At 39.8% G+C, this 70913-nt stretch overlaps 4 protein-coding genes across 12 annotated transcripts; 3 read left to right on the top strand and 1 right to left on the bottom strand.

Moving 5' to 3' along the window:
- The first annotated feature begins 23869 nt into the window (after nt 1–23869).
- LOC115749295 (receptor-like protein EIX2) lies at nt 23870–31546 on the top strand. Its single transcript, XM_048271346.1, has 4 exons — nt 23870–25488; nt 25561–25676; nt 25890–27208; nt 31509–31546. Exons 1-4 carry the CDS (start codon nt 23941–23943, stop codon nt 31544–31546), a joined length of 3021 nt encoding a protein of 1006 aa, XP_048127303.1. The 5' UTR covers nt 23870–23940.
- Nucleotides 31547–38401: 6855 nt separating this feature from the next.
- On the top strand, nt 38402–42062 carry LOC115749274 (macrophage migration inhibitory factor homolog). Of its 2 annotated transcripts, none has more exons than XM_030686013.2 (3): nt 38402–38432; nt 41152–41293; nt 41635–42062. In XM_030686013.2, exons 2-3 carry the CDS (start codon nt 41183–41185, stop codon nt 41857–41859), a joined length of 336 nt encoding a protein of 111 aa, XP_030541873.1. In that variant the 5' UTR covers nt 38402–38432; nt 41152–41182; the 3' UTR covers nt 41860–42062. The 2 variants fall into 2 exon arrangements, with proteins under 2 accessions (XP_030541873.1, XP_030541874.1); XM_030686014.2 differs by lacking the exon at nt 38402–38432 and adding an exon at nt 39927–39931.
- Nucleotides 40885–48110, top strand: LOC115749273. Of its 8 annotated transcripts, none has more exons than XR_007196750.1 (4): nt 40885–40925; nt 44722–45672; nt 45962–46103; nt 47795–48110. XR_007196750.1 is itself a non-coding variant. In XM_048271559.1 (4 exons), exons 2-3 carry the CDS (start codon nt 44737–44739, stop codon nt 46101–46103), a joined length of 999 nt encoding a protein of 332 aa, XP_048127516.1. In that variant the 5' UTR covers nt 40885–40925; nt 44722–44736; the 3' UTR covers nt 47795–48110. The 8 variants fall into 8 exon arrangements, 3 of the variants coding, with proteins under 3 accessions (XP_048127516.1, XP_048127515.1, XP_048127513.1); XR_007196749.1 differs by having other exon boundaries at nt 45962–46105; nt 47775–48110; XR_007196746.1 differs by having other exon boundaries at nt 45962–46105; nt 47772–48110.
- Nucleotides 48111–48911: 801 nt separating this feature from the next.
- LOC115749282 (protein DETOXIFICATION 44, chloroplastic) lies at nt 48912–55586 on the bottom strand. The gene is made up of 14 exons (XM_030686025.2): nt 55122–55586; nt 54916–55037; nt 54406–54564; nt 54163–54305; nt 53543–53678; nt 52384–52480; nt 52150–52250; nt 51638–51801; nt 51133–51204; nt 50894–51010; nt 50162–50257; nt 49958–50079; nt 49307–49631; nt 48912–49264 (listed from the first exon to the last, which is right to left on the bottom strand). The coding sequence occupies exons 1-13, from the start codon at nt 55394–55396 to the stop codon at nt 49568–49570; spliced, it is 1668 nt and encodes a 555-aa protein (XP_030541885.1). The 5' UTR covers nt 55397–55586; the 3' UTR covers nt 48912–49264; nt 49307–49567.
- Between the last annotated feature and the right edge of the window lie 15327 nt (nt 55587–70913).

Below are 70913 nucleotides of genomic sequence, written 5' to 3'. Positions count from 1 at the left end.
AATAAAATAGCGGGAGAAAACTATCTTATTTCCGCGAACCAGAGATTTTGAATTCGGGGATTTGGTTACGCTAGATTACTCTAATGCCCTTTCGGTACCATTTTCATGAAAAATATTTGATTTGGCAATTTTGATGGATTTTACTTGAAATTCAAAGATGCAATTTTTTTGGTTTTTTCTTCTTTTTTATGGGGATGTAAAACATTGAACTTTGTACGATATACACCATGGGTGATTTAGAAAGAAAGAAAACGCAGCCGATCACGAGTATTTATAAAAATAAATTAACATGTAATAACGCTAAAATTTGGAACACGTGGCATGTCTAAAATAAACAAACAAATGTTCAAACCAAACGATTACATTTTTGTAGATCGAGATGGAAAGGATTACCTTCTATTACACAAAATCTTACTCACATACACGTTATAGTTCCCTTCAAGATCTCGGAGCTGGAAGAACGCGGCTGTCGTCGAAAATGGCAAGCAATGGCATTGTTGGGTGGCGAGAGGCGAAATATGTATCGGGACTCGTCGAAGATGATGCTCGACTAAAACTCTTTTCTTCACTCTCGAATTTTCTCTTCTAATTTTTCTCAAGAACTCTCTTTTTCCTCTCTAAAAATTCCTCTCAAAAACTCTCTCAAAACTCTCTCAATTCTCTTCCACTCCCCCCCTCAAACTCTCTCAATTCTCCTCCTCTTTTATAGGCAAAGTTCTCCATCCTTCATTCTTCATCTTCACTTCTTCACCTTCCATTTTCATCTTCTCTTCTTCATCTTCATTTCTTCACCTTCCATTTTCATCTTCCCTTTTTCATATTCATCTTCTATTCTTCATCTTCCCTTCACCATCTTCCTTTCATTATCTTCTCTTCTTTATCTTCTCTTCACCATCTTCCTTTCATTATCTTCTCTTCACCATCTTCCTTTCTCCATCTTCTTTTGGTATTTGCAATGCAGTCCCCGAAGTTTCAAGTATTTGCAATACAGTCCCTGAAGTTTCAAATCTTCTCGGTGTATTTTTCCATCCCGTGCCTAGTCTAGATGCATGCTAAATTAAGTGTTCTGCTTGCCCAATTATATGCCAATGCAATGTACGCTAAAAATAAATATGTGAGATGATTTTTTATAATTTTTATGCAAAAAATAGATTAGCCAAAATTTAGGCGTCAACAGCTGCCCCTCTTTGAGTGGAGGCTCGTAGAGGTTCCGCTCAAAGACAAAATTGAATCCTAAATTTTGACAGTGCAAATTATGGATGAACTTTTTGGCGGGAGTTTTAATCCCATTTTGTATGTAATGAAGTGATGCATGATATGCAAGACAGTAAATAACATGTGTCATAATTTCTCTTTTTCATGTTAGAGAAACCCGCACATGGATCGCATACAAGAATACCTGTTTTACGAAATTTCTCGTAAGCTAATGGTTCTCTTAATTTCCAAGCTTCTTTTTGCAGATGCAAGGATTTTAAGGTATCGGTGCCTTATCCGTTATCAGAGACTTCTCCCTAATGCGAGACAGGGCAAGATATGTGTGTCCTTCGAGATCACAAGAGCTACGTCATTGTGAGTCAAAAGAAGTGGGATCAAGTTCACAAGAGCTACGTCGTTGTGAGTTGATTAAATGTTGAAATCGCCAGTGCATATGTCTTCATGATTCGACAAAGGGGAATCAAAATCATAAGAGCTACGTCATTATGATTTGGTTTGGATCAAAACCATGGGTGCTTATGTCTTCATGATTTGATGAAGGAGCCGAAAATCATAAGAGCTATGTCATTATGAGCCGACTAAAGGTCAAGATCACCAGTGCATACGTCTTCGTGATTCGAGACCGAAATCATAAGAGCTACGTCGTTATGATTCGATAAGATGTCAAGATCGCTAGTGCATATGTCTTCACGACCTGACGGAAGAGGCATATTGCCCGAATTGAACAATATTTGATAGGAGTACCATCGAATGGAATCGATAAGTACGAAAGGGGCATATTGCCTGAATTGAATCATAACAACTATCATCAGAAGAGTTGTTAATTTGAAAAGGGGTTCAGAAAACTTACCCGGGTTCTCCAAACGATTAATCAAGGAACGAAACAGATTGCTCGTATCGTACCTGGTAGGCATTTGCTAGCAAAACTTGCTCATTCAATAATCCTTGGATGAATTTCGAGACCTTGGAAGGGAACTCGAACATCGGGAATGTATTACCTATCATAGAATGTCAGAGGTAACACACACAAACATATTCAACAATGAGTATAATGCAATTACTCATACTATGGTTCATGCATAACCATTCAGTCAATTTTGCATTACCAATTTTGTCCAGGGAGGTTCTCACATTACGAATACCTCGAATGTGAGCTGAATGGGGGGACTTCAGTCCGAAAGGGCTTTCTCTCACTCTCGAGAAAAGCTATTTATCCCGTATGCGGGATTCAAGAGAAATCACTCAATCTTTCCATCATCGCATTCGATAAGGATCCAAGTAATCTCGCAATTGATACGACCGAGCCGATCCGGAGGTCTTGATTAGGACCGTAATGAGGGCTGGGTCAAAGGTTTACAAAGGGGACTCTAATTGAGTCAAGGCTGCTGAAATGAATTTCTTCATCATCTGCTCCGGATTTACAAGTCAAGAATCTTGCAAAAATGAGAGAGAAATAATCTTACTCGAACTTCTTCGAGTGATGCTTAAAATCATTTAACTCTACGTTAACTCAAGTGTCCTAATCAGAAGAGACTTTGGAGGATTATAACGTAGGCTAGGATTGAGGACCGAGGAACGAAAAGGCTCGTTTTGGCTCAGAAATTAAATGAGAAGGGGCTTGACGTTGGTGATCATCGTCGACTAGTCACCGATCTTGGTCTTCCGGAAATGTCTTCAGAAAGAATTGAATGAGGGATGGTAGTTTTCTACTGAAAATTGCACTTTGCAAACCGACTTCTTGGGGAGTCTTCTTCACAACAAGTGTCTGTCGAGGATTTGCAAGAGACACAATGCAAACATGTACATGGAATTTACAACTTAACATGCAAAAATGTACATTCAAAATTCAGAAATACTTTACAAATGAATGTGCATTGGCCTTACTTTTGGTAGGCACTTTGCTTTTCCTATGCTTGAAATTTTCATATGAGATCAGCCTTTGCTTTTCTTACTCCCGACTCTCATTTTTCTTTTTTTTTTCTTTTTTTCGAGAAGAGATTTCTTTTCCTTTTTCTTTGAGAGCTCTTCGACATCTCTTTATTTTGCGCTTTTTTTTTTTCGAGAGCGGGCCCTTCTCCTTTAAGCTGAGTTTGCCTCTCCTTTTTTTTTTACAATCCCATGATTTTGAACCAGGAATTACAACAAACATAAACATTTACAAAGAAAAATTATGTAAACATAAAAAATCTAGCATACAAGAAATGAGTCCATTCGGGAATTCTCTGTTGACCCGACCATCTCCAATTCTAATCCTTGGGAAAATGCTATCTTCGTCTTTGGAATGAGCAAATGATCACCAATAGGGGTTTAAGAAATGAATTTGCAGGCTCAAGTGGGCTATGCAAAGAATGAAGTGTATAGGATAGAGAAATGAATGCTCTTCATCATCCTAAGGCACTTGAATTAAAATTCGAGTAAAAATGCAAAGAAACACCCGAAGATTAATGTTAGTACGAGCAAGAAAATTTCTAACCATTTACCTTGTGTTGCTGCTGGAATTAACTCGTCCGGATCCCAATGTGGGGTGGTTCTTGACAGGGGTAAAGAAATGAAACCACCGCTCAAAAGGGGTAATCAATAGATCACCCGTAGTGTTTGAGATAGAGAACTGAATGCCTCTGTCATTTCGGTTATCGTACCTTTTGCGAGAAAACCTTTTACCTTGTGAAATGCGGAACTTAGCCACCGTTCAACTCTCTTGAAAAAATGGGACGTGTTTGGGAAATGATTGCCTTTCATCATCCCGCCCTGCCCCATTCCATACATTCGATGTATCTTAACAGGGAACTTACGCATTTGATAAGAGAGGAGGAAATTCGCCCTTTAACTCTGGATTAATTCTAGACACCTCTTCTACTGGCCACTCCAATGATTGACTGATTTTGTCTTGGATCAGACACCAACGATCGTTGTTTGAGGATCTATAATCACTTGCTTCGGATCACAACTCGGGAGGTCCTTCAGCTCCGAACTAGCTGATCAAGGTGGTGAGCTCATCATCAAAGTAATCTTCTGATTTTTCGAGCAATTGATACTCGAATTGGGCATTGTTACTTGCTAACATTGACGACATATTTCCCACTTTGTTTTCGCCATGAGCAGTCTGACTCCTTGAGCTTGAGCTTTCACCGTTGCCCACCATTATCTTAGCCACCAAAAGAGAAGTGGTTGACATTTCGGGAACCGGCGAAGGACTTTCCGGTGATGCATGAATGGTGTGTACTATCTCAAAAGCGTGGTAGCAATCTTCTTCATCATGAGCCGGCTCGATGTAAGGGATGACCGTTTCATTGAAAATCCGGTGATCTTCCTTTCCATGGACAATCACCAACTTCTGTTCGACCACGAACTTAATTTCTCCGATGAAGGCTTAATGGGACAGCTCCAGCATTATGAATCCAAGGTCGGCCTAGGAGAAGGTTAAAGGCCGAAGGAATATCCAGTACTTGGAAGAGAATGTCAAACAAAGAAGGCTCGATCTGAATCTCCAAGTTGATCTGCCCCAAGACATCCTTCTTTACGCCATCAAATGAGTGGACAGAAGTCTTGGCCGTTTGCAACCTATCCAGGTCGATTCCAAGACGATTCAATGTGGCTAATGGGCAAATATTCGGTGCCAACCCGTTGTCAATGAGTACTCGAGCTACGTGAGTATGCTTATGTTTGACCGTTATGTGCAAAGCTTTATTATGACCTCGCCCTTCGAGCGGAATCTCATCGTCGGCATAGCTTGAGACAGTATACGTAAGGAAGGAATTTCCACTTCAATCGGTAGAACAGCCTCCGCTCCATATACAAGAGAATACGGGGTTGCCCCAGTAGATGTCCGGATCGAGGTTCAATACGCCATAAGTGCAAATGGCAACCTCTCATGCCAATCGCGATAATTTTCAGCCGTCTTCGTTAAGATTTTCTTAATGTTCTTATTGGCGGCTTCTCTTGCTCCATTCATCCGAGGACGATATGGGGAAGAGTTCAGATGCTTGATCTTGAATTCCTTGAACAATTCGTCCATTAGCTTGTTGTTCAAGTTTGAGCCATTGTCAGTGATTATGGCTTCAGGTGAATCGTATCGAGCAATGATATCCCGACGGATAAATTTCACGATATTTCGTGCTGTGATCGCTAAATAGGATGTGGCTTCGATCCACTTAGAGAAATTGTCAATTGCTACTAAGATGAATCAATGCCCATTGGATGCTTTAGGGTTGATGGGGCCGATAACATCAATGCCCCACATAGAAAACGGCCATGGTTCGGATAATCGATGCAACTCATTTGGAGGGACATTAATCTTGTCACCATGAATCTGACATTTGTGACAACTCCGGACATGCTGAATACAATCTCTTTCGAGCGTGAGCCAATAATAACCCAATCTCATAATCTTCTTAGCTAACAAGTGGCCATTCATGTGTGGACCACAGATCCCTTCATGCACTTCCATCATCAGACGAACCGCTTCGGTTGAATCAATGCATCTTAGCGGGACGTAATCGAATGACCGCTTGTACAAATTCTCTCCGTTCAAGAAGAACTTCGAGGCCATCTTCCTTATGTACTTTTGGTCAGATACGGTATTTTTTGAGGAACTCCCGCTTCTGAATTTAAGTCTTGATGTCATGGTACCACGGCTTACCATCGGGTTCATCGATTACGGCCATACAATATGCCGTCTTTTTTAATACCTCGATCTTCGGTGGGTCAACCTCAAGTCCATTGGCAACTTGTAACATTGAAGACAAGGTAGCCAATGCATCGGCGAATCGATTATGAGTCCCGGACAGATACTCAAATGAGATATCCTCAAATTCCTCCACCAGTTCATCCAGATACTTATGGTAGGACAGCAATTTAGCATCTCTCGTCTTCCACTTTCCTTACCGCAAACCTCTTAGTCGTCGTGGCGATATTACCGTACCAACCTTTCTTCATGCCGTCCTCGATTTCTTCAGCCATTGTGATGAGATGGCTGAATGACGTAGCGGCGGATCCTAAAATTCGAGTTCTCATAACGGGTGGCAGGGTGGAAACAAACAATTTCATGAGTTCCCTTTTGGGAGGGACTGGTTTCACCTGAGATGCCACGTTCCTCCACCTGGTGGCATACCGCTTGATTGTTTCTCCCTTCAAGCTGTTCAAGGTCTTCTTTAGTGGTGAGCACGTCCAAGTTAAAGCTAAAATGTTTGATGAAAGCATTAGCTGCCTTTTCCCAATCATCCATCCGGTAGATCTCGTAGTCCGTATACCATCTCATGGCAGCTTCTTTTAAACTAGCCTGGAAGGTCTGGACCATTAGGGGGCCGTTGATCGCATACTTGTTCTTTCTTGCCCGGTACATCTGGACGTGCTGAACCGGGTTGGAAGTTCCATCATACTTCTCAAAGTCGGGCATCTTGAACTTCTCCGGCACCGTGACCTTTGAAAATACAGATAGGTCAATCTGGGGTATGTTGTGAGTCCCCTTGACCTCTCGGATCCTCTGTTCCATTTGGGCCAACCGCTTGGCCGCATCACCATTCAATCCGGGGGTCACGGGGCTGGCCTTAGGGATTGGGACAACGGGTGGCGTGCTCGAGCTCATGCTTGTGATGATCACATCTTCTAGCGGCATTATCCGATAGGGAGCAGCTTCCAAGGCTTTACCGGAGTTATCCGCAGGAGGAATTCGAGCAGGAATGATTAGCAGCGGGCTGGAGGTGGATGATTGCAGTTTGGTGGTGAAGGCGGCCATCATTTCCTCCATCTTTCGAGACATCATCCCTTCAAAGCGATCGGTCAATGAGTTAAGTTTCTCGTCCGGGGCAGCACCGATAGTGGCGTTAATGTCGGCCATCCTCTTTGCAACCGATCGAGTAATATGTGGAGGATCCGTGATAAATTACCTGTACACAGTAACAAACCCAAAATTAGTACAGGGAGCAAGAATAGCGAGCCGGCCCATGGCATCCCTCTAGACTCAAATGAACAAAGTGATTATGACCAAAGGATTGAAACATGTAATTTTCAGTTTGTCCGCTTTTACGAAAAAATTTGTATTAATTCGCACGTTGATCAAAATATGTCCAAATTTTACGAACTTATAGTTAAGAAGGTGATGAACAACTTTTATGTTGGCCAATCATACTAGAAATGCACGGATCAAATCAGTTTAATGTGTCTTTCCAAAAAAATCACGTTCAGAAAACTGTTATAACCGCATGTTGTTGAAAAAACGAAGGGCCATCTTAAATTATGAATTTAATTCTGGAATTTTGTAAGATATTAGTTGAAATATAGGTCTACAACTTTCGTGTTTGGCACTTACTCAAAGCTCGATCGTAGAATTTAGTAAAAATCGCACAACAGGAATAAGCCAAATCAGAATTGAGGACAACCGATGAAATTGTAAAAGCTACGGAAGCAAAGTGCGAAATTGGAAATAAGACAATGAAACTTCTAAACAATCAACCTAAACCATGGACCGGCCCAAAATAAAAATGAGATAACAGGGTACAAGAGATAAGAAATTACCTCTCATACGAAGAAAATGCCAATCACAAAGACATGCGCATGAATTGTGAGTTTAAATCTTATTCTATCTATCCAAAAGGCTTTTGCAAAGTGAAATGATGAACGAAACGACATGTCGCAGCCTTGCGCACAGTCATCATGACTAGTCGCAACCTCGCGTACAATAGTCATGACTAGTCGGGTCCAATCACTTCGGCTTGTTTCGGTCGACAAGGGCAATTCTCATGTATCGTAGCCTCACGTGTATGAGAACGACCCTTGAGCCATTTTTTGGAAAAATTTTTGGGATTCAAATGGGATAACCTTTAGCGAAACCTTACCGCCAAGGTTAAAGAACCATCTAAATACCATCTTAAAACTATTAGTGTGACCCAGGTCCGGTCACGGGTTGTGTGCAATGTAGTGCAAATACGATAAATCATGCACAACAATTAAAGGCAAACACCGCTTCAATGATTCAAAAGTTAAATCACAATTCCAATTCACCAAGCCTGCAAAACAAATGGTTAGCCGATCACTCATCCCCTTATAACTCCCAATTTGCAAAAACATTTAACACATAAGAATGAGAATTCAACCAAAGTTTACCAAATCAAGTGATTTCTTTTTCATGAAATTATCTGGCCTAAGTCCTCTTTGGATCCCCAGTGGAGTCGCCAAGCTGTCGCGACCTAGAAAAATAAACAAGTTAATTTTCGGGTTAATGGATTATCAGGTTAATTAATTAACTAACCTAACTCGAACTCTCCCAAGTCCATACCAAATCGCAACTTAAGGTTCAAATAATTAACATGCAACGTGTTTTGAATTTGGAGTCGCCACTAATCATTTTCGGTAGGTTGATTAGAAACCTAAATAAAATAGCGGGAGAAAACTATCTTATTTCCGCGAACCGGAGATTTTGAATTCGGGAATTTGGTTACGCTAGATTACTCTAATGCCCTTTCGGTACCATTTTCATGAAAAATATTTGATTTGGCAATTTTGAGGGATTTTACTTGAAATTCAAAGATGCAATTTTTTTGGTTTTTTCTTCTTTTTTATGGGGATGTAAAACATTGAACTTTGTACGATATACACCATGGGTGATTTAGAAAGAAAGAAAACGCAGCCAGTCACGAGTATTTATAAAAATAAATTAACATGTAATAATGCTAAAATTTGGAACACGTGGCATGTCTAAAATAAACAAACAAATGTTCAAACCAAACGATTACATTTTTGTAGATCGAGATGGAAAGGATTACCTTCTATTACACAAAATCTTACTCACATACACATTATAGTTCCCTTCAAGATCTCGGAGCTGGAAGAACGCGGCTGTCGTCGAAAATGGCAAGCAATGGCGTTGTTGGGTGGCGAGAGGCGAAATATGTATCGGGACTCGTCGAAGATGATGCTCGACTAAAACTCTTTTCTTCACTCTCGAATTTTCTCTTCTAATTTTTCTCAAGAACTCTCTTTTTCCTCTCTAAAAATTCCTCTCAAAAACTCTCTCAAAACTCTCTCAATTCTCTTCCACTCCCCCCCCTCAAACTCTCTCAATTCTCCTCCTCTTTTATAGGCAAAGTTCTCCATCCTTCATTCTTCATCTTCACTTCTTCACCTTCCATTTTCATCTTCTCTTCTTTATCTTCATTTCTTCACCTTCCATTTTCATCTTCCCTTCTTCATATTCATCTTCTATTCTTCATCTTCCCTTCACCATCTTCCTTTAATTATCTTCTCTTCTTTATCTTCTCTTCACCATCTTCCTTTCATTATCTTCTCTTCACCATCTTCCTTTCTCCATCTTCTTTTGGTATTTGCAATGCAGTCCCTGAAGTTTCAAGTATTTGCAATACAGTCCCTGAAGTTTCAAATCTTCTCGGTGTATTTTTCCATCCCGTGCCTAGTCTAGACGCATGCTAAATTAAGTGTTCTGCTTGCCCAATTATATGCCAATGCAATGTACGCTAAAAATAAATATGTGAGATGATTTTTTATAATTTTTATGCAAAAAATAGATTAGTCAAAATTTAGGTGTCAACAAGCGCTCTAGGGCTCGACGACATAACGGGTAGAGAGGATCAGTTGCCATCTTTCTTCTATAGAGGTTTTCTTTGGTCGGCAGAGCATTGTTGCACACACTCCATAAGAAAAATCGAACCTTTGGGTAGACTTGGAGCTGCCATATTTTAGTCCCTAGGTTCTTGGGGGGCTGGTACAATGAAGATGCCTGACTCCAGTTTTTCTTCTTCTCCTAAGAGCGTCATCTGTTGTAACCACCCTTTTACCGAATAGGACCCATCTCTATTTCCTGTCCGCGCCAGTTTGTCCTCCGTAGGATATTAGCTAAGCGGGATTGTCATGATCTCTTGCAACACGTTCTCTTCAAAGAGTTCGGCAAGCAACTTGTCCTCTCTGATTTTCATCCCATTGCCGTCAATAAACTCTACCACGCCCAGAATTCTCCGCACGGGTAGTATTCTCCTTTCAATACTTGACTCCATAGAGCATTTGGTGCTTGTATAGGACGCCAAGCCTATCTCCCTAACATTGCCTAATTAATAATGGCAATTGGGTCCTTGAAGCCTAAACCGCCTGAATCTTTCCTGCGTTTCAATAACTCCAATGAATTCCTGCTTTGTCTACCCTTTGCTTCCACCAAGAGGAAAGCAATCTTCTATTCAATCGCTTTGCAAATCGGAGCGGGTAGTTTGAAAATGGGCATTGCATACGGTGGCAGCGCTTGTAGGTCTGTTTCTATAAGAACCTCCTTACGCGCTACCCTTCCAACTTCATATTGACCCTCGCTAGCACCTAGGTAAACACTTGTTTCTTTAATTGCCCCCAGTCTGATGGGATACCTTGGTACTTGCATGTGTTCTTGATGATTGGAACCCTCAACTCCTGCACCATATTCCTCTTCGATTGCTCGGGACAGCCATTGCTAAAGAAAATGGCTGACTCACTAAAATTAATAACTTGCCTTCGAGGCATAGCAATGTTGTTTAGCAGGTTTGCCAAGTTTTGATACTCTTGTACTGTCACGTCCGAAAAGAAAATTGCATCGTCATCGAACAATAGGTTTGATAACGTCGGGCACCATCTATTCAGCTTAATTCCCCTCAAGAATCGACAAATGGCCGGTAGATAACTTATCTACCCGAGAAGATTCTTCATCGCCAGGAGTCCCCCCCGAATCAATTCCGGCGGGCATGCTTTGGCTGATCTGGAAGGCTAGGAATGCCTTAGTTTTCCATAATCGCAAACCGAAACCCCCATGCATAGTTTTTTTTTTTTTGGTCATAAGCCCATGCATAGTTGAAAAGGCAATCAATGTGCAAAAATTGTACGAGAGGTGGACTGTGAAATCTAACTGGGTTTTGTCTAGCCCATTATTCCAAAAACACTAACCAAGCTGCTGACTTGGGGGGCGAAGGCCCAGCGCATATGGATTCTCTCGGCGCGTTTACTCTGGTCACTGTTGTGTTATGATTGTGAATACTCTGGTGTTTCATGTCCAAGTTTTTAATGAAAGTTATGAGTACTTCAACAGCAAAAAAAAAAAAAAAAAAAAAAAGGTTAGGTTTTATTTCTCAATTGAGACATCAGGAAAAACAAAAAGACATGCGTGTAAACAAAATCAGAATGAAGGACTCGTGAAAAGTCCAGAAAAAAAAAATTCTATCCAAGAAGAGTAGATATTAAATTAGTGAATCACTCAACTTATCAACATATCATTGAATATGAGAGGTAATTCTCTTTCTCTTCTTTTCTTTTCTTTTCTTTTTAATCTCGTTGTTTGAGCCGATCGTAGGGTTTGATTGCCGAAAAATGGAATTTTCATCCTCGATAGATTGTTGAAGTTGTTGGTAATTTCAAAATTCCTCTGTTGGTAAAACAAGAGAAAAAAAAGGTATGATCCAGTAACTCGCTTGTCCTGGAACCAAGTCCCTAACTTCATCATGGATTACTGTTTGGTTTTATTTATAAGGGAAAATCATACTCAAGAAAATTTGGGCGCTCTCAGACGAAACTCAATTGTAATTTGTCTTTTTTGTTCATGGTACTTCTTGTTATTACACTCATGTAGTTTTTTCTTGTCAATGGTGTAAAATCATGTTAGCAATTGTAATTCATGCGGTTTGTTAAGAAAAGAAAATGCTCAGCAAATATTTAGGAAATGCTTGATATTCTATTACCTTTTGTGTCTTAACTGTTAAGGGAAGAAATATTCAGGGAATATTTCCATTGCCTTTTGTATCTTACCACTTAGAGTCCTTTATATACATTGTATTTACAGCACAATCATGTACTGAAAAAGAGGAATAAAATTTCTTCCGTATATTTTTTCAAGTTGGTATCAGAGCGTCTTTGGTGAAGGCCACACCGATCCATGTCTGTAGGAACATAACCTTCTGCGCCGGCTCCATCATCAACCGCCTCGGGTAACCCCACTCTCATGTCACCACCAAGTATTGGGGAGAAGCTATCGGGGATGAACTTTCCAATTTGAAAAACACAAATCTCACCATATGTACGCACTGTCCGCTTGCTGTCCATTCTAGACGGCACCGTAGGAGGAGACCAATCCAATGTTTGAAAACTGGAAATTTTGAGAGTCCATTGCCTTGGCTTGGATCCTCAATTTGTCGACTGCTCCAGTAGTTGCCCAATTGATGAGTCACACATCCAGGGCAAGCGTTTGGAAGTATCTTGTGGACTCGTATGCTTCAATCACTCTCAAAAGGCCACCAATCCATCACGGAATTCGTATAAGAAGCCACTAGCCTCACAGACCAGTTAGCTATTATTGGTGAACCTTTAACTATCAATGAATATCATACTCAATTGTTTCGTGGTTTGGGTGCTCAATTTCAGGGTCTCGATACTGCAATTTCTGTTTTAACTCAAACCACATCTTTGACAAAGGACCAACTTCACACCTTAATTCTTAATCACAAGGGAAGGCTAGAGCTAGCGTTGGTAACAAATAATCAACCCCCATCGGCGGCTTTTCAGACTAGCCAAGGACTGCCTCCTTCTTGGCAAACCCGTCACGGGTCCAACAACTTCCATGCAGATTTTAATCAATCTGGGAATTTTTCAAGAATATCCTACGGCCGTGGCTCACATTGTGGAACCGAAAATCGTGGGGGGTGCAGCAACGGAGGAGGCCTATTTTGCCAGCATTGTGGCAAGCAAGGCCATTGGGCCAATACATGTTACCGCTTTATTGGATCAGTCCAGCCCGCACAAGCCCACTTGATGGGTCCGACTCACTGCCATAGTATTTGCCGCCTTCAAGTCCACCTCTGCTCTCACATCTTCGGCGTGGTTTGTTGATTCAAGTGCTATGCATCACGTTATGGACAATTCTACAGGACTTACAAGTGTCACTCCATATTCAGGTTAAAATCAGCTTGCTGTGGGTGACGGTGTTTCCTTACCGATCACCCACAGAGGTAAACTCGTGTCCTCTTCTCGTCCTTTATACTTTGTCAAATTTTAGTCGTATCTGGAATCACTAGAAACTTACTTTCCATGTCTCAGTTTGAACTTGATAACCATTGTGTTTTCCAATTCAATTCTAACTCATTTTTTGCCACGTCTATCAACAATGGTCAGAAAATCCTTCGTGGAGTGCTTGACAATGGGCTTTACCGTGTCATCCTTCCGTCTTGCCACTCTTCCACACCTTGTGTGTCAGTTGCTTCTCTCACTCTCCGGCATAACCGCTTGGGACATGCCACCACCAACCTGCTTATGCATCTTCTCAATTCATCCAACATTAGTTTTAGTTGTTCTTTATCTTTAGTTTGTATGGCGTGTGCTATGAATAAAAATTAGCACCATAGTCATTATCCTACTTTGTGTAGGTCAAAACATCATTTGAAATTAATTCATTTTGATATTTGGGGTCTCTCTCCTATTATTTCATTCAACAACAATAAATACTATATTTGTTTTATTGACGATTTCTCGTATTTTACTTGGTTCTATTCATTCTCATCTCACAGTCAATTTTGTTCCATTTTTAAAGCCTTTCACAAACTTGTTGAAAATCAACTTAACTGCAAAATTAAGTATACATAGTGCGACGAAGCACATGAATTTTTCACATTCATTGAATTTGTCCAATACATTAGAGAGCATGGCATTCACCAACGGGTTTCTTGTCCTTATGCACCCTATCAAAATAGGACTGTAGAACGGAAACATCGACATATAATTGAAACTGGATTGACTGTTCGTCATTGAGGTTCAGTTCCACCAGTGTTTTGTGAGTTTGCTTTTGAAACTGCGGTTTACTTGATTAACTGCATGCCAACAGCAGTCATTGATAATATTTTACCTTGGGAGCTTTATTTCACACTAGACCCGATATTACACATTTACGTGTTTTTGGTTGTGCAGTATATCCATTTCTTCTCCCTTACTCATCGTATAAGCTCGCACCAAGATCCAAGGCTTGCATCTTTATGGGCTATCCTCCGAGATATAAAGGATATCGCTGCTATTACCCCAAGGATAAGCATTTTTACGTTGTTGCGGATGCCACTTTTGATGAGGCCATCTATCCTCTTGCTGCCACACCAAAATCCTCTCAAAATGCCTCAACACCAACACGTGTGGAACTATTTTTGTCTGCTGATTTGTCCCTATGATCCTTCGCACCTGCTGGATCATCTGAGTCTCCACCAAATCTAGATGTTCCGCTTGTTGACACCACCGACATTGTAACTGAACTTGTTGAGGTGCCACAAGAAACTCATGTCACGGTACCAACATCATCTTCACATCCTATGACAACCTGTCTTCGAGATGGGATCATAGCTAGTCGTACTTTTAAAAGAAATCACGCCTCGGCTCTTGTGGTTCAGTTCAGTATTCCATAAGAACCCACTTGTTTTTCCAAGGCTGCAAAGGATGAGAAATGGCAGCTTGCAGTGTAGTCAAAATACAAATCACTAATGGAGATCTTATTCCTCTTCCTGCTCATGCTCGACCTAGTGGATGCAAATGGGTGTATGAGGTTAAACTCCGCTCTAACGGAACTATTGAACGATATAAAGCAAGATTGGTCGCCAAGGATTTTCATCAACAATAGGGTATCAATTACACCGAGATGTTTAGCTCGGTGGCCAAGCCCGTTACCACACGCACAGTCTTATCTTTGGCATATTCTCAACATTGGTCCATTCGACAATTGGATGTCTCTAATGCGTTCCTACACGGATTACTTGAGGAGGAAGTTTATATGATTCAATCGCAAGGTTTCGTTAATGCGAGTAAGCCCGACGATGTTTGTCACCTACGACACTTGTTATATGGTCTTAAACAAGGCCCTCGTGCTTGGTACACACACTTGGGTTCCTATTTGTGTGACTTGGGATTTGTCACATCCAAGGCCGAGACCACCGTTTTTTTCAAACACATGGCTGATTTCACCATTTACTTATTGGTGTACGTTGACGACATTATGTTGACTGGTTCCCCCAATGCTCCATTACATGACCTCATGCAATCCCTTCAGTCGGAATTTGCCATCAAGGATTTAGGGGACACTCGTTATTTTTGGGGATTGAAGTTCTTCATACCAACGATGTGTTACATCTTCACTAGGGTCAATTTGTGAGGAAAATACTGAAAGATGCTAATATGAAATCTGCCAAACCCGCTGCTACTCCTACCAATTCCATGGAACAAGACATGGTTGCTTCTCATGAGCCACTTGCGAATCCATTTCATTTTCAAAGCATTGTGGGAGCACTTCAATATCTCACTCTTACACGGCCCAATATTGCATAAGTGGTGAATTTGGCTTGTCAACGTCTTCACGCCCCCACTATAGCCGATTGGCAGGCCGTGAAACGCCTTCTGCGTTACTTGGCTGGTACGGTCTCGCATGGTTTTCTTTTTCCTCGAGTGGCAGCCACATAGCTCCACGCATTCTTTGACACTCATTGGGTGAGCGACCGGACAAACTGTCGCTCCATTGGTGGGTTCTGTGTATGTCATGGACCAAATCTCATCTCTTGGTCATCTCGCAAGCAAAGAACCGTGGCTCATTCTAGCACTGAAGCATAATACAAATGTCTTGCGGATAGAATGGCGGAGTTAAAGTGGGTTGAATATGTTCTTCGGGATCTTCATGTGCAACCATCCGAGCCGTCCACTCTTTGGTGTGATGACTTATCCGCCATCTACTTATCTGCAAATCATGTATTCCATGCTCGAACTAAACATGTGGAAATTGATTACCATTTCATTCGGGAGCGTATTACTCGGAAACAATTGGTAGTCTGCTATATTTCTACTGAAGAACAAATTGCCGATATCTTTACTAAAGGCTGGCGTACCCGCCGGTTTCTTCAATTGCGGTCTAAGCTAATGGTTCACCCTCACCACTAGCTGGCGGGGGATGTTAGGAGAAGAAAATACTCAGCGAAGATTTAGGGAATATTTGTGATTCTGTTACCTTTTGTATCTTCACTGTTAAGGGAAGAAAATATTTAGGGAATATTTATTATTATGTTACCTTTTGTACCTTATCTCTTAGAGTCCTTTATATACATTGCCTTTACAACACGATCATGTACTGAAAAAGAGAATAAAATTTTCTTCCCTATATTTTTTCAGGTCGGTTTATGCTTTTGCTTCTTATTGCAAGTTGAGGGTATACAACACCAATGTTCCATTTCTCAAGTTTGACACATCAGGAAGATAAAACATGCATGGAAACAAAATCACAATAAATTTGGTCTAGATTTCTGGACTTTGTTGGTTATTTCCAATTCCATTGGTGAAAAAAGAATGAACTCAAACGTAACTAGGGACATGCTTAAATAGTGATATAACTAGTGTACAGATTATAATATGGACGCGGAGATATTTTTGGTATATCTATTGATTAGTCCTATCCTATGGGCTCATTATATGATATAACTTTAGACTAAAGTAACGATTTTTCCATGATTGCACACTAAATGATCCAATTTCTTCGTTATCCTGTGAGTTGTAGTTTCTTTTTTCCCTAGAGGCCAATTTGCTGTTCCTCGATAGCACCGGTTGGGGCTTATGTCTTGCTCTAACTTCTTACAGTTTGCCCTGGTTTATTTTTTCGTGTCTTCCGCTCTATATTTTCTTTTCAAAAGTCCAAGTTATTTCCTTTTCATTCGGTCTTGGGCATGGACAATCACACATTCTTGAATAAATGATTGCAAATCATTCCAAAATTCCAGTACAAAAGACTTGTATGTTGGTGGAGAGAGCTAAGCAGGTGGCGTGTTTTGTGGCCATTTAATTGTATAAGGTAATGTTAGGTCGCTCGCGAGTTCGACAATGAACACCTACTTCAGCACATTATGTGCCTTTACTTGCTCGACTGATTGCGACTCGAAGCAAGGGGATCGTGCGACCAATTATCCATCTGAAGTGAATATTGGTGAGACGATTAGTTTGCACTGGTTTATTATGCGCCTCTGTCAGATTGCTCACCTCTTTCACGCGGTAATTCGCAGTAGACATATTGAGTTTTTTCGCCCTTCCTCCATTTTGGACATCATGTTTCCTCTGTAAATTTCAACCAGATGTTCGACTTGCCGGGAGGCTCCAGCCTTGCATATCGGCGACGCTCGAGTGTCGCCTGTGGCCGGTCGCTTGCCGTCGCTGTGGCTGACGGCCGGCCAAAGAAAAAAGGAAAAAAAGGTAAAAACATATATATATATATATATATATATATATATATGTATTAAAAAGGCAGAGGAAAATCAAATTCGATTTTTCAGATTGGATGGCGAAAAATATTTTCCAATTCATTTTCAAGTTTCGACTGAACACTGAAAAATATGGTCACTTTTCTGAAAAATAATTTTGACAAATACCTCATTTTTCTGAAAAACGAACGGAACCTAAAGATGATTTTACAGACTCGGACCTCTCCCCAGCACATGCAGCAAAACCGCCCAAACAGTGACACCACGACATCGCAAGCTTTCCACCAGAAGCAAGTTGCTCTACCTTTGACCTCAAATTTCTTTCTTCCCAATTTTATCATTGGAACGCCGTCTTTCTATAGTAAGAATGCAACTTATCTCAGCCAGCCCCGGAACTGCACAGCCAAGAGCAAACTAGTATTTCAGTGTACAGAGATACCATTTTTATTTTTATTTTTTGCAAATTATTAGCAAACAGTTGCATATAATCTCCTTTCGTGAATAATCAAGACTTGTATGTGCCAACTTCATATACTCCCTCCAAGCTTCATTGATCATGGCTGAGGTTAATCCCACAGCATGGGCGATTAAGTGGAAGAGAAGAAGAATAAAAAAGATCGATCATGTCCGCGTTAGACTTTCCATCATGCTATCTTACGTATTCTTTACATAACATTCCGATGCACACAAGTCCCATCTTAGGAAAATTGGAACTTCCCATAGAACAGATGTTTCAATGCACATCTAGGATATTTAGGTTGTACTATCATTTAACTCCTATATTTGCACGTTTATTTTCAATAGGTCGTATGCCACAAATTGGAAAAGATAGAAATCGTATCTTGCATGCTAGTTATTTCAGATTGGACGTTGGTTAAAAAATTTACAAAAATATGACTTCGGGGTGCATATAAAGAAACTTACATTTATTGTCATATTTACCTTATATAAATAGATTTATTCTCTTAGAAGTGCATTGCATTTTATATTGGACAGGTTAAATATTTCCATGTTAATTGGCGCAATTCAGGAAATTACGTTGTTTAGTACATGCCAATATGCACTCTCCCCCTATGTATAGCTCACGGGTCTTGTCTTGAGGCTTTATATTAAGACGTTTGTATAATATTGCTCGATATGGCTCGGGTTCATTTTCTCAGTTTATTTGTTTTGTAGTTGACTGATTTCATTTTGTTGCTTGCCCACTTATGTGTGACCGTATAAATTTCAATGGTTAGGGATGAAAATAAGAAAAAGATTGCATGAAACACCATTTTATCAAAGGAGAAACGGTTTTCATAGTAGGCTATAGGTAAAACTTAACCAAATCTCTATACCCACAAATTTCTAGTTCAAGGAAGTAACCGTGAACTCTTTTATCTTATTTGGGCTCTAAATGATTCATAATAGATAAGTGATGACTCTTAAAGGAAAAATAATTATCATAATCAATCAACTATAACTAACGTTGCGATCGATAAGTCTTGGGAGAGCCCGTGTCAAGTGCAAGTTCCCACCTTGCAAGAGGGATTCATAGGATAATACTAAATCCAAATGCCTTTTAGATGTCATTCGTCTAGGGAGGGTAACCATGGGGAGTATTACAATAATTAAATATTAAATTACGCATTTATATGATAGTTTAATCATTTAGAGTAGTTGACATTGATCATGCAAAATCTCACCGTGTGTTTAGTCTTTAAATTCTCCTACTGTCATGTCACCTTCCGATGAGCAATTGATATCAACAGGGATGCATAAGAGAGCTTTTTTCAACCCAAAGGAGACATTCATGGCATCCATTGATATTGTACAGCATCTTATTATTCCTCTTGCTAACTTTCATCAGTCCTTCCTAATAAACATCCCATACACGTGCTTCGTGAAAAGAAAGGTGAGTTTAGTCGCAAAATCCATGATGAGCATTTGAGTAGTGGTTGAATTAGGCGTACTTAAAACCCTGTTAGAATTTACAATTTTTTACACGAAGGAAAATGCATGGCATAATGGACCTCAAGACGTTTTTCCTTGGTGTTTGCGGGTCTTGCACTGCGAAACATGGCCATACTTGAAATTTTCCACTCGACCAAAGTGCGCACATCTTGGTGCTACGACTTTGTTAACATATCATCATTTGCTTGGCTTATAGCAGGGGACAAAGCCAAGCACCTTGTAGAACTTCATCATTTCTAAAATTAGTCCTAATCTAATCGAAACGAACAATCTATCTCCCGTGCGAAGTACACCTCATGAAACGGATTAAGCCTAAGATCCACTAAATGAAATGTGCTCTTTTTATACATCTGTTTATAAAGTACTTCCCTATTTGATGTGCTCGTTACATTAACTATTTGATGTACTCGTCATTGGTGTGCGTTTCTAAGAATAGATGGAACAAGGCTCACAATATATTAATAAAGACCTGCCTTATTCATGAGGCTTGAGAAATGGATTTTAGCTAGTATGAAAAACAATGACTCCACATTCTCGGCGTCGACTTGTCACTACAAGATTACGCCAAGAGCTTCGCTTTACTAAATAAGTGAGAAAAGCCAATTCTAAGGACAATTACCAAAAATATTCTCAAACCTATTTTACAGATGTCAATTCAATTCTAAATTTTTTAATTATTCCGATCAATTTTGATACATCATCAAAGGTTTTAGGACTAAATTGATCAAATTAAAAAGTCTAAGATTGAATTAACATTTGTATAATAAGCTTATGTCTTTTTTGGTAATTTCTCCGCCATTTCTATCTAGTCAAGACCCACAACACAATAACAGAGCACAATTGGAGCAAGAGACTTGGAAGACCAGACTTCTGCGTGTCTTGACGATGAAGTTTTCCGAAGTGGTGACTAATGGTGTCATCTTAGATCAACATTACATGACGAATCCAACGAAATTACTTTTTCTCTTTCTTTCTTTTTTCTTTTTTGTTTTACAAGTTGCAAATATCTTTTGACACATGAAGTTGATCGGTGTTAGAGAGAAACATTTTGTGTATTAACTTTTTCTATCTTTTTTTTTTTTTTTTAGGGGCGGGTAGGAGGCTGCCGGCCACTTGTCGAGGGCCTGCAAATCCTCATCGGCCACAATTGCAATAGGTTTATGACATTTCTAGTAATTTTTCAGGGTTTGATTCTTGTTGTCTGGGCTAAATAATCATATTAACTATTTGATGCACTCGTCATCAGTGAGTTTCTGGAAGTAAATAGAGCAAGACGCACGGCATAATAATAAAGAGCTCCCGCATACAACAAGACTGTGACATTCTTGACGTGATCGTCACCTGCAAGATAAGGCCAAGAACTTCATTTTCTTAAACAAGCGTGAAAAGCCATTTGTCAAGACCCACAACACAATAATAGAGCACAATTGGAACGAGAGACTTGGAAGACCAGACTTTTGGGCGTCTTGACTATAAAGTTTTCTCTGGTTGACACCAATGATGTCGCTAGAGGACCGCCGTGGGCAGGCATGTTGCTCATATCAACATTTGATCAGGAATCCAACTAAAGACTTTTGTCTTTCTTTCCACTAGGGAAGCATCATCACACAGTGTCAAATTTTTTCCCTACCTCATGTTTACGTGTCCTCTCCCACATAATAACAACTTATACTTCCTGATGAAATCCTACTTTAATCGAAGCCAAGTTCCTCAATTTCTTCATATCACTCTTTTTAAGTTTAACTTGAATCTATATGTGAACTTCTTGCTGATTTTATTCCTTAACTTTCAATTTTTTCGCGTCATGTTTACTCAATCCAATCTGCGCACATTCTAACCTTATTCGATATTGCTTGATGTTGGGTTTTCATCAAGCTAGTGAATTAAGAACATGATTTTTAAATCGTCTTACCGCCTCATCGTTTACTTGGGGGACATACGCATGTGGCGAATGTAGGCCTTGACTTTATCGGTCCACTCAAATGGTGATGGAAAGCAACCGTGCAGGACCATCTTTGAAATTCTCCTTCAGCCCACGCACAAAAATTTAAAGAGATTGCTGTGCGGAATAAGCGATCGAATAATAAATAGACAGAATAAGAAAATGAATCGGGTATCGGATGTACATGATTCTGTCATAAAAACCTACTTCCACAGGGAGAGCAGTAACGAATTTCAGTATAAAACAAACAATACACGGAGATTACAAACCACACTCGAATTGCTCAAATACTCTCAGTATTTTTCAAGCTCCAATTATATTCAATGATGTACACAATGTTTATCACTTTTTTTTTTTTTTGCCGACTGCAATAAGGAGATCTCCAAGATATCACCCAACAGAAGGTATTGTTTTCACAGCATACAGTCCCGATGTCCACGGATATTCAAATTTGGGTCTTTCTTGATCTTTGTCTTTTCCTTCAATTATCTCTTCACGGTTAAAGTCTTCCATCTTGGATTTTCAACATGAGAATTATCAAAGCTAATTCTTACCTAGCAAATAATTTCCTTATTCATTTATTTATCGCTGCAATTTATATTTTCGCTTCGAGCTCAAACTCGAGACATATTTTAACAATTTCTATTTTGGCTCGACGTTTGAGCCAAGTCACAATCATTTCGCCAAAATTCGAACTTCGCTGCTACTCCCCCATAGCCCCAATAGGCTCAACCGTCATAGACATCATCCAAGCTCAAGCCACATTTGAACTTTGCCATAATCATGGACTTAATCAGAACACCAACTGCACATGTACTTCACAAGGACTTTTTGACACAAGCTCCTCTACTACAGACAAAGCAAAACCATTGATGCATCTATATCTGTCCGGAGATCGAACACGTACCTTGCCAATATCATCAATTACGGCAACTGTTGGCTCCATAGGCTTCACCTCGCTACAAGCACTATCTGTGTCGATTACTTTGCTAGTATTCGCTACCTTATGAGTTTTTGATTGCAACCGACGCATCTTCGCTCATCTTCAAATTAAACAGACATCACATCAAATAGGCCTTGTTGATTGCAGAGGGCTTCTCGTACATGTCCGACAAAGCCAACGTCATCAAACCGCAATAGTCTTCGATATTAAATGCGACATTACGAGCCAACGTCAACCAAAAAACACCCATCGCTCGTCTATCCAGCAATTCCTAGTCAGCTTGCTTCATCGTATCTAGCTTCTCCCCACACTAAGGTAAATGCAATTTAATCTCATATAGATAATCCTCAATTTGCATCTTTCAGAAACCAAAATCCTTCCCATCAAATTTGTCGATTTTCACTTTAACTTTTTCTGTCACCATCAATTCGCTACAACTTAAACAAGCATGTCTTTGATACCAATTGTTGCACGGAGCAAGCAATCGAACAATAAATAGACAGAATAAGAAAATAAATCGAACACTAGATGTACGTGATTCAGTCATAGAGACCTACGTCCACGGGGAGAGTAGCAACGAATTCTATTATAGAACAAGCGATACACGGAGATTACAACCCACACTCAAGTTGCTCAAATATTCTCAGGATTTTCCAAGCCCCAATTACATTCAATGACGTATATAATATTGAGCCCCCAATTCCTAATAAAATAATCTCTCAATCTCACAAAGAAATTACACAAATCTTAAGCTAAAATGCAAATGTTATGGAACTTCCGTAGAAGTAAATTATCTCGCAAGAAGAACTCTGCAATTCTAGGCACACGAAGCACTCGCAGGAAACCGGTGCTTCAAGGCAATGTGCTAGTCTTCGTCCCCTGACTTATATTATGCATATATGTGTCAGTATAAATTCCATTGCAGAGTGCTCCTCAAGGTTGACTTCTACGTGGAGGAATCATCAGTGCAAGATTGGACTTATCACTTGTTTTTTTCTTTGCCGACTTCAATAAGGAGATCTCCAAGGTATCACCCAACAGAAGGTATTGTTTCCACAGCATACAGTACAGGTGTCCACGGATATTCAAATTTGGGTCTTTCTTGATCTTTATCTTTTTCTTCAATTATCTCTTCGCGGTCAAAGTCTTCCATCTTGTATTTTCAACGTGAGAATTATCAAAGCCTAATTCTCACCTAGCAAACAATTTCCTTATTCATTTATTTATCGCTGCAATTTATATTTTCGCTTGGAGCTCAAACTCGATACATATTCTAACAGAGATGATGTCGATTTTGATTTTTTGGGAGACGATCGACTTGGAGTCAAGTCATCGGGATGTTGGTCGATAATTTCTTAATAAAGACAAGCTAATGTGTGCTTTCCCATTTCCTTTTCAAGAACTACTCAAATTATATTGATGGTTATGTTGACCGTGATGGTAAATAAAATTACTACCACGTAGTAAACGGCAATATAGAAGAGTAAGAGGTTGCATCCACTACCGTTCCTTCCCTTGCTCTCTCTATAAATACCGCGTGTCTACTTTTAGTAACCCACCCAAAACCAACGTCTCAAAGTTTAAACAAATGCACCCAAGCCAAAAACTTGAAGCATAATCGTGTGGCCTTCCCGTGCAAATTGCTTTTGTTTTCGATTTCACTATCATCCATGGCGAGACCTGATAGTGTGAAAATGCTTGTACTAACAAGTCTGTTGTTAATTTTAGACAATGCGTGCGTGTGCTTGTGCAGGAACAGAAGCTCATCCACCATTTGCTTTGAAGAAGAAAGGGAGGCTCTGCTCCAGTTTAGGCAAAGTTTCTCAGACGGACCTCACATCCTTTCTTCTTGGAACGGCGAAGATTGTTGCCGGTGGACGGGAGTAAAGTGCGACCGAGCAAATGGACATGTCGTCATGCTCCAGATCACATTAGGAAGTGAATACCCAATCCAACAAACCTTTTTCACAGCTAGTGAATTGAACTCTTCTCTGCTCAACTTGAGATTCTTGAGATCCTTAGAGTTGAGTGGTGGGTTCTTTTTCGGGAATGCGAGCATGCCCAAATTCATTGGCTCGATGAAGCAGTTGAGGTACCTAAACTTGTCCAACTCTTATGGTTTTGCAACTATTCTTCGTGAATTGAGAAATCTCAGAGAGTTGGAAGTCCTTGATCTCCGTACTTATTCTGACGAGAGTGTTGGCAAAGACATTCAGTGGCTTTCGCATCTTCAGACATTGAAGTACCTCGACATGAGCGGCCTGAATATTGCCGGATCTGGACACCTCATGCAGGTGATCAGCAGACTCCCATCTTTATCACATTTGAGCCTATCAGATTGCGGCCTTCATAAACTTCATCCATCTTTTGATCTCTCGAGCAATTCTACTTTTCTTCATCTTCAGTATCTCGATCTGTCATTGAATTTTTTCCAAGGTCCCATCCCAAGCACTACATTTCAAAAAATGACTTCTCTCCAACACCTTGATCTTTCATGGAATTTTGTCAAAGGTCCCATCCCGAGCGCTATATTTCAAAATATGACTTCTCTCTGGCATCTTGATCTTTCAGAGAATCGTTTCAAAGGTCCCATCCCAAGCACCATATTTCAAAAAATGACTTCTCTCCGGCACCTTAATCTTTCAGGGAATCTTTTCGAAGGTCCCATCTCAAGCACTATATTTCAAAACACGACTTCTCTCTTGAACATCGATCTTTCACATAATCTTTTCGAAGGTCCCATCCCAAGCGCTTTGTTTCAAAACATGACTTCTCTCAGGACCCTTGATCTTTCAAAAAATCTTTTTGAAGGTCCAATTCCGAGCACTATATTTCAAAGCATGACTTCTCTCCAGCACCTTGATCTTTCATGGAACCTTTTGAACTCCTCAGTACCAAGGTGGTCCGGTAACTTGAGAAGCCTTGTCGATCTCAATCTTGAAGCAAATCTTTTGCAAAGTATTGAAGGAGGGTTGTTCTCCTTCTTAAGGGACAAACCACACCTCGAGTCACTATTGTTGGGCCATAACAAACTTCATGAGGACATATTTTCAGTCGAGGGAAATTCTTCGGGGCTTATCGGGAAAAACTTGGAGCGATTGGAGATAAATAATAATTTTCTTGGGGGAGCTTTTCCAGATTGGCTGGTGCGCTTGGAAAACCTGACGGTGCTTGACCTATCGTATAATCAATTATCAGGGAATATTCCAGAGGCATTAGGAAGATTGCAAGTCCTATCAACTTTATGTCTCGGTAACAATCTTCTCAATGGCACCATTCCTCACAGTCTCGGACAACTTCAAGATCTTGACCATTTAGATCTTTCAGCAAATTCCCTGAGAGGAACACTTTCCGAAATCCACTTCTCCAAACTCTCGAATCTATCCTACTTAGATATCAGCGACAATTATTTAGCTTTCGAGGCGGACTCCAACTGGATACCGCCCTTCAATCTCTTGTACATTCGGATGATGTCTTGCGACTTCAAAATGGAATTTCCCCAGTGGATAAGAACGCAAGTGGATGCATTCGACATAGCTTTGTCCAATGCCTCCATTGCAGGAGCTCTCCCAGATTGGCTACCTCTCATGTCATTCTCCTTCCTGAATCTATCTTACAACCAAATAAATGGATCTCTTCCGAGGTTTTCTTTTAATGTGTACTCGTTAGATCTCTCTCACAACTCAATCTCAGGACCTATTCCGCAAGATATTGGCCTAGGGATGCCTCATTTGGATTACTTGTATCTGAATGACAATCTCTTAAGCGGTCCAATACCAACCTCATTATGCGAGATAGAATTTCTGGAGGTGTTGCACCTTGGAAGGAATGAATTAGTTGGCGAAATTCCTGAATGTTGGAAGGAGAACCCTCTCATGAGTCTCCTTGATTTATCATCCAACAAGTTGTCCGGAGTCATACCGAGTTCTCTGGGAAATTTAACTGTGCTTGGGTCATTACACTTGAACAACAACAGTCTCCATGGAGAAATTCCTGTGACTATGAAAAATTGCACGTACTTGCTGATTTTGGATCTTGGCGAGAACAAAATCTCTGGCAGTGTTCCACACTGGTTTGGACCAAGCTTTCAGTTTTTGCAGATTCTTAGACTGCGAGAAAACATATTCAATGGTAGTATTCCTTCACAGCTATGCTTACTCCCTGCACTGCAAATATTGGACCTAGCGGTGAATAATCTCACAGGAATGATTCCAAATTGTCTTGGCTATATGAAAGGTATGAAACTGCACACAAGTATAGATGAAGGTAACTCACTATCCCCTGCTTCGGAGCCTGCACCTCCCATGTTTGGACTGGCGGCTGACATTGCTCCAACATATTGGGATCAAGAGCATGTGGAGCAGATCATGAAGGGGATAGTCCTTGACTACACAACACTTGATCTCCAGCTTATGGTCAATTTAGATCTCTCAAGCAACAAATTGATTGGGCCGATCCCTGGAGAACTTACCTTGCTCTCTGGATTGCGAGGCTTGAACTTATCCCACAACTTTCTTTCTGGAGGCATCCCAACTATGATTGGACGCATGAAATCACTCGAGTCTCTTGATCTTTCGAACAATCACCTTTCCGGGACAATCCCACAGAGCTTTTCTGCATTTACATCACTGAGCAAACTAAACTTATCACACAACAACTTCACGGGGCCAATTCCTAAAGGAAATCAAATCCAAACCCTTGACGATCCTTCCATTTATGCCGACAATCCTCTACTTTGTGGCGATCCTCTACAAAAGAAATGCCCCGGCGCGGAGGCCCCTCAAGTGCCAGAAGAAGGTACCCATGAAGAAAGTAAGCTTGAGAAGGCGATGTTCTACGTGGTCATATTGCTCGGGTTTGCGACTGGGTTTTGGGGAGTTATCGGAGTTTTGGTGTACAAGAAGAATTGGAGATGCGCCTACTTCGACTACGTGGATCGTAAAACAGACATGATCTGCATGATTGTTGCAGTGAAGGTGGCCGAGTTGAAGAGGAGATTGACAAGAGCATAACCAGCTCGTTTTCCACATCAGTCCAATCCTTCTTTGATCTCGTGAAGTTCTTGCTTTCTTGTTCAGGCAGAATCATCTTTGTAGTTGGCTTGTTTCTCCTTAGTAGTAGTAGCCAATATTTAGTTTCCTTCAGTTTCAAGCTTGTCCGATCAAGCAAACCATGTCGTTCGGTCATTTTAGTCTTTTCTGTTCAATTTAGCAGGACTTCGTGTTATTATAGTAGTGTTGAATTTGGTCTGGATTGTAGTGCCAAGTTTAGATAATGTTATTATTTGTGTGTAAATTATAGTATGGAGGCTAAATATTTCTAGTGTCTCTGTTTATTAGTTTTATCTTGGGAACACATAATATGATATAAATATAGACCAAAGTAACGACTTTTTTCATGATTGCAAACTAAATGATCCATATTCATTGCAATGCTGTGATCAATGTATGTGGTTATGAATAACTTCATTCAAACAAGAAAATTACCAAAAAAAACCTAAATCAATTGCACTTGTGTCAATTTAGTCCCAGACCTTTTAATTTGGCCAATTTGGTCCTATACGTTTTGATAATTTGCCAATTGAGTCATTCCGGCTAATTTTGGCCGAAAATTGCTAATTTAGACAACGACTGTATTACGTGACACTGTTGGTGCATCTTTGTGATTTTTTACTTTTAATTTTTTTTTAATCTTTGAATTTTTTTATTTTCCTTTTATTCTTTGCTCTGTTTTTTCTATACAGGTGAGGGTCTATGGCGACCGTCGCGGGCTGCGAATGCCTCACCCACGGCTAGTGAGGCCGCAATCCAACTAGCTACAGGTGAAGGCCTTCACCGCAATTTTTACTTGATTACACTTTTTGGGCTCAATATCCAAAAAAAAACTCCAACTTTAGCATTTGTGACAATTATATCCAAAAAAAAAATTGTCTCAGAAAAAACCTTCAATTTTTACTTTTGTCCTAATTCTATCCCAAATTTTTAATTTTGTCCCAACTCTACCGGCCTAGTATCAAGAAAACCCTAAACTTTATCGGATGTCCTAATTATATTCAAAACTTTTTTTGTCTCATAAAAAACCTTCAACTTTACTTTTGTCTCAATTCTACTATCATTAGCCTTCCTTTCATAATCAACATTAGTTAATCATACGTGGTATTTTTACATCGTTAATAAATTACACCTTGGCAAAGCTGACATAAACAAACCTCTGAACTTTTCTTTTGTTGTTTGCTTCCCCTACATATTCCTGGGAGATACATAGTCAATCAAGACGACGCGTTTTGATATTTGGACAAACAATCTAAAATCTTGTCATCCATGAAACCTACTGTTTCTAAATTTCCAATATTCATGTTCGGCGAGAAAATTTGAGCCACGTAGGATTAACTAATGGTAATTATGGATGGAAGGCCAACGGTGGTAGAATTAGGTAAAAGTAAATGTTGAAGGTTTTTTATGAGACAAAAAAAGATTTTGGATATAATTGGGATAGATTCTAAAGTTGATGATTTCTTTTGGTATTAGACCAGTAGAATTAGGATAAAAGTAAAAGTTGAGGATTTTTTATGAGACAAAATTTTTTTTGGATATAATTGTCACAAATGCTAAAGTTGGAGTTTTTTTGGGTAGTAGGCCCACTTTTTTTTAAGGGGTCAATTACATTTTCGTGGCATATTTTGGAACTTCCACTGCACTTATCCATAAAAGTAAAGCTATCTTCTTTGACACGAGGACAGAAAATCCATTAAGTGCATGATACAAAATTCGACACATATTCTCGATGCTCAAATAACTCAGTTGACTCATTATTCATAATTAATGATCTGTATAATTGAATTAGAAATATGTACCTGGTTATTGCAATTTTTATTTTTATTTTTTTGAACTTTTTCAAAGAGATGCAAAATCGAATAAAAGTTAGTAATCTTAATAACCACAAAATATGAGTTTGATATACACGTGAATTGTCTAATGTAACACTAAATTGATAGAACTAGAATGTACAGAACCGAATTATCATATGGATAATAAATTTAGAACTGATTAGACAATTTCTCGATAAATTCTTCCAATCGTTCATTGAAAACTTTGGTCTATTTTGGTTTGCGGATATTATTCAATTCTCCACTTAAGTCCCCCACTTTTGGGATGGTGCCGTGTGCTCAGTACGCACGCTCACCTCCACCAAATGAGTGCATTTTGGGGGGTCGCTCTTCACTCTCGGTGACTTGGTTCTTGATTGGATGGTTGACTTGTCCCATCCCTAGAAACCAGCGTTCTTCAATCCATCCAACACATTCCTACACCGGTTCGATTCAACACTCGTTTCCCATTTGGTCGGAGCTTGGCTTGGTTTGATTCGGTGTCGTTTCCTTCACTTTGGAAAATTTTCAATACGCCCTGGTTATGTCTGTCTTAAAGTAGTCTCTAGAGTCGGTGATCTCGTCTCGATCGATTTTGTCTTGACTCGTCTAGATTGGCTTGGTTCGATTGGGTCTCATTTCATCACTTTTCATCACGAGCTTTTTGACACCTGTATTGCCACTAGGATCTGATAGTCAATTTTTACTCTTTGGGATCTGTCATCCGTATTTGTTGTGCGGGGAAATTTGCGATTTCCAAATTTCAGTTGCATATTATGAAGCTAGAGTTTGCGAGCATTCCAACGTAATAATAATCGGGTCAATCGACTGTTGGATGAGGAAGTTATCGCCGATTAACTTTTTTACCAACCTTTCTGATACCCGAAAAAGGTCCAGGAGCTCAAACCATACCAGAGGTCTCGAATTTGTGCGAAACTTTCTAGATCTCAAAGTTATTGTGAAAGTTGATTTTTCACAGGTTAAGTCACCAAGTCGTGATCCGGTTCATAGACACGAGCCTAGGGGCACTACATGCGCTAAAACATTGGGTCCGAATTAAGTAGTTATGCTGCCAAAAGTCGAAATAAAAATTATGCACGGGGCTAGGTTGTAGTAACTAAGAATGTGAATCTTAGAGATCAATTTAAGCCGTCATATTGCCGAATTTAGATCATGTTGCTTGTTGTTGACGTATAAAATGTGCCTTTCGAAGGGCGATATAAGGTGGTTGAATATTCGAAGTGCTGCAATAAACTCCTTATTTTGCAAGGGAACCTTGTAGGCTATGGGGATGCCGCCAGAGGTGAAGGACTGGTACCAATGCGACATGAGTTCATGAATTGAGTCCCCATGCATGTGTCGTTGTTCAAAAATTTGATTTCAAAATGTGAGTCCACATGAATTTTGAAACTGCCTTCGTTGCAACACGTCGATTCGCACATCCAATATTTGATTGCCACATCATCATTCATGCCATTAGCACATTGATTTTTCATTGTCACGTCAGCATGCATTAGAGGTGTCCATGGTCCGGGCCGGTCCGGCCCCGATAAGGAATTGGGGACCGGACTAGTAGTCCTAGACCTCCCCGCTCCAAAATTTTGGGGATCGAGACCGGCGGTCTAGTCCGATCTCAATGGGACCACTAAAACTAGTTGCTTATAAGCTGTCTAGTCCGATCCCAATGGGACCGCTAACACCAGCTACTTATAGAAATTTAATCCTTGGATCTAAACTAACAACTTCCAATCTCAACCATCCAGCCTAATAAAACATACACATGACTATTGTATAACCATCACATAAGTACTTATAATTCTAATACAATGATAAACGACTAAATTAGGAAGAAAAACACTTAAAATAACTGAAACGGGATTATGCTCTTGTATCATTCTCCTCGAGTTGGAAAGAATCAAGTTCAAAGTAAGATTACACTTGTACTTCACTGAATCCATGTACAAACAAAGTAATGGGTTTGCATAATATAGTCAAGACAAAACATAAATTCAGTCAAGACAAAACACGTTCGGAGACTGCATATCAAAAAAGTCCCACATAAAAAATAGCATGAAGGATGTCCACGGCCTCATCAGTGGATCAACCAACAAAATAGTATAATGATTTCCCCACCAACCTCGCATCAAGTACCCAGAAGTCGCTACGCATAACCACTGAAAACGCAGAACACAAATATTGCATGAAAGAAAGGATAATCAAAGTAGATGGACTAAGGGATTAATCACCTAGGGTTTTCACTTGAGATTGAAGTGATCGAGCGAGGATCAAGGCGATGAGAGGAAGCAGCTAGAGGAGCGACGAGTCGACGACGCCAGTGGCCGCGATAAGTCTAGCCAGTATCTGTGAAAAGAGGGAAGAGCGACGGCGCCGAGCGAGAGGCAAGATCGTAAGAGGAGCAAGTAGAGAGGCGAAGGCGAGAGGAGCGAGCACCAAGCAAAGCTGCGTTGCAAAGGCAAGACATGAGTGTCAAGTGAGAGGAGAGGAATGTCGAGCAAAATATGGGAAAATTAGGTTAACTAGTTCTTCAAAAATTTCTAATTTGTTTTTATAATTGTATATTTATAATTATATATATAATGGGCGGTCCGGTCTCAGTGGTTTGGTCTAGTCTGGTCTCATCCATCATAGAACCGGGGACTAGACCGCCCCCTTAAGGCCCGTACCAACCTGGCCGGTCCAATCTAGTTTGCTCACCCCTAACATGTATGTCATTTGCAAGGACCTTATTGGATTGTCAAATGCCAATTTTTTTTGGTCAAAAAATAAGATTCCATTCATTAACCAAGATAATACTCGAGAGGTATATAAAATGCTTTCAAGCCTAACAACTCTCAAATAACTGAAGATAACAACAAATACTAGAAAGCACATAACAAAGCATATTCTGCAGCTATACGCACACTCTCATTCTTCAAAAATAGATCTACTACCATATTAGTTCGACGGCCGATCACCAAAATCAGTGATGAGCACATACCGAGAACTCTCACATCATTTACGAAGACTTGCGGTGTGTGTCTAAAATCGACATCCCCATCACCATCACCGAGCAATAGCACCAACATCAAAATTTTGAAAGAACACAAATCAAATACCTGTAAAGATCACTCAGATCTATATATAGATCAAGAGAAGTAAAATTCCTAGATCTAGATCTAAATCTAAATCGGCAAATGAGAGCAGCCTAATTTCAAAGAGTTTATGGAGCTACATCACAAATATTCTCATCGGTGGCTATCGACTAGACGAATAACTGAATTGGTCTCCCCATTCACCCAAGATTAGCTGCAAAAAATTATTCACACTCACAAAATTTCAAAATAGAGTGAGAGAGAAAAGGAAAGACAAGCCAAGCAAAGAAAAAAAAAATACTTAAACTCACACACAAGATCTCTAAATGTTCAGCACTTGAATTCGCTCAAATTTGATGGTGGGGTTGGGAACCCTAAAGGGCAGGGGAGACGATTTTCAATTGTCACTTGCACATGTCTTAGTCAATTGCCAAAAGTCGATTCCAAAGTCGCTACACATCTCATAGTCGATTCCAATGTCATATTCATTTGCACATATCGAATTCGAGACTCACATCACATATACATGTCAAGTTCCATCTCTATTTATGCGACCACTATGTCACCTTTTCATTGGACTTTGTTATTGCTAGCATTATCACCTAGAGGAGGATGAATAGCCGATTTCAATGAACTTTAGAAATCAAGGGGGAATTTAAACAAATAAGTTTAGAGTTTAATTCATAATCTAAACAAGAGAAAGATTTAAGATTCCCTTAGAGTTAGTAATGTGCAAAATTCGACTATCAAATGTAAATGATAAGGAGCTCAAGGGATAGAGAATTTGCCCAAAGAGTTGATAGTGATTCGACTTTGTTCAAGCCTCCATCCACTTCTTTATGCTGACAACCGATTGGCTGAATTTCACTAGTGAATAACTTAGAGGTTACAATTTGGTGATGATTTTGGAGTCAATAAATTCCCTGTCTAACACTTACACACTTGAATGAGAACATCTAAGTATTATAGTATTTGGGGATAAGTATACTATGAGTGCCATAACTTGTATACGGCGTTCATTTGAGTGCCATAACTTTCAAAATGTTCACTTAAGTACTATAATTTTTAAAAATCGTTCACTTGAGTGCTACGTTGGAGCAAAATCGTTCACTTGAGTGCTACAGCAACTTTTCCGACTACCACGTTAGATTTTCCGACGTCTGCGTCAACATAGCACTCAAGTGAACGATTTTTGAAAGTTATGGCATTTAAGTGAACGTTTTGAAAGTTATTGTACTTAAGTGAACGCCGTACAAAGTTATGACACTTCTAGTATACTTTTCCCCGATATTTGGATCAATAATATATAAAGGATGTGAAGCTCTCTTGAACTTTGAAATTTAAGATTATGGACTCTTGTTTTCTCTTCAACCTTGAGGTCTCCTTTTATACTCATTCATCTTCAAACTAGCCATTGCAAGTTCTTTAGAGAATCACTTTCCAAACTTTCTATTTGGACGAGATTGTATACAAAGGATTTTGCAGCCATTGAAATTACCAAGATTAGAATGTCCCATTAGATCAAATCGCCCATATAATCAAAATCTAGGTTTCCAAATATGGAGTTCTTTGTTTATTAAGCCATCCTTATCTTCCTTAAAATCCACATCCTTAAATGATTTTCGTGATTGATGTTGACAACTAAATTTCAACTTTCCTTTTTCAGTTATTTATTTTTTGCACAAAGATCAGGGATTAATTTTAATTCCTACCAAAAATAATTAAATCATTTTTTTATTTATCTTAGCATACATTTACATTAATGTGGACCGACGGCAGGAAATTGAGCTTAAATTACCCGGCGATTGGGCCAAGACCTATCAGGGAAATTCGACCAAGGGATGAATGGAGTGTGCCGAAATTTACATGTCTTTGGGGTATGTCTGAGGTCTAATTCAGCCTGATTATGTTTGTTTAAGGGAAAAGGCTTTTAATTAAATATTTATTAATCAATTAAAGCTTAAATTGAGCAAAAAAAAAAAAACACAAATTAGCCCACAAGAAGCTCAAAAATTCAGCTAGCCCATACATGGGGCCTAGCTGAAAATCCTAATCTTATTAGAAGCTTAATTATTGCAATTAGGCTCTTCGGGATTTAATCTAAGTCATATTTCGATCTCGGGGTCTATTTTGCAAAATTAAGAAAGCTCTAACCCCTGACTTTACAAGGCTTTTCTCTATAAATAGAGACTTATGCCTAGGGTTATGGACATCAATTCTCATTCAAAGAATCATAAAATAATTAGAGAATTTTAGCAAGATGTGAGAGAGCCTCGGTCGAGAAAGCTATCCACACGGCCGAGCTTTCCCCCTCCCCCCCGGATGGCCAAGACTTCCACGATGTAGCCCCGCCACCGTAGCTATTAATCACCGGGGTTGAGGGAACCTCCCGACGGTCCCCGCTCAGCCACCGCCTCTGTTGGTGGTAACTGGAGACCTAAGAAACCGGTGATCCCAGCCGCTCCCTCTGCCTCATACAGTCGTTCAGCCCATTTACGACGTCACAGCCACCGTTCCAGTGCCATGACGCAAAATCAAAGGCCAGCGGACCCAAAAGCCAGCAGACCCAAAAGCCGGCAATCCAGAACCCCGCCGGTTTTTTGGTGCCAGCATTGGTGTCTCACACTAGCAGCCCACAACGTCGGCCTCTACTATGTAGTGTTATTGGTCCGTGCTACACCTGCTCGAGCTACCGTCCCTACTGTTGTCTCATGCTGCTATTACCACTAGTCAAAGCGTAGCAGCCCGACGAACCAAACCAAAGCGAAACGGGGACCTCCGCGTTCTCCTTCTCGCCATGCGCCATTCTGCCTCCGCCGTGCCTAAGGAGTCCCGTGCCGTAGTCGTTGCAGCCCTAGTTGTGATTCTCTCGTCATTCGGTCCTTGATCGAAACTTGGTCATCAAGTTTTAGTGAAATTCAAATTAGGAAACACAATTTTCGAATAAGATAAAATTCTAATCTTGATATACTTTGGATATATTGCTTTCCTAAATTGAGTTGATTGCATATCTTTAGTTGTCTTGCATATATTTTTACCTATTTTAGATAACAATGTAATCTTACCGATAGGGTAATATTGTACTAGAAATGACAATAAGATATTTAGGCACATTATCCTTAAATTATTTATTCTCCTTGTCCGTTTGATTTTATTTCTTTATTTTTTTCTATTATCATGATTGTTATTATAGTGATTTGAATATTAATAAATAATTATGCTCATAACATATACACCCATGTACCTAAGTCCCAAGAGATTTGTGTAATAGGGCGAACATCCGACTTCACCCCCGAAGTACGATCTTCGTCCGCACATTGAAATTATTCATCACATCCACTAGCCATTGGATTGGATCGATAATTTCATGAAATAGAATTAAACTTTTCGACCCATGATATTTGGGTACGACTAATATTCTATAAGAAGATTCACTCTCCGACCCAATCCCTAGGATACGACGTGAATAAAATTCCCCATCTGACCCGAACACATGGGTATGAGGCAAATTTAATTGGGGTTTTCGAAATTTAAAAGTATATTATGAGCATAATTAATTATTTAAAATTTCCCTCGAGCACGCGACATCCCTACCTACTCGTCCCTCGGGTTAAAAGGGTAGCATCCCAAGCACACTACCAACCCTTGAGATTAACTACGCATGCGGAAATTTATAATACTCTCTGACAATAATATAAGATAGGGATAGGCAAGTAGGAGAACACATCAATTCGAAAACAATATGAGCCCAACTCACCGAGTCCTTGGCCGAGAATTTGGGCCGAGTGGCTAAGTTCGTGGGCCAAGTTTCCGAGCCCGAGTCCAAATCCTTGCCCAGGAATTTTCAAGGACCGCCATCGTACTTACCTCACCTATTTGACGGTGAATCGACCTCTAATCCTTGGTTAGGTCGCTAATTACGTTTGGATTAGCTTAATTACATTATTAGGTATTTAGGTAGTTCAATTAGGGCCGGTTTAGGCTAGAAGCTTGGTTCGGGTTCAATGGTTCTAATTGATTAGGCTAGCCTAGTTAGCTAGGATTCTGTGGCTAATTGAATTAAATTGGTTGATTGAATGATTGATCTTGCTTGATTACGAGCAAGCAATAGGTTAAGGATGAGCATATGTTCGATTGACAAATCAAATTGGTTAATAATGAATTGATGTATGAATTGAGCCTAAATAAGCGAGATTGGGTTAGATTCTCATATGAAGATGCTAGGCCTTGCTTGAATCGATTGTCCGATTGAATGGACAGGTTATCTATTGATTGATTGGATGTTCGATTTAGGGATTAATCGCCTCGTTGTGCACGCAGAGTTGAGAGGATAATTTTGTGCATTCATATGACCACATCCGGCATCAATTGCATGTATTGGCTTGAAAACGGCCTTGGGCCGAGTCACGAACACATCGTGTGAGCATATGGCTAAAAATGGAATTATGAACTGATGGATTGCCAAGTGTGTTCGAATGGTCATATAATGGATCTTCCTTGACAATGTTGTGCCATGTCGATCGAAATCCCACGACTTGTTAGATGCACGCCTTTCCATGTCGTCGGATTGAGCGGATGCCAATCGTAGCTGGTGACGAACCAAAGCCCTTATAAGGATTCCTGGTAGTTACGTGCCATGTCGATCGGAATCACATGGACTATCGGATGCTATCGCTGGAACTAAGAGACGATGTTTGGTCCTACCAGAAGTGCATTAACTGTCTAGTGTGCAAGGCCAAACGACCGTTAATAATTAAATTGTATGCAATTGTGACTCGTTCATGGGTGAGTGTGTGTGCATCTTGACTATGAAATCCGGTATGAGACGGATTGAGTAGAACGATGGAGGCACATAATCGCACATGTCCGAGTTATCATTGTATTTTGTGTGGTAATTTGGTGGATGAGTTGCATGTGATTGAGATTTCTGCATTGAGGTATGCGATTGATTGATAAGACGTTATGGGCGAGTTAATGTGATGCCTGGCTCGTGACTTGATTGATATGATCGTCACGTCAAGTTTTGTATTATATTATATGTGGCTTCTATCAGATAAGCTCGCATGTGACTGAAAAATTTATACTATAATTATGTTACTACTTAATAGGGGTTCGAAGCGAATCAACGCCCTAGTTGGGCTTAGGTGTTGACTCGTCGAGATTTATATCTCACTCCATCGTGGTTACCATTTTCATATTATAATTAATGGAGCTAGTAGTTCTTTAAGAAGGCGATGAGGATGAGGGTGACATAGTCTTATTTGGAGTAGATACAAAGTTGATCCTACCTCACCCCGAAGTATGGGGCCGATTAGCGTGTCATCTCGGTTGGTCTATGACGTGTCTATAAATGAAATTGGACACTTGGGCTCCAATTCTCGGACACTTGGCCCGCGGTCTCAGCACATGAGCCTGGACACTCGACCAACTTTCCCGGACACGGCCTAGGAAAGGGTAGGATACGGCCCCGGTCGAACCGGCATACAGCCTAGGCTCCCGAGCACATGGGCAGAGTCAAAATAGGGCAGGCCCCTTCTCGGATAGGCCACAGCCCGCACGAAACAGGGCACACCACGAACGTAACAAGGGCAGCGGTGCGCCGAGGCTGAGGGTGTTGTTCTTGGGGTTGAGGGTGTTCGGACAGGTGCTGGGGTGGCTGGACTTCGACCATGGAGGGCTGTAGTGGTTTGAGGTCATCCGAGGAAGCTTGGGCAGCAACAAATAGAAGCAGAACAAAACAGTGGGCGAAAACAGGGGAACCGAGTAGGACACTTCGGTTCGGGACTGTTCTGGGGCTCCAACGGCGTTGCGGCTTTGTGGGGTTGGTGGTAGCGGCTCAAGTGGTCCTCGGTGATCTTCGACAACTCAAGGAAGGCGGCTAGAGGCTCACAAGGGATCGAAATAGCCACCAAGACCAAATAGAAGCGAAACAGGGTAGATTCGGCTTTGGGGTGCTCGGGGAGGCTGCTAAGCTGTCCCGCGACGGTGTACGGTGGCTTGAGAAGGGCGAGGGTGGTGAGGCATCGGGGTGGCCTGCTTGCAAAGAACACCAGAGGAGAGGGAGGAGTAGGCGTCGGTTTCGGGGGGTCTACCGCGAAGACAGAGCGGGGCGAGCAAGGGCTATTTTCAGGGCTCTTCGGGCGGTTGCGGCAAAGGAGGAGGCGACGGTGGTGTGCGGTGGAGTGGTGAGGATGAGAAGGAGGTGGTTGTGGTGTGCGGTGTATTTCAAAGTACATGATCACACATAATGGGGTCAGCCATTACGCAAGATGATTCGTCATTTCCACCTCATAGCGCATCGATCAAAATTCGAATTTTTAGACTGTTTTAAAATAAATCATTGACAATGTATGATAATGCAAGTCAAGGCTCAATCAAAGAGTTGTGGTGCGAAAAAGGCCATCGTAGCGGACCCGATTTGGCCCCATCGACTTTTTACACATCCGTGTAGGACTCTATCTTTGCTTCCGCAACTCATGTGTGCAGCTGAAAAATCTTCTTGGCTACACTTTCACCTGTCGTTGAATTCAATTGCTACTGTCCGATTCAATCCGGTGCGATCAAAATTTGGTTCGACTGAGACCCACCTAAAGGTTAGTCCGTCCTTGCTTTCCCTGATTTTTTTTTTTCCTACGTTTAGGGATAACACCACGTGGTTTAAAAATGCCATGGCATTTCACAACAAGACGTTCCATGAGCTGAAGATAGCGATGTGTGTGGAGAAAAGTATCAGAATCGAAAATTCAAAGGATTGAACTGCCGTTTCGTCTTTCGTATTGGCATATGCATGTCAGGGCAAGGTACGTCTCTGTCGGGCTGTGGCTCATGTGAACGTTTGGCTTTGATTGGACGGAGGAGTTGTCAATATGGGGGCATGTCAAGGTAAGCTGCAAATTACAGATAGAAAATTAGCAACGGTAAATTGACTATAAAGATTTTTTTTTTTTTTTGCATGGCAATTGTGGGATATACAATTGATAACAAATCGTGGCTATATTATCACCTGTAGTGACATCGTCGCCAATTAGAACTTCTAGTCCCCACCAACTTTGGTGGCCTTCGATTCGACAACCACCAAAGTCTATCTACTTCTTAGCGTTTGACAGCAGTGTGCGGTGACCTGTAGTGGCCACTCTGTGTACTCTTTTCTTCCATCTTTCGAACAATTTGATCCCATTTCGAATGCGCCATCTATTTCGTATGAATTCAACTATATGTTCGCGTCTTTCTTTCTTTCCTTTTATATAGGAATGATGTTCACTTTCTTTAACCAATTCCCATCATCCACCAGTGTTAATAACATAGGTTCATTCATTAATACTCAAAACAGCATATAATTACGGGAAAAGCACACTATAAGTGCCATAACTTTTGTAAAGCGTTCACTTGAGTGCCATAACTTTCAAAAATCACTTACTTGAGTGCCATATTGACGTGGACGCCGGAAAAGCCGACGTGACTCCCCGGAAGGCTGACGTGGCACGCCGGAAAGCTGATGCAGTACTCAAGTAAACGATTTTGCTCTGACGTAGCACTCAAGTGAACGATTTTTGAAAGTTATGGCACTTAAGTGTACGTTTTGAAAGTTATGGCATTCAAGTGAACGCCGTACACAAGTCATGGTACTCACGTTGTACTTATCCCTATAATTACTTACTTAGCTCAAGGGGTTGCATTTGCGGCACTTTAAGAATCTTCCCATCTGTCGGCAATGCTAACTTTAAGCTGAGAGAATCGTAAAGACCGCATGAAATAAACAAATAAAGACTCACATTTTTCAATGCGACCAGCCGCAAACCTCTATTATATTATACCCTGGCATGACAAACACATGGACACACGCATGCGAAGCAAAAGCCAATGAAAATACTTAACAGGCAACAACAAAAAAGTTCACCAAGATTGCGCCTTGATTCAATCCCTCTGCCTCTTTGTCTTTCCCTTTTCCATCATGGCGTGTCCAAATCTCTGCAATTACTTTGTTAATTGAGAGATTAAGTGATGGGAGGGAAGTTTTTGAGAAGGCATGTTACTTTTATTTCAACGTGTTGCTAGAAAAATCTGCTCGTGGAACCACAAGAAAAAATTCCATCGTTTGCGTAGATATTTGGATACAAATTGTTGTTGGTAATGAAAATATTTTTCGTTGACTAATTATTTCAAGTGATTCATACGATCGTATTTAGGAAAATATTTTCGATATCACTCGTTTTTTCGCAAAACAGATGGAGCTTAAGGTAGACGTGGCCGGTTCCGATTCATAGGCCCAATAGCTCTTTTCCTCCGGGCCTCCTCCCTTTTTTTTTTTTAACGGGTTGGAACCGGCCCGGAACCGGCAGTTTCGGGCCGGTTCCGAGAATTTAGAAACCGGAACCGGCCCTTGAGGACTGGTTCCGGTTCCGGGTTGGAACCGTGGGCCTGGTCAACAGGCCGGTTCCGGGCCCACGGTTCCTTGGGCCATGTCTAGCTTAAGGCTTGATTTTGTTACTCTTACAGCGAGGAATTGAACTTGATGGGCAAGATCAAATGCTAAATCAATTTGTTTAATATAACTGAGGATTATGCAGCTGGAGATAGTTGACGCAACTGAGCTGTCTGGCATGTGGGGGAAGGAGCTTGGATATTAGCTTAAAATGGCTGACCCCGCACTCCATGTCCAGTGTCCACTCTCTTTCTCTCTCTCTCTCTCTCTCTCTAAACCCACCAAGAAGAAGATAATGGAAGCGTGAAAGTGCGTTTCTCAGAAGCGCAGCACCATCATCATCATCATCACCGAGTGAGTGTGGTTCTCAGCTTTCAACTACTGCATGATAACTGTGAAAATGGGGTCGTGACGATTCATCCATGCCAATTTGTTCGGCATCTCCTGGAAGCAGAAGCCACTATATACTCACACTCTAGAGAAGACGAGGACGAGGAGGAAGAAGAAGAGGAGGGGGTGGAGAGTCGGGACAGATGCCGTGCGTGTACATCTCGACCAACGTCTGCCTCGATGGGCTCGACCTCGACCCCATCTTCTCCGATGCCACTAAAGCCGTCGCCGCCATCATCGGCAGACCCGAGAACGTATTCTCTCTCTCTCTCTGATCAATAAGCGCGACACTGTTTTTTCGGGGCGCATCAGTTCAATTAGTGTGGTTTATAGATTGAAGGAGGTTCCAATCTGAATGACCGAAATCTGGATTAGCTCCTAATTATTCGAAACATGTTGGAAACTTGCATCATTCGTAACCTGACTGCATTCCCTGAATGAAGCAAGCCTGGTCCACATGCACTCATTTCTTTGGCTCCAAGGAATGTAAATATTTCTTAAGTTCGAAGTAAAGTCGATTACGAATTACGGTTATATTGAAAACAGCTCAAAAAGAGCAGTAAACTGAGTTTGGATGCTTTTCTTGGACACACAGTTTGTGATGGTCATCCTGAAGGGGTCCTTGGCGATATCGTTCGGGGGCAACAAAGAGCCGGCTGCTTACACGGAGATAGTGGCGATGGGCGGCATCAACACACAAGTGAAGAGGAAGCTGATCGCGACTTTGGGGGACATCCTCCACAAGAGGCTCTCGATTCTGCCCGCCAGGTTCTTCCTCAAGGTCTACGACACCACGGCGCAAGCCATCCCGAAATTGTAACCTTAATATATATATTTGTACTGATTAATGATCAAGACGTTATCTTCTTTCCGATTTCCTATGTTGTATTGTTCACGGGTTCCAACAAACGGAGCTAATCGATGGGATTTTCGAGTGATAAACTTATTTTTTGGGAGGTGCAAAGGAGTTTAGCTTGTGATCTTCTGTGTGTCCAGTGTGACTAGCTTTTGCACTGCCCAAAAGTGGAAACTGACGAGGAGAAAACAACGAAGCAAGATTCATCCTACGAAAGCAGAGGTTCCAAAAAGCTGGTGGAGAGAGTCATATGAGGCGTGTACCAACTAGCGAGACAAACAAGAAAGTTAAACGCAAGAGATTAATTAGTCAAGCAATTGGCAATGATGCTTGGCGGGGAAGATAAGATCTCTAGGTCTTGTGATTGAACCCCGCAAAGAAAATCTCACTGTCGTTCGCGATTAAATGACGCAGCGGTTCTTCCGAATGAAGATAACGAACGTCGCCCCGGATTTTCACTCGTTTACAACATTGCAAATGTGCACATTCGATTGTAATACGTTTAATCGGAACGACTCAAGTACGTTTCCCTGAAAAGAGAGTCGAAGGAAAATCCTGACCTCAAAAACCAGATACCTCCAGCATCATAACCCTGATCCAAACCTGTCCACCACCACCCATTTTCTATCTAGGCAGCAACGACGACCTTAGTGTCGAGGTCGCGGGGCCACATAGCTTCTCGACCTAAGTTGATCGTGACCCGCTACGACCTCGCCAAGGTGTCCATGGTCTTGCAACCCCAGAAACGAGGATGCAAAGGCCATGGTAACCATGTCTTGAGATCATCCCTGAGTAGAAAGAGAAACGCAGGCAGGGCCACCGGAGAAGCAAGGTGACCGAGTGGCTTGGCGGCCATAGCGGCAGGTAGCGACAATGGCAGCGAGATGCAATTACAACTGTCCTGTGGTTAGAGTTTTGTGAACTAGGATTAATTGGTAGTAGAGAAGAACAACTTTCCAGGCAAGGACAGCCTGGTTTGAGCCTATTTAGATATATGGCTACTGCTCTGCTCTGTTTTAAGTTCTTTGGTAGGTTTTGAGGAGCTTCCTTTAGCTTTCTCACATGATTGTTTCCAAGTTTTTCGTCCAATCTGCGAGATTTCACTTCAAATCAAATTAGTCACGAATTTAAGTTCGAAAAAAATCTCAACTTTGGGTAACCTTCTCTGAGTTTTGTGTTGCATTCAAAGTTGGAACCAGGGCGAGAATTCGACCTGGGGTTTCGCCGATTTTTCGAGCTTTGGTGATTATGCAGCAATGGATGGAAGTTAGCGCGATGCTATCCAAAGAGGCTCGGGCGAGAAGGCATCGACTCTGCTCTGCTGAACGTCGTAAAATTTGATTGACTTTGTTTGATGGCTTCGCCGTGAAATGGTGGTCGATCTGATCATGGGCCTGGACTTTCCAGGCTCATGGCCGCTCACCATGGAGCTCGACCTCATACCCGGAGCTTAGGGTAGCCTTGGCCGCTCGAGTTTCAATCTCAGCCTCAAGCTCATGACTATGGTGCCCCCAAGCTTCGAACTCTCGACGCTCGCATGGACACTAGACGTTCAATATGGAGTGTCGAAGCTGCCATATCCATGGAGTTCGAGCTTAAGCCCAAAGTTGCTAGCTCGAATTCGCGGAATAGCCATGGCCACTTGAGCACGAGGTCGGGGACCGTGGTAGCATATCTCGAGCTTATGGCCATGGCCACCTGGGCTTCGACATCTTGCCGGCATGGTGTCACTCGAGCTCAAGCTCACGGAACCCATGGCCGTCGAAGCTTCGGACGTGTGGCTATGGATGCTAAAAGGTTGTAATTAACTACAGGTTAAAGGTTGACGTAAATTCAAATTTAAGGGGCATGCCTTCATCTCCCTTTCTAGAAGGTTCTACGCACGTGTCAGGTTGGTAATAAAATCGATCTCTTTCAGGCTCCATGTGGGTCGGGTCTAGTCCCAACCATCGAGCCTACGCTCCTCTAGCGGTCTAACATAATCTAGCCGAGTAAAGGCCGGTGCTAGTCAATCTATTGTCCGATGCGAATGAGAAAACTCGAAAAACAAAAAAAATTAAAGATTAATATTATAAGAAATTTCAAACTAACACCTTTACGATAGATTGAAATCAAATTAATTTTTTAACCATAAAAAATCTTAAACCGAAACAATTGTAACAAATTTACCCCAAATTAATTTTTTAACTATCAAAAATCCTAAACGGGTATATCTTTGACAAATTTACTCTAAATTGGTGTACGTGTAATAAATTTAAACTCCGTTAATTTTCGTTAAATTTTATTATCAAATTGCTGATTTGCACGACACATGCCAATTGTTAGATATATACGTTTAGGTTTCTTATCCCCTATTTATCACATAAGTATCAATTTGAAATTTTTCGTGGTATTAATCCAATTTAACAGAAAGTAATGGATGGTAAATTTGTCACATACGTATTAATTTTGGAGTTTTTTATGGTCAAAATAATTAGCTTATGAAAAATTTGTCACATATGTGGTGGTCAAAATAATTAATTTATAGTAAATTTATCATAGATATATCTGTTTGAGATTTTTGATGGTTGAAAAAATTATTTAAAGTAAATTTGTCATAAGTGTATCAATTAAGGATTTTTTATGGTTAAAAAATTAATTTAAGATAAATTTATTATAAATATACTAATTAAAAGTTTTTCGTACCTTAATATGAACAAAATAAGTAATATTATTGCATTTAGCTTATAGCTTGAATTACATTGAATTACGATTTCTATTGCTGACAGTCTGAGAAAGAGCACATACATTATCCGACGGACAGACGCCGACAGTGTCCGCAGCTCTCTGAATCGATCGGCCATGGACGACCTCCCCCTCCAGAAGATCGCCATCTCCGGCCCCACTCTCTCCTCCCTCCTCCAGCGCGTCTCCTCCTCCCCGGCCGACGCCGACGGCCTCCTCTTCGGCCACATCTCCCCCGTCGCCCCCTCCACCCTCTCCGACGACCCCTCCTCCGCCGCCACCGCCGCCTCCACTTCCAACTCCGCCGCCCTCGTCGCCACCGTCACCTCCTTCCTCTGCCCCGGCTGCCCGCTCTCCTTCTTCGACTCCCTCGGCCGCCTCCTCTTCCCCTCCCTCCTCCACCACTCCCAGCACCGCCTCATCGGCTGGTTCTCCTCCCGCCGCCGGTCCCGCCTCCAGCCCTCCATGCGCGACTTCAACGTCGCCGCCTCCCTCTCCTCCGACCCCTCCCTCTCCTTCCCGATCGACGCCTCCGACGGCTTCTCGCCTCGCGTCTTCGTTCTCTTCTCCACTCCGCCCCTCGACTCCGCGATCCACACCCACGAGTACCGCGCCTTCCAGTTCCGCACCGCCGCGGACACCTTCGAGCCGAGGTCGATCGACGTCGTCAACATCGGGCCCGGGTTCCGAGGGCACTACGGGAATTTCAGCCCGAACTCGTCGTTCCCGTGGTTGGCCTGCGATTCGAGGGGATCGTCGATGATGCAGGAGGACGGTAAGGAAGAGCGCTTGAGTGAGATACGGCAGGTTGCGAAGAACCAGAACGAGATTGATTTGATTGAGCACTTGAGTGAGATGAGGCAGGCCGCGAAGTACCAGAATGACATTGATTTGGTCGCCGAGGGTTTTCCGATCGCGAAATTGGGCAGACTAATGGGGCCGGAAGCCAGTAGCTACACTGCTGGGTTGGAGGAGATGTATGAGAAGATGTTGACGAAGATCGACAGCTTGGCCAGGCTCGTTGAGAACAGCTCTGCTCAGGTCCTTCAGATGGTGAGCTCCCTGTGTCTGCATTGGTGCTTCTCAAGTTCTGCTTTTGTTTAGGAAGGTTAATGATGGATGATGAAGTAAATGTTTTAGTATGAAGTCATTGCGCGTACATTGCATTAGTCCTATTTCTCTTGCTTGAGGAAATGTAGTGGTGCTAGTTTAGTGTGTGGTTAAAGAGGTTATTGCACTCCACATTACCGTGGTGAATCTCCTTTTTCACACTTGTTTTTATCATCATCGAAGGTAGAATCTTGGGATCTGTGGTTACTGGAATACTTCCATGTTTCTTCAGGCTTCTCATGTTGGTCAATCTGAATCAGTTTTCTGTTATGTGCTAACTTGGTATGAGCTTGTGTTGCATTCGTGGTTAGGAGCAACATAATTCAAAGTTGAGGGCGGAAATTGCTGGGATCAAGAGGGTTGTCAATTGCTAGCGGTAAGTGCCGTTCTCTTGTATCTGGATAAGTTTTGATTGTCTGGTTTTTGCCCCCTATGAATATGTGACATGTTGGTTCTTAATTGACCCTCCCCAAGTCATTAACTGTATTAAGATACTATCGTCTCTCATGAAGTCATCACCCTACTCTGGGTTTAAATGAAAACTTAGTAATGTGTTCGTTTAACTTTCGATTCAGTTTATGCATCTGCATAATTCCCAAGGTGTCGAAAGAGGAGAAAAAGAAAAAGAGAAGATGACTGGAGAGGAATGATCTTGTACTTCCCTTAAAGAAGTGATAAAATTATTTTTGTCCCAATGCCATCTTGTAGCTCACTAGAGTAAGCAATATGAGGGCTGCTATGCCCTTGCTAAACATATGGAGATTGTCAATGGAACGTGCAATGGGATACTTGGCTGCAGTAGGTTCGACCTTTTCATGTATGTAGAATGTTGGTTGCAATGGCTTGAGGTTTTAACGTTTGTGAATCTGAAGTTCAATAATCTCTGAGTTTGTGCCTTATTTATTTATTTTTTTTAACTTTTTTCCAACGAAATGTCACTTGACTCCTAGAGTAGTAGTGGATTGAGTTTTGGGGAGCTTATATTTGGATAATACAGTGTGTACGAGAGTAGTACTCTAAGCATCTCCTTTTTTGGGTATTGAGTACTTTGGTTGAAGGAAGTATACACTAGCACAATGTTGTGCCTGCGAGTTTAGGGTTTACTGATCGTGATCACTGGTGAGGCTTGTGACCATCTTTTCTTCTGGTGTCTTCTTTAGGTGCACATGCTTGTGCATGGTATAGTAACAGATGTCTTTCCATTAAGGAGGTATCGGACCTGTTGTGATTGGCAATAAATATAAAAGTGTTGATCCTAATTCTTCAATAAAAGTTGTGTTATAAACTTTTTTGTACTGGGCAGTAGAGTCGAAATCACCCCTTTGGTTATGGGTCTTACTTGGGCAAAACACAAAATAGATTATCATGTTAATTGCTGGTTTAAGGACTGGAACTGACCTGGAATTTAAGGGAAAAAAGTAATGATGTATGCTGGGGATGGGATGATCATACATTGACTTCTGATTAAGCATCTGGTGAGTGACTGAGTTATGCCAATAATTTGGCTTCCTTAATGAGCGGTTCCAGGTCTCATTTATTAGGTTATGGCTAAATATCGAGAAAACAGTTAATGCTGCTGGCAAGTATCTTTTTTTTTTGGGTTGAAGTTGAGAACTTCCGGGAATTAGTAGGTTTAGTATTCCCTACTAGTTTTTCTGAAGCGCTGTGATATGTGTATGTGACTATAATTTATGCTATTTACAACTGGCCAAGTGCCTTCCTGAATCTGGAAGACAGTGTATGCTTCAAAGCTGTGGCTCTTGACCTTTACCCCATGAAAATCTTCCTTAAAGAAACAATTCATTGTAGTCAATTCATGAGTAGATAGCTTGTTCTGCTTTTCACATAATTACCACGTCTAAATGATGTGAAAATCCACACATCACTCAGAGACATACTCCAACTGCATATTTTCATGCTTTTGCATATTTAGCGGCATGAGGCTGCCTGTTCTAAGATTATCATTTATGATGACATATATTCATGCTGTGACACATGTTCGTCCTAATTTTTTGTCTTGGATTTCTTCTTGGACATCGCAGTAGAGAGAAGTGCTTGATGTTGCTAATGTGTCAAAGGTGGCAGAGAAAGGTTTTGAAGACCCCCTTGCGACCATTTAGTGGCAGAAGAGTGTGATGCATTAATAAATTTACAGGGGATTTGAAGCTAGGTGGATGATCGATGGGGAGGTGATGCGATTGATACTATATTCAATTAATCGTTTTTGGGAGAGGATTCAGCAACCTCCATATCGGAAATGCGATGATGACTTCGTATTTTTTCCGCATTTCGCTTCGGTAGACGTTTGGGTCTATTGTATCTTCTGGGAATTGATTAACTATGACCCTCCCCGATTATGATAAAGTGGTTGAAGATGATTTTCATACCGCAAGGGTGTTTGCAGTAACTCTTTCCCCTTGGGCACACATCCTATCAGCATTCTTCTTGTGCTTGTTGGGCACATTCTTGCGTCCGGTGCTCCCACTGACTGGGTAAGATGATTGAAGGCACTGTGTGGTTCAACATTTGGCTAAGGGATTTTGAGAAAATGCAAATACCTTTGAGCTAAAGGTCTTTTTCAAAATGTAAGTAGTGTTTGGTAAAATGTATTTTAAAAATACATTTAGAAAGCAACTTTGATGTAAATGTTGTTTGGTGAAAAATGAACTTTGTAAAATTTTTTTTTTTTTGAAAAAAAGGCAGCGGCGGCGATCGGCGGCCGGCGACCGGTGGTGGCGCCGATCGGCGGCCGGCGGCCAATAGGCGATGGCAGTGGGCGGCGGCGGCAAGTGAATGTGATAAAATTAAAATAAAAAAAAAAATTAGTTGCATTTCGCAAAAATCCTTTAACTCAACGTACCTTGGGCTAAAGGACTTTGGAGAGCATTTGAGATGTAATTGCGTTTTTCCAAAGTGAACCAAAAAATGAATCAAATAACATTTACATTTGGCCAAGGGACTTTGGAGTCCCAATGCTTATTTGAAATGCTGAACCAAACAAGGTCGAAAGCATGAATCTTCGTCTGCTAACAGGAGAGAGGCATATCTGTTGAGTGAACATTACTGCTACTTCACGGTCTGAAAGTAGAAGATTACCCTTCTTGCCCTCTCTTCAGGCATGTCAATATACTTAAAATGATTATATAATGGCTCCCCTTCGGTGAATCTTGAGTAACCCAGAATCAAAGTAGAACATGCAAGAATATATGAATATCATCAGACGTTCCAACTCATGCGGCTTCATCACTTCAAGATGACTACAATTACATTCATTGTCTATTGCGCGAGGACGGTAACTACATCAAGCAAAAGATTCAATTACCGGTCAGAAAACTAATGCAACGTCGAATGAAAAAAATAACCAACTTCGGAGATACGAGCAGAACTCCAGATGCGCCATCCAGAGAGCTCATGGTAAAAGAGGGGAAGATAAATAAAACACTTCGATTTGACAATTTGGAAGCCATCAATGTTATGTGCAGCAGTTGGTGTGGTTTAGGAATGATATATAGATGAACCAGTGAGAACTGTATGACTGTGTGCATCAGTGAGAACCAGTTGGTGAGAACCGTATGACCAAGGCGCCAAGAGGGCCGGCCAGCCACTGCCGTCAAAACTAAGGTTCTTCCATCTCAACGTTTATTTCTGGTAGCTTGATTTCTGTTTTGGTGCCGGCATTTCTCCAATTAGCTGTTAATGGCGATAAAAGCCAAGAGTGAACTACTACCGAGTGGAAGTATCATGCTTCTCGGGAACTCTGTTCGGTTATGTATATGTCCTTTGTGGCGCTTGCTATAAGCACGCGAGAAAAGCAATCACGTGCAAACTCGATTTGATATCAGTCGTTTCCTTGTTCTGCCTCAGACCAAATCCTTTCCCATGGTCCACCTTTTGTTCCTAATCTGGAATCATATCACTAATTGTCAGAGAGAGGCATGACTATCAAATAAATTTTGGAGTCCTAGTAGCCAGCTCTCAATGCGGCGCTAATAAATCCAATTGACTATCGCTACATAATCTATCACAAGGACATCTCATGGAGTCGCCTATCCTTTCAGTTTCACATACGATGAACATTCTGAGATATTCTATTAGACGAAAGCTCATTTTATTAGCTTCTTAATCAAAATGCTCTAGATGTGCTTATGTGTGCGCGTCAGGGTAATCTCAAGGTTCAACTTTGTTTGTAGAACTGACGAGCCATAAAGCTTAGTCAAAACCAGTTTACCTCCAAATGCCAGCCACTACCCGCAATGTCATGAAGAGAAACAACCCTGTCCAAACGCCAGCAAGACCAAACGTGGGAGCTGTTGCCAGCAAGAAAGCGGAAGAAACTATCCCAACAAAGACCTATTTAGTGCAGCAATGGAGGACGTCAGAAATTTCGAAGCTGTTGTAGTTTTGAATAAATGTAGAGTGAGCGAAGAGTCACCATGGAATAGGCAGCATATCCGAAATCCGAAACCCCATAGTAGAGCCCATCAATAACGAATGCCACAGCGTTCATTGGTTGAGATCCAGCAACAAACTGCAAAATATCAGTGTGAGCTACCTAGCAGCATCATGTCTACAATATCGAAAAGTCAGCTAAAGGACAGTCTGCATTACATGCGTCCGTTTTCCTTCTCTTTTTGAAATTTTTGAGAAGACAACAAGTATTATGAAGTCTGAGAAAATCCTCTTAAAGTATAAGGAGTGCTCTGGTGCAAGGCTCCTAGACTGCAGGATGTGAAAGGATTGGTATAAATGCAGACTTATCATGCATGGAAGGGAAGCTGTTTCTAACACTCGAATCCATGACGGCCAAGACAATGGAGAAAGCTAATGGTTTTGCCAAGAGTCACTATTTCAAAATTTGTTATCCAGCTGAGAAAAGAAAAATCTAGAAGACGCTCAGAAGCAGATGCGGATAGCGTAAACCATTTAAAAAAGAAATGGAAATGTTCAGCTTCTTACCGCTTTCTGCTTGAGTTTGGTTTAGTTTGGGTATGAAATCACCTCACATGTAGTTAAACATTTGCTCCTACTCCCAAACCCTTCCAAAAAAAATGATGAACATGTGCATTTTGGCGAACATGTGCATTCTGGCATTTTCTTACCCAGAACCAGAAAACAAAAAAGTCCAATTAAAGACCGTTAGGCGTTAGCATAGGCACTCTCTTACCAGAATACCCGCCCCGGCAATTTCCAGAACTTCAGAATCCGTGCTGAATAATCTTGAAAAGGCTCCAAACCCAGCAAAAAGAATGACAGCTAGAGCAACACCGGTGGCCACACCAATCTGTTCAAAAGTTGAAAGCACAAAGTAAGGTGGGAACACAGTGCTCTCTATTTCCTTGGAACAACAATCAAGAAATTGATCTTTTTCACATTAGCATAACAACATGCTGAAGCAACAATTACCTGAAGAACCATGTATACCACTTCACGTGCTTGCCCATAGTCTCCTTGGGAGTAACCACGGGCAAGAAGAGCCTGTGAGAAAAAGTCGAGCAATTTAAAGAGAACCTGAGGTGCAGTCATGTGCAGACGCTAGCTTAACGATGAAACTTCTGGAGGTGCACGAAGCACCAATATTATCCTTTGCGATATCAGAAAGTTGCAAGAGACATTATAGTCAATTGTGAATCTATCCCAAATATGAATTTCCATGTTGGTATTTTACCTGAACTGCAAGAATATAGAGTATTTCTTGCTCTACAGAGTGATTCCTAAAAGGATAAATAAGTCAGGGTTTTAGGCTATTTGACAGTTTCTTCATAGAATACTTTGTAAATTGCTTAACAAAGACAGCAAACGAGTAGAAAGGCAACTCCATGACAAGGGAGAACTCATAAAACGGTTTGCTCGTCGATCTTGCTGAGCTAATCTATGACAAGTTACAGAACAGAAAGAGCTGATTAGGTACCTGGCCAGCAATTGCCAGAGCATCAGTAAGCAAAGATACAGTCAACCATACTTCCGTGCAGATCTGATAACCAGCCATAGGTATAGGGCCCCTCCTAGCAGCCATTGATGTTGCCAAAGTCATAGTAATGAGAACTGCTAAGGTTCTGCCAATAAGAAGGCCACCTGAAGATACAAGAAGCCTCACTTTAGAAGAAACTGGCTTTGCAACAAGCCGCAGTTACGCATCATGGCCTAAAAAATTCAATCTGCCTTTTGAACCTTAGTCTTGTCATGGACTGAAAAATGTATTCATAAGTGGACTTTCTGATTTTGTGCCTCACTTAGGGTTCTTTCCAGAGCTACTTGCCAGACGGAAATTAGGACAACATAAAGTTCTGGCAATTCTGGAGAAATTAGATTCTAAATTTGCCCTTAATTGGTTCAATAATTTACTCACCATATAGATGCAACAGATGATGAAGGTGCAAAATAGAACTAAAATAAAACAGGTTTCCCTAATAAGAGTCATACCTGATTTCAGATATTGGATGATTTTTCTCCCATCAAAATTTGGAGAGATCAGTAATACTTCATCATTAAGCTTCCATAGCAGTATTAAAGCTATCAAATATCTGTCATATAGAAGGCAAACAAATTTAAAACCATTTAGAGGACAAAGAAATTGCAGCAAATCACGGTATCAAAAAATCACAATACTCTGCAAATAGATATGATTTTGTTAAATTTACCACAGTATTGACATACTCAGAAATCACTGTTGCTGTTGCGGCACCACTAATGCCGAGATCAAAAAGAAATATCAAAATTGGATCCAGAAATGCGTTCAGTAAGTTGCCAGCCACTGCAGTTCAAAAAAAAAAAAAACATATTGTCAAAAACTATGCCAGGAAAAGAACCATAATATCATCATGTGGACAGAAAATTGTTTTCCTTTGTGACAATTCCCAACATCATCTGACTATGAACTCAGGCATCTCTTTAAGGACAAGCATCTCATAGTGTTTCAAAAGCCAATCAGCCAATGACCAGAAATTAGCATAAAAAGTAGCGATTAGGCAAACCAAGCCAATTTCAGTTTAGTTCATGTAAAGCTGCTGAATCCGTTAAAAGATAGAATAGAAATGAGCCTGTCTGTCTGCAACTGGACTTATTAAGTGGACATAATATTATATAGATTGAACCTAAAATATAACATTTACACTACTAAGATAAAATTTGATTATCAATGTTCTTATTCATATTTTTACATATATGTAAGATTACTGCGGATCATAACGATTTACGCGAAGCCATCAAGGCTAGTTAAGAGGCATCATTGCAACAGTATACTAGTTTACCAGAGGCATCTGCTGGCAGCCAGAACAGACACAGAAAGAAGCAGCTGAAGTTGTCAAGTCTTAAATCAAAAGCATAGTAAGTGACAAAGAGAATTTCGATCACATCAATTCGCCATAAAAAGAAAATTGCATGTTTTCATTTTACCAAAAAATCTAGTTTTTCCAAGGGGAAAACTACTTTGTAAGTCCTTGATGGTTCTGTGAAAACGTTACTTGTCCTTTTGTAAGTTCACTGATTCTCACGTACCTTGACATTGTCTTGTTCCCTTTAGGACATCAATTAAGTTACATACTTCCACAGAGAAGATCACTCTCTTTGTGAGAAAGTTCTAGAATATTATATTATTTAACGGTCTTCTTCATAATTATTCACTGCCAATCTTCGTTTAACAATGAATCTGATTAATTAGAGTTCTACACTATAATATCCTAGAAAGAGATCCTGTTTCTTCATAGTGTTAAAGCTAGAAGATCCTATTTCCAAGAATGAGATTCCCACATTCATTGGTGAAGGAAATCATAATATTCCATCACTAATTTTCAACTGAACTCATTGTGGTACATACCTATCGCATATAGAGGTGTCTTTGTGTCCTTAAATCCACGAAAAGCACCTTGTGCAGCAAGTGCTACTACAATTGCTGGTGCACCAAAAGCTCTCATATATAAGAACTGTTCAGCTGGTATTCTAATTGGCGAATCCTGCAGATGAGAGAACCTCAGTGAACGCCAAAAAGATATTACAGAATTGTCACTAAGATTGTAAAGAAAAATCTATATCAGATAGTATGCAGATGTTTCAAACAAAGTGCCCTCCAATCCTTTCCTGTTACAACAAAACTGAGGTGCCTAATTTTAACGTAATTTTCAATTTATGCCCTATGAGTCCAGGACACTCCTCGGCAGAGAGGTAAATATCTGTAGAGCGCCTCCCCCAGTAAATGCCATTACATGGAAAAATGATAAAAATAAGAGAATTAAATGATGATCATTTTCTCATAAAGTGAGGTGCCAAGTGTCTAAGCAGGCCTCTTGTGGCCTTCTGCAAGTAACAAGATAAACTTTTAATAAGCACAAACGAGGGCCATAGTGGAGCTCTTGTCATGATTTGTCTATGACAGACTAGACTAAGCATGGAGAAACTGGACTAATCAATTAACTTCATACTTGGAAAAGGCAGACATACAACAGATATGCCCATCAAATTGATCCAGAAACCTGAGCCAGCTGAAAGTGCAACACTTTCGGCAATCCCAATGCCAGTAGCCAATGCTAATGAAGTGGATAGTGATGGAAGAAGCTTCTTTGTTTGTTGCTCCTCGGCAAAACCTAGATAAAATCAATAAAGCAGGAAAAATTAGAGGACAATAGCTGGAGCAACAATAGTAACCCTGTCCTAAAGTATCATAAATAAGAATAGATAAATTACCATCACCGAGTCGATGATAATCATCACTGCTCTTATCTGACATGGCTTGCTCTTCAGCTACAAACGACGTGGTAATGTTGAGCAAGGGAACATTAAATAATTTTGAAACCAGATTGAACACAGAAACTGACACTCCAACTGCTGCCAGTTCCGATGATCCTGAACAGAGAAAAATGACCAAGAGTAAGAAATAATCCTCAAGTAGTCAATGAGTTTCACTCACAATACACGATGCCGATTCTTCATTCTAACAAGCACCGAGGCTGTGACATTCAACCATTTATTTGTCCGAGTAAATTAGTAAAATTTCACCACTGGCAGCCAATTTACAGTTTTCATAAGCTGATATCTCTACCTGAAAGCGATGACATTATCATTGCAAAGCATTATTACATCATAACCATGAACATCTTTTCCAGCATTTTGTGAGAACTGCTGCCAAATAACTTTCAAACAAGCAAGTAACGATCCAAACTAGACTTTGCACAATTCATTAAGTTCAAGAGTTACCTATGTGACCAACAAAAGCACTGTCCACCAAAGACGCAATTGGGTCAGCAGCCAAAGCCAGAGCAGCTGGTAAAGCAATGGACAAAATCTCCAACCCGATTTCGCTGAACCTAAATCCATCCCTGCACACTCCCAAACAAGCACTCGAAAATCACGTATGTAACTCAATATTCAACTCCAACCACTCGGGAGCAGACGCTTCGTACCTCGAACTTTCGAAAACACGATCAACCCAATTCAGCGGCTTCGGAGTTGCGCCTCGGGCCTTCTCAACCTCCGCACGAGGTTCGGCCGGCCTTGGCTCGGACGGCGACCTTCGAACCGCAGCCGCACTTCGCTTGACATCGGACGACTCCGGGACGGCCTTGGAACGGGCGGAGCAGCGGGCTCTGCAGCGGCTCCGAGGCGCGGAGGAGGAAGGGCTCGAGTGGAGGTGGCTCACGGAGGAGAGGAAGCGATGGGGCGAGAGCGCGATCGCCATTGGAGAAGCAAAGCGCAACGTGTCGCGTCAACGTATACGCGGAACCACCATGAATGAATGCGGCTTGCAGTCACAGGACAGCTGAGTTAATGAACGTCGGATCTTCCCCGTGGAAGCCATGGAAGAGGGAAAAGAGAGAATATCTTCGAGGCTTGTGAACTTGTGGACTGTCGATGAAGCACGTGTTGGATGCGAAGGTTCCGATTCCTATTCGACATACTGTACGACCTTTCTTGTACCACAATGTTCGTTTGTACCAGAATGTTCCCGTAAAAAATCTATCTTAATTCGAAAGCAGCAGTACCGTCAAAATTTTCAAATCCGTACACTTGCGTTACATTTATCTCAACCTTTATAAAAAAAAATTAACTTTTGTGTCGGAAAAAATCTCAAATTATTCATTCATTAGCTTCCGCCGGACCAGAAATCACACGTGACAAACAACTCAAATGATAAGGATATGACGTGAATTTGGCTTGAAAATTTGAAAACTCTATTCGGGCGTGCGTCATACTTTCCCGCGATAGGAAAGCACGTGAATCTTGCTTCACCGGACAAGGGTTTAGGAAAGTCGCCCCGGCAGGAGTCTCAAGGGGACAACGTTCTCCCGGACACCGGAGGACTTTTATAATTTAAGTCCATAATTTTTCATTAGTAGTTTGGGTTTGAGTTTGAGCTCGGGCTCACGAACGATTCTTGTTATACGTACTCTTTTTCACTTTATAATTGAGTGATGTAACAAGACATTCTAAGTCTTAATTATAATGAAATCCTCTACTAGACGTAATCCTAAAATCTCGTATTTTAATTTTTTTACTTTTTCGCTTTACGATTTACTTCAATTTGATTATGCGCTGAGCCTAACAAACTCTATAAATATCGTAGACATGGGAAACTATGAAGTGTTGGCATGCACGCAAAATTAAATGGATATGTAAGAAGAGAAAAGCTCACTGCCACTTTCCCATTCTCTCGCCTTTAAGGTGGTTCTAAGCTATTTATTTTTCAATCAAATCCTATTTATTTGTGGGATCAAATCATTCGGTCGCGTACAGTTACAAACGCTCTGTCAGTAGCATGGTAGAAATAATAACATAGTGACCCTGATTTAACTCATCATTAAGTTAGAAGTTATGAAAAAAAAAACGACACCCCTAGATTAATTCACTTGATGAATTATGTGCTTCGGCTCGCTTCATATCAAGCCTTACAATTTTGTTCCTTAGCATACAAGTAGCCACCCATCTCGATGGTGCACTCTCTTGATAACATCAAAGTTTTATATGTATATCGGGAATGCTTTCTCCATGCACGATGCGCAATTCGATTCATTCATGCACATCTTCGACATTCTCGATGCCAGGAGATGCTCCTTTGTTCGGGTCCTATGACCTCGGTGATCACTCTCCACCTTGTTAGACTGGGTTGTTGCATACAAAAATAATAATTTGGGGGAAAGAATGAGAGAAGGATTGGGCATGAATGCCCCAGCTCGCTCGACTATCGACAGGGGCCTCCACCTCGTCGGGACACAAGTGAAATGTTCAAAGGTCATCGGAACCTGCTAGATCTGAAGGTGAAATTAGTACAAATAGTAAATCAACTCAATTTCCAGATTGAAAGTTTAAGGTCTGCTCTACAACTTTTTAAGTTATGATTTTTTTTTTCCAAGTAGGCTCACAAAAATATAGAATTAGCAATCTAGCCCAAAAGATTGCTTAGGCCTTGAAGAAGAGCCCATCCGAAAAACAAAAAATTTAAGGCTCAAATGATTGACCAAACCACGTCTGAATTTAACGATCCACCCGCCAAATTGAAGCTATGGAAGTCCTCTACAATTTTGTAGTTCATAGATTTTATAAAATTTCAACCTTAAGGACCTCGCAACCCTAGAAACCGTTACTATACCTAGTCTGATATTTTTCAGAAGACGGATTAGGAAGGGGACCCATGATTCCAAGGCACATTTACCCTAGTAAATGAGCTCCTCTTGGGGCATGCAACCTATCAAAATGAAGCTCTTTCCTTCCTTTATGGATGTTTAGTCGACAACTTCTTAATCTTAAGTTCGTGAAAAGTTTAACAACACATAAGACTTCAATATGCGTATTGAACATCAGATACATCGAAATGCACCACAGCCTAAATGAACAAGCTTATGGAAATCGGTTCTAAGAAAGCAAAAAACCAAAGAATCCACAACCATACAACGGGCGTAAGTAACATTTACGTGAACAGAAGAAGAAAAGGGTCATTTAGCCGTATGAACTCCTACTCAAAATCAAGATGACAGGATGGAGGATGAGTTCACGACGTCCGTTCGAAGGAACGTGATGAGCTTTGTCCTCTCATTTTTCATCGCCATCCATTCGGAGTCCTCAGAGGATGATGGAAAAAACGCAAGAATGGTTCTGGTACGATGGGGAGAGCGGGACGGCGAAGGAATTGCAAAGGAACCGAGATTCATCGGAGAAGGAAGGACGCTGATCAGGAGTAAAGGACACCGGAGGAGGCAGAATAAAATTTGAAACATAAAGGCCCGAGTATACATTCTTATGCTGGATTAACACTTGTATGCAATTTTTACAAATTTTGTGGGATTTTGACCTGGAGTTGACTTTTTACGTTTAATAAAAAAATCAACCTAAAAGTCAACTTTTGTTCATTATGAAAATGATGCCTAATGACCAATAAAATGCGCTACTCCTAATTCTACATGCAAAGAGGATACTATGGACATTCATCTATTTTCTTGTTAAGAAATGAGTCGCCATGACTCGAAGATCCCGAATCTCGGATGTCAAATTTTCTAATTTCACCGATCGCGAAAATTATTATTAAAACTAATAATTTTCATTGATGGCAAGCAACACATGACAAACGATGTATTTAGAAGTAACCACGTCTTCTTTTTGGGAATGGTCAATTTATATATAGCAACTCACTATATGAAAATAAAGCAAAAGGGAAAAAATTCTCATTCATTTTGCAGGTAGTCCTAGGGTGATCAGCTCTAGGGTGGGCGGGTTCCCACCCTAGAACCCGAAATCGCCCACTAAGGACCAATTCTATAAATTCTAGAATCGGGAACCACCTATTGGTTCCTAGACCCACTGGCAAATAGACTACCGGTCCAGTCTCGTCCGATTCTCGGGTGGGTTCACGGAACCAATTGTGTCCACTGTCTTGGGAGGCTAGGAATCAAAGTGTGTAGATGAGGGTGGTAGTCACAGTGCGAGAGGACATGAAATGGAGGTTGTTATTGCGTAACTCTCTGGAGTTGCAGGTGGGGAGCAACATTATGCTATAGGTGTGTCCAAGAATTACAAGAAAATTGTAAAAATTGTCCCCAAGTCCCCAGGAAATGGCAATACAAGATGTTGAGAAAAACCTCAAACTGATTTTGAAGTTGACAAAACAATCCATAATCTCTTAATCTGAGTTAATACAATGAAATACTTGTTTTGCAAATTATCCATAGGTATGGGTTACACAATATTGAATCTGATAGAAAAGGCTCGGACGTTATTTTGAGGGACTCGAATCTTGTATCAAGTTCGGACGTTGAGCGGGGAGCTCGGACATTGAAATGATGCTCTAGCTTGGAGAGGAGTATTCACGTGCAACAACCAGATTATAAAATGACATATTCAAGATAATTTAACCGACATATTACATCATCACAACAGTTAGCAGATCACGCTGGATTCGTACTTGAAGATTCTCAATCATGAAGATCAATCAAGGACGCGGATTAATGGAGGCAAGGATGACTCACCTAATGAAGCAATCTATCGATGAAAACTCAGAATAATGACTGTATGGGCAATTTGATTCAAAGAGATAATCTTTCCTTTGTTGACCTCAATGGATACGAAATCCTTTGTATACCGTCTCATCCAAACGGGAAAGTTTTGGCAAACGATCCTCTAGAGATCTTGCAACAGTCAATTGGAGATGGAGGAGTATAAAAGGGCACTTCAAGACCGAAGAACAAATGAGCGAGGGACAAGAGTTCAAAATTTGAAGATCAAGAGAGTTTCACATCTTTCACGTACCTTTGATCCTACACTGTAATATTTGGAGGAGAACATACGAGTGTAAGAGCATTAGACAAGAAGTCCAGTCACCATATTGTAACTTCTAAGCTATTCACTAGTGGAATCATCAGCCAGCGTAAACAAGTGGATGTAGACTTGAATAAAGTCGAACTACTAAAAATCCTACGTGTACATTCTCTTACTCTAACTCTCTCTGGTTGCTTCCTATTATAGTTTAAATGTGCTAAACGTTACATCTTAGAATATCGCTATATGAACTAGCTATCATCATCCGAACGAAGTTATGAGCATTCTCGTTTTCATTCCACATTAGATTTTTATAAAAATCCCTAAAATTACCTATTCACCCTTCTCTAGGTAATGACGTTAGCCTCAACACAAGAGAAATGCCAAGAGGACTTGCTAGTGCCAAGAGCGAGCTATAAGAGTCGAGAGAGATTGAGAGAGCAAGTCGCGAGAGAGATGGGAGGATTTAGGGCTTTTTGAGAGAGAATGTGCATGAGGAAAAGATTAGGACCAAGGAGTGAGGAGCGTGAGAAAGAGTTGGAATTAGGAATTGGGGTTTTGAAAATATAGAAATTAATATATATGTATATCGAACAAGTCCGGGTAGTTCTATACTTGGAATCGGAAATCGGACCGGTACTCACCGGTTCTAATTTGAACTAGTAACCAAACCGGTTCCCATGAAAATCGCTCAAAACCGGCCAATTCACTCTATTCTTCTATAAAATGGTTGTTGGATAGTTTCCGATCTAGTCACGTTCTTTTGCACACATGTTGGTAGCCCCATCTTCTTGCTTACTCTCACTTAGATTGAAAAGGACAATTATCAACTCACTATTTAAAAATAAAGCAATTGGTCATATATTCTACAATTTGGAAGTGGTCAATTGAAAAGAACAAATATCAACTTAGTGGCCAGCGAGGGTCACTAGTCCGCAGCATAGTGCGGCCATCGACCCATGTCTTAGGCCGCAGCCTATTGGATGTGGATGTCTAACATTAAGAGAGAGAGAGAGAGAGAGAGAGAGAGAGAGAGAGAGAGAGAGAGAGGAAGGAATGGTGCATGACAAAGGTGACTTTTTGGGCTTTGTTAATAAACGCCATATATGTAAAATAATATTAATGACGAGTATGATATATTTTTAACAATAAAATACATTGATGTCATACAACACATAACAAATGATGTATTTAGAAGGGACTAGTTTTCTTTTTTGTAATTCTCTACTATAAAAAATCAGTACTTCGGAAAGCCACATATAGCAACTCTCTCTTTGAAAATAGAGCGAAAGGAACAGAACTTTCTCATTCAATTTACGAGTGATATCATCTTCTTGCGTACTCTTGCTTGCTCTCTGAGATTCCAAAGGACATACCCTCTCTTTGAAAGTAAAGTGAGTGGTTCCACTTAACAAGATAAGAACAGCAAAAGTGACATCACTTTCGGACAATGTTCATACTTTTTTTCTGCTCACTTAAGTACCACATCGGAGTAAAATCGATCATTTGAATGACATTTTCAGGAAATCATCATACGTGGATTTTTTCCTTAATTTTCCATTCCAACATGGATTTTTTTTATAGTTTGAAATGTTTCTTTTCTTTTCTTTTTGTGCGAGGGTCATTAGTGACCCTCGCCAGCCTCGCCAGCCGCATGTGATGCTCAGCCGGCGAGACTGCGAAAGCCTGTTTGGACTAATGATTAACGCTGTTCAACCCTGTTTTCTTTTGGCCAAGGAGTTCGGTAACTCCTGCCCTTGGTTTAAGCTCCATCGACCGTTCATGTTCTCATCAGTAGTTAAGTCATAGCTATTACAAAACTGTTTTTTTGTCTCAATTTGATGGGCTTTTAAGTGAAAATGCTAAGGCCTAGCCCTCGTGCGAATGAAAACAGGAGCAAATCTAGCATTGGACTGTTATTGCTAATCTATATGTTGGTTGTGCTATGGAGGCTAAGTTTTTGATTGTTTCGGTATGCTGATGCCTGTGTAGAAACACTCACAACATGTTTGATAATATTCCCGAGTCAGTCTTTGCACCTATGTTGCTGATTTACATAGGTTCTTAAGTGTGTTTAGTTAAGTCCGCGAAGGCCCTCGACTGACGTCTAGTGACCATCGACCAGCGTCCCAAACCTACAACTCAGCAACCAACCACTAGCAACCTAGAAACCCAAAAACCTAGGCCAGTGACCGGCAACGGAAGAGGTGTGGTGGGGAAGGCGAGGTTTTTTCTCGGAGTCTTGGAAACGCCTCCGAATGGCGAAGGCTGGCGTCAAAGAGGATGCTCACCGGAGCAAGGAGAATTCAGATATGAGGTCGAGGTGGGTGATGGACAGAGGCAAATTACAATCAATTGGCAAAGGGACAGGCAAGTGATGGGTGAGCAAGGACGAATCGGTGGGAGTCTCGAGAGGCTAGGTGTGCGGCGGAGCCCTTACTGGATTTGGGCTCGGCTAGCCAAAATCCCTAAATGCTACACTACGCCAACCCTAGAGATAGTGGAATTCTGCGTCCTTCCCTTACTACAAATTAGATTGGCAAAATGAAATTTCAAGAAAATAATAAAAATTCAAAATTAAATTACATAAATTTTAAAAATTGTCAACACCAGATTTTCTAGCGTCCATATTGGATTTTTCAATGTCTACGTCAAATTTCCAACGAGACTAATGACTAATGACACTTGCGTGATCGATTTTTCAAATTTGTGGTACTCAAGTGAGCGAAAAAAAGTTATGATACTCAAGTGAGTATCATACAAGAGTTATAGCACTCCTTTTGTTCTAACATTGTGAAAATAATTTCGATACGACTAGACAAAAAAAAAAAAAAAATCAGCTCATCATTTTACTTGCTCTTGTTTCATCGGTATGGGTCAAAACAGAGAGACCACCCCTTAACATGATAGCAATCGCCACCATGCTCACAATGAATTAGTCATTTTCACAGCCCATACAAAAAGCACATTTGAAAAGACAGATATCAACTCACTCTTTGAAATAAAGCGAGTGGTCCCATCTTCTACAATTTGCTTGTAACGCACCAAAACGTCACGAGATTATTACTCACTAATTATTATGAGTATGCGAAAGCACATTAAAGCATTCCCAATATCCCATACGTAACAAGCACACACAAAAAAAATTCGTATGCATCTTATTATATTTTGAAATCGGTATTACAATGTTCAAGTAAAACACAAAATACATAACTCCTCGGAAGGGTCAGGGTCACCTAACTTCAATACTATACTGTGACGCCTAAAAGCTTACTTGTCCAAAAGTTTAGCTATCTGCTACGAGTTGACAACTTTGCCCATTGGCTCATCACCATCGCCATCAAAACCCTCAACAGTCCAACCATTTCACCCTCAATATTCATGTACCAAGCAACAAATAAATGGGGAATCCACTCTAGGAGTCCTATATTGACCCATACAGTGGAAGTACATGTAGTATATACTATCGGTAATCTAACTAGAAGTAGATCTTCATAAACATAATCGAAATGCATCGGAGCTCCAAAAAGCAGTGGCGGTGGGGGATCCATCCTACATATATGGAAATAAAAGAGTTAGTAAAAGCCTAGCAAACGAAATCTCTAAGTCTAAGGTAGGAGATTCACTTATCACTCAACCTAGTATCACCAACAGTTATGCGTTTAAGGCAATACAAAACAACCCTTTATAATGAGTGCAGGAGTAAAGGTACTATCTTTCCTATCATGACATGTTAATGAAACATCAACAACATTGCAAGATTAATCAGTCATGTGCAAGTGGATGTCATATTATATGTCACAAATACCACATAATATCTCATTGATTTACACTTACGAGGCCTCGCCACCACCAACCCATGAGGGACAGACATACATGCCATTTGGCAAGCCACTTAGCCTATCCATCACCAGCATCCTATACATTATCGAGGATAAATACACAACTGTACATCCACACAGTGAAAACCATTTCTTAACATCATGGCATAGCTACACAAGCTATGTCATACCATGATTACACGAGCCAAGTAATCATATGATTTCTTATCATCTCAACCTTGTAGAGAACTATATCATACATAGAACATCCGGCTAACTTCGGAGTCTTATATACATACTTATACAAGGGAATTTGCTCGGTGGTGAATAAACCGTGGCAAAGGTCTTAATTGCGTGGCATCTAAGACATACGCAATTAACTACAATACAATAAATGCCACATATTTTTCAGTAATCTACAATTTCAAATAATAACACTAACCATTTGGCATTTCACATATACATTGTGGCAATCAATTAATTACGTATATTTCAACATCTAAACCTTGTTTTTCTTTTCACCAAGCCAACATCATTTAATGAAGGATTTTTACTAGCTTGTTAATTCTAATATATATTTAGCGCTAGACACTACTACTTCCATAATTTACGTAGCTCATAATATTTTTATTTTTAACGCCACCATTCATTAAGTTCATTTTTACCATAAAGTTTAAAGCTTATCTTCTATAATTCCAAAATCTTAGAATTAGATTATTTTCCTAATAAAATTTCCCATTTTATAATTTTGCCCCTAGCTTTCAATTTCATCCAATCATGCCATATTAATTAAATTAAATACTAAAAAAAATTATTTTTTTATATAATACATATTAACATTTATTTACACTATAGATACACGACATGTCCGATAAGAATTCTAAAACAACCCTCATAATTAGAAACTTACACATTTTGCCCCAATTTTGCATAATTAGACACATTATCTGATTAAGCAATTATCTCTACAAACAACTTAATCACCTATCATTATAAGGCTCCTCAAGCTGTAAACAGTTCCCAAGACTTTCCATCTTTATAGATTCGTCGCTCAACTTGGTGAAACTTGATGAAATTATAAATTTTCCCGTAAAGCTTCTAAACTCATTTCGAACATGATTGATTTTATTTAATTAATATTAAGTAACCCACAAATTAACACTAAAACCTAAAAGACAACCCTGTTGACAATACCCTCCCACTACTGTAAATTTTTGAAAATGACCATAACTTTGTGAAAATTACAAAGATGCGCTTTTTATGCCTAGTTTTACCATTTTCATACCTTTTCCATTCATGATACAACAAAATATTTTAGTAATCTCTCACAAATATCATAGGCATGGGGAAAGATTTTTAATTTCACAATAGCTAAACATATAATTAGTAAAAATTAATTACACATAGAGTAATATCTAGACTAAATAAACAAACAATCGATCAACCAAGCTCAAGAATACTCAGTAGATCATTCTAACTTAATTCCGAGAGTTTTCACTTACCTATAGAGAAATCTTCAACAAAGCAAGCCTTTAATCACTTCGAAATTAAAATAAATAATGAAATTAACAAGTCCCATTCTTTAGAAGACCACAAAGCTAATTTCATAAACAAAGAAAGTAAAGTCTATGAATATACCTTGTAAGACACTAGATTCGGAGTTGGAATTTGAGTTTTGATTGCGTTGAAGAATGTTGAAATAGAAACAAAAATTAACTTGACGATGCTGAGAAGATGGAGTTTATATTCACAAGAGGAGAGAAAATATAATTTTATCTCGTCTTTCCTTTTTATTCTATATTGTGAAGTAATTTGAAGTCGCATTTATTAGCTTGGGTTAAAAATAATCATATCACCTAACTACAGATAAAAGTAGATATAAAGCTACTAGGATTAACATATTGAATCATGCATGAGGACGAAAGGATCATTTGTGATGGTAAATGATGAAATGATGGATAACTCATCAATGTTTGTCTAATAGCAAGAGAGGAAAGGATGGAGATATGGTATAGTATGCTTGAAAAGATGAAGATATTAGGTTATTTTGGGTAAATGCTTTACATTGCGGCAAATAAATAGGAAAATTAGTATTTGTTTGAAATGCCAATAAATTAGAAAATTATTTTAAATTCACTAAAATTATTAGAAAAAAGAATAAAAAATAGGAATCCCTTAACTCAATAAAATTTTGATGTTTGAAAAATTATTAGATACGTATTTTGGGGCGTATCGGTCCTTAATAACTCTCGGTAACTTAATATTTTAAATATTGTCAATTACAAATAAATTTTCTATGTTACATTGCAAGTGGTCATTCGAAAAAGGATAAATACCATGACATAGGCCGCAGCCTGTGGCCGGCGGTATGGGGCTTAAGGACACGGCCTATTGGCTGTGGTCCGCTAAACTATGTATCAAGTTTGAACTCATATGTTAAAATTTGTCTCGAGCTTGAGCCCGTCAATTAAATACTATCAAAGTCAAAACGAGTACTCTTGCAAATGCACATGCTTTAACTTTGACTTTGTTTATTAGTTTCATTCTTTAGAAGACCACAAAACTAATTTCACAAAAGAAAGAAAGTGAAGTTTATGAATATACCTTGTAAGACACTAGATTGAGAGTTAGAACTTAAGTTTTGATTGAGTTGAAAAAGAATGAAATAAAAAAAAATCAACTTGATGATGCTAAGAAAATGGAGTTTAAGTTCACAAGAGGAAGGGAAACGATAATTTTATCTGTTGTCTTTCTTTTTATTATATATTACAAAGTAATTTTACGTCACATTTATTAGCTTTGGTTAAAAATAATCATATCATTTAACTATAAATAAAAGCAGATATAAAATTACTAGGATTAAAATATTGAATCATGCATGAGGAAGAAATGGCCATTTGTTGTGGTAAAGGATGAAAGGACGGATAGCTCATCAATGTTTGTTCATTAGCGATGGAAGACTGGATGGGAATATGGCATGGTATGCTTGAAAAGATGGAGATATTAAGTTATTTTGTGTAAATACTTTGCAATGCGGTAAATAAACAGAAAAATTAGCATTTGTTTGAAATGTTGATAAATTAGAAAATTCTTTTGAATTCACTAAAATTACTAGCAAAAGGAATAAAAAAAAGGAACACCTTAACTCAGTAAAATTTTGACATTTCAAAATTTATTAGATACGTATTTTGGGGCATATTAGTTCTTAATAACTCTCGATAACTTAATATCTTAAATATTGTCAATCACAAACAAATTTTTGGGTGTTACCTTGCAAGTAATCATTTGAAAATGGATAAATACCATGCCTTAGGCCGCGGCCTAGAGGCTACTGGTTTGTGGCTTAGGATGCAGCCTATTTATTGTAGTATGATAAACTATGTCTCAAGTTTGAGCCCATACATTAAAATTTATCTTGAGTTTGAGCCCTTCGAACAAATACTATCCAACTCAAAGCGAGTAACCTTGCGAACGTACAAGCTTTAACTTTGACTTTGTTTATTAGTCTTACTTTTTAGAAGAGCACAAAGCTAATTTCATATAAAAAAAAAAAAAAGTAAGAAAGTGAAGTCTATAAATATACCTTGCAAGACACTAGCTTGAGAGTTGGAATTTGAGCTTTGATTGAGTTGAAGAAGATCGGAATAGAAAAAAAAAATCAATTTGACGATGTTGAGAAGATGGAGTTTACATTCACGAGAAGAAAGGGAAAAGATCATTTTATTTCTTGTCTTTCCTTTTTATTCTGTATTGCAGACTAATTTGAAGTCACTTTTATTAGCTTGAGTTAAAAATAATCATATCATTTAACTATAGACAATAGTAGATATGAAGTTACTATGATTAAAATATTGAATCATGCTTGAGGACGAAAGGACCATTTGCGGTGGCAAAGGATGAAAGGACGGATAACTCATCAATGTTTCTCCATTAACGATGGAGGAAAAGATGGAAATATGGCATGGTATGCTTGAAAAGATGGAGATATTAGGTTATTTTGGGTAAATGCTTTACATTACGGTAAATAAGCAAGAAAATTAGTATTTGTTTGAAATGTCGATAAATTAGTAAATTATTTTGAATTCACTAAAATTATAAGCAAAATGTATAAAAAAATGGAACACCTTAACTCTGTAAAATTTGATATTTGAAAAATTATTATATATGAATTTTGGGATGTATTGTTAATAACTCTCAATAACTTAATAACTTAAATATTGTCAATTACAAACATATTTTCATATGTTGCATTCTAAGCGATCATTTGAAAAAGGATAAATACTGTGGTTCAAGTCGCGGCCCGGTGGCTGCTAGTACGGAGCTTAGGCCGCGGCCTGTTAGGCATACGTTGCTAAACTATATCTCAAGTTTGAATCCATAAGTTAAAATTTGTCTTGAACTTGAGCTTGTCGAACAAACATGATCCAAGTCAAAGCGAGTACTCTTGCGAACGTAGAAGCTTTAACTTTAACTTTAACTTTGTTTATTATTCTCATTTTTTAAAAGACCGCAAAACTAATTTCATAAAAAGAAGAAAGTGAAGTCTATGAATATATCTTGTAAGACACTAGATTGAAAGTTGAAATTTGAGCTTTGATTGAGTTCAAGAAGATTGAAATAGGAAAAAAAAAAATCAACTTGACGATGCTGAGAAGATGGAGTTTACATTCACAAGAGGAAGGGAAATGATAATTTTATCGTTTATCTTTCCTTTTTATTCTATATTGCGGAGTAATTTGAAGTCGAATTTATTAGCTTGGGTAAAAAATAATTATATCATTTAACTATAGATAATAGTAGATATAAAGTTACTAGGGTTAAAATATTGAATCATGCATGAGGATGAAAGGTCCATTTATGGTGGCAAAGGATCAAAGGATGGATAACTCATCAATGTTTATCCATTAGCGGTGCAGGAAATGATGGAGATATAGCATGATATGCTTGAAAAGATGAAGATATTAGCTTATTTGAGGTAAATGCTTTACATTACGGTAAATAAATAGGAAAATTAGTCAATAAATTAGAAAATTATTTTGAATTCACTAAAATAATTAGCAAAAGGTATATAAAAAAAAAGGAATTCTTGACTCAAGAAGATATTGATTTTTAAAAAATTGTTAGATATGTATTTTTTGGCATATCAGTACATAATAACTCTAGGTATATTATCGATTACAAATAAATTTTCGTATGTTACGTCGTAAGTGGTCGTTCAAAAAAGGATAAATACAGTGGCTTAGGCCGCGGCTTGGTAGCCGCTGGTATGCGGCTTAGGCCGCGGTTTGTTGGTTGTAGTCTACCAACTATATCTCGAGTTTGAGCCCATATGTTAAAATTTGTCTCGAGCTTGAGCCCATCGAACAAACCCAATCCAAGTCAAAGTGACTACTTCTACCAACATACAAACTTTAACTTTGATTTTATTTTTTAGACTCATTCTTTAGAAGACCACAAAACTAATTTCACAAAAAAAGAAAGTAAAGTCTATGAATATACCTTGTAAGACATGAGATTGAGAGTTGGAATTTGAGCTTATCGAATTGAAGATTGGAATAGAAAAAAAAATCAACTGGATGATATTGAGAAGATGGAGTTTATGTTCACAAGAGGAAGGGAAAAGATAATTTTATTTCTCATCTTTTCTTTTTATTCTATATTGTCGAGTAATTTGAAGTCACATTTATTAGCTTGGGTTAAAAATAATCATTTCATTTAACTACAGATAATAGCATATACAAAATTACTAGGATTAACATATTGAATCATGCATGAGGATGAAAGGACCATTTGCGGTGTCAAAGGATAAAAGGATGGACAACTAATTAATGTTTGTCCATTAGCGGTGGAGGAAAGGATGGAGATATGGCAAGTATACTTGAAAAGATGAAGATATTATGAAGATAAATAAACTGGAAAATTAGTATTTATTTGAAATGTCGATAAATTAGAAAATTATTTTGAATTCACTAAAATTATTAGCAAAAGGTATAGAAAATAGGAATACCTTAACTCAGTAAAATTTTGATGTTTGAAAAATTATTAGATATGTATTTTGGAGCGTATCAAGTCTTAATAACTCTTGGTAACTTAATATCTTAAATATTATCAATTATAAAAAAAATTTCGTATGTTACATTGTAAGTGGTCATTCCAAAAAGAAAAAAATCTCAAGACTTAGGCCACGGCATGGTGGCCATTGGTACACAACCTAAGCTGCAGTTGTTGGCTGTGGTATGCAAAACTATCTCGAGTTTAAGTTTACAGGTTAAAATTTATCTCGAGCTTGAACCCTTTGAACAAACACTATCTAAGTCAAAGTGAGTAATCTTGCGAAAGTACAAGCTTTAACTTTAACTTTGTTTATTATTCTTATTTTTCAGAAGACCACAAAGCTAATTTCATAATAAAAAAAAAGAATGAAAGTGAAGTCTATAAATATACCTAATAAGACACTAGATTAAGAGTTGAAATTTGAGCTTTGATTGAGTTGAAGAAGATTAGAATAGAAAAAAAATCAACTTGATGATGCTAAGAAGATGGAGTTTACGTTCACAATAATAAGAGAAGAGATAATTTTATCCCTTATATTTTCGTTTTATTCTATATTGCCGAGTAATTTGAAGTCACCTTTATTAGCCTGGGTTAAAAATAATCATTTCATTTAACTACGGATAATAGTAGATATAAAGTTACTAGGATTAACATATTGAATCATGCATGAGGATGAAAGGACCATTTGCAGCGGCAAATGATGAAAGAATGGATAACTCATTAATGTTTGTCTATTAGCGATGGAGGAAAGGATGGAGATATGACATGATATACTTGAAAAGATGTAGATATTAGGTTATTTTGGATAAATGATTTATATTGAGATAAATAAACAGGAAAATTGGTATTTATTTGAAATTTCAATATATTAAAAAATTATGTTGAATTCACTAAAATTATTAGAAAAAGGTATAAAAAATAGGAACATCTTAACTCAGTGAAATTTTGATGTTTGGAAAATTATTAGATACGTATTTTAGAGCGCATCACTCCTTAATAATTCCTAGTAACTTAATATCTCAAATATTGTCAATTATAAATAAATTTCCATATGTTACATTGTAAGTGATCATCCGAAAAAGAATAAATACTATAGTTTAGGTCACGACCCGATGGCTACCGGTATGCGGCTTAAGGCGTGGGCCGTTGGATGTGGTTTGCAAAACTATGTCTCGAGTTTGAGTCTATAGGTTAAAATTTATCACGAGGTTGAGCCCTTCGAACAAATACTATCCTGTCGTGACCTAAAAATTAGGCTAACGGATTATCGGGTCAATTAAATCAACTAACCTAATTCGAACCATCTCAAGTCCTACCAAATCGCAACTTAGGTTTATTCATGAAAAAAAAATTCAATTGGAGCCGCCACTAATCATTTAAGGTAGGTATAAAATAGCGGGAGAACTATTTTATCTCTACGAACCAGAGAGATTGGGTTCGGGGACTTGGTTACGATAATTAAAAATTAACGCCATTTCGGTACCAATTTCATGAAAAAGCCTTTCCGATTGATTGATGTGAATTTGATGATTAATTGGAAAAATGTGACATGAGGACCATATATTATGCGCACAG

This window comes from Rhodamnia argentea, chromosome 10 (assembly GCF_020921035.1).
Source record: "Rhodamnia argentea isolate NSW1041297 chromosome 10, ASM2092103v1, whole genome shotgun sequence".
Taxonomy (NCBI): Eukaryota; Viridiplantae; Streptophyta; class Magnoliopsida; order Myrtales; family Myrtaceae; genus Rhodamnia; species Rhodamnia argentea.
This window is presented reverse-complemented; position numbering and strand designations above follow the sequence as displayed.

What these genes read in the sequence shown, in the direction of transcription:
- LOC115749273 (XM_048271559.1), top strand. Translation starts at nt 44,737, where the DNA reads ATGGACGACCTCCCCCTCCAGAAGATCGCCATCTCCGGCCCCACTCTC. An exon ending in CTGCTCAGGTCCTTCAGATG is followed by an intron (nt 45,673 to 46,040) that starts GTGAGCTCCCTG and finishes ATTCGTGGTTAG; the next exon opens with GAGCAACATAATTCAAAGTT.
- LOC115749295 (XM_048271346.1), top strand. Translation starts at nt 23,941, where the DNA reads ATGGCGAGACCTGATAGTGTGAAAATGCTTGTACTAACAAGTCTGTTG. An exon ending in GGAATATTCCAGAGGCATTA is followed by an intron (nt 25,489 to 25,560) that starts GGAAGATTGCAA and finishes CCTCACAGTCTC; the next exon opens with GGACAACTTCAAGATCTTGA. An exon ending in TACTTAGATATCAGCGACAA is followed by an intron (nt 25,677 to 25,889) that starts TTATTTAGCTTT and finishes TCTATCTTACAA; the next exon opens with CCAAATAAATGGATCTCTTC.
- LOC115749282 (XM_030686025.2), bottom strand. Translation starts at nt 55,396, where the DNA reads ATGGCGATCGCGCTCTCGCCCCATCGCTTCCTCTCCTCCGTGAGCCAC. An exon ending in TTATCATCGACTCGGTGATG is followed by an intron (nt 54,306 to 54,405) that starts GTAATTTATCTA and finishes GATTTTATCTAG; the next exon opens with GTTTTGCCGAGGAGCAACAA. An exon ending in CATCCAATATCTGAAATCAG is followed by an intron (nt 51,802 to 52,149) that starts GTATGACTCTTA and finishes TTGTATCTTCAG; the next exon opens with GTGGCCTTCTTATTGGCAGA.
- LOC115749274 (XM_030686013.2), top strand. Translation starts at nt 41,183, where the DNA reads ATGCCGTGCGTGTACATCTCGACCAACGTCTGCCTCGATGGGCTCGAC. An exon ending in TCATCGGCAGACCCGAGAAC is followed by an intron (nt 41,294 to 41,634) that starts GTATTCTCTCTC and finishes TTGGACACACAG; the next exon opens with TTTGTGATGGTCATCCTGAA.